The 72,089-nt window shown below is 34.9% G+C and overlaps 3 protein-coding genes across 3 annotated transcripts; all 3 read right to left on the minus strand.

Moving 5' to 3' along the window:
• Window positions 1-3,417: 3,417 nt before the first annotated feature.
• On the minus strand, window positions 3,418-6,887 carry LOC149777132 (stromelysin-3-like). Its single transcript, XM_089942758.1, has 3 exons — window positions 6,390-6,887; window positions 5,505-5,644; window positions 3,418-4,075 (listed from the first exon to the last, which is right to left on the minus strand). The coding sequence occupies exons 2-3, from the start codon at window positions 5,635-5,637 to the stop codon at window positions 3,774-3,776; spliced, it is 435 nt and encodes a 144-aa protein (XP_089798884.1). The 5' UTR covers window positions 5,638-5,644; window positions 6,390-6,887; the 3' UTR covers window positions 3,418-3,773.
• Window positions 6,888-34,525: 27,638 nt separating this feature from the next.
• LOC149777133 (stromelysin-3-like) lies at window positions 34,526-37,997 on the minus strand. Its single transcript, XM_089942759.1, has 3 exons — window positions 37,500-37,997; window positions 36,615-36,754; window positions 34,526-35,183 (listed from the first exon to the last, which is right to left on the minus strand). The coding sequence occupies exons 2-3, from the start codon at window positions 36,745-36,747 to the stop codon at window positions 34,882-34,884; spliced, it is 435 nt and encodes a 144-aa protein (XP_089798885.1). The 5' UTR covers window positions 36,748-36,754; window positions 37,500-37,997; the 3' UTR covers window positions 34,526-34,881.
• A 27,569-nt stretch (window positions 37,998-65,566) lies between these two features.
• On the minus strand, window positions 65,567-69,077 carry LOC149777134 (stromelysin-3-like). The gene is made up of 3 exons (XM_089942760.1): window positions 68,580-69,077; window positions 67,695-67,834; window positions 65,567-66,265 (listed from the first exon to the last, which is right to left on the minus strand). The coding sequence occupies exons 2-3, from the start codon at window positions 67,825-67,827 to the stop codon at window positions 65,964-65,966; spliced, it is 435 nt and encodes a 144-aa protein (XP_089798886.1). The 5' UTR covers window positions 67,828-67,834; window positions 68,580-69,077; the 3' UTR covers window positions 65,567-65,963.
• Between the last annotated feature and the right edge of the window lie 3,012 nt (window positions 69,078-72,089).

The following is a 72,089-nucleotide window of genomic DNA, read 5'->3' on the forward strand; positions in this document are numbered from 1 at the left end:
TTCGGACACTCTGATGACCATTGTCCTTTATCTTGAAGTTGATTATAGGTATCTTAATTTATGTTTCTCTTTTGTTCTGTCGTATAGGTTCCTTCTTCTTAAGCGGTGTGAATATTTGGCCGCCCAATCTCCTTAATCTTGACTGACATTGCATGTATCTTTAACTTTATCTCGAGTTGAGTGTTCACAATTCTTGCTGGAAGTGTAATGTCGAATGACAGTCTGTAAATCTCTGACGATACGTGTGATCTATTGTGACCTTTCCATCTTGACAAATGGAAAACTGAGTCACTGCATTCTCATTGGTGAGGGGTCTCTCATTATCTTAAAATAGAATCTGTAGCATATTTAAATCAAATTCTGAACCAATAGGAAACAACGTTGGATACAACCACATCAACTTCGTTGAGAATTTTGATCAGTTCCTCATATGATCATCATCTTGCATACTTCGGAACTGGTGAGGATTCTTAGTTTACCTCTGAAGCTGCCAGAACGCATTTACAGAGACCATGTGCAGATTCAAGTGAAACACAAAAACAAATGCATCCCAAAAGACATAAACGTTTAATTCATTCTTTCTGAACGCTATAAGAATACTCTTTACTTTGAAAGTGTTCAAATGGTCAGACGTTTATAAACTGCGAAGACATACTAAGCAGTGCCATGCCACGACGTCAGGTATCATTGTTGTATAAACAAGTGGGAGAAGGTCACTGACAATGTTCAAGACTTAGCAGATTACAGAGTTTAAACAAATTGGATGATGTATGGTGTGTTGTACGGGTGTGTGGGTGTGTGTGTGTGTGTGTGTGTGTGTTACACCATTTCTTGAATTTCATTTACCAGCGGATTCTTTATGGCACATGTATTAACAATGCATGGAAGGACGTGGTAAGAAGACTTTCTTGTCGTACATCTCCTCTATAGACTTAACAACAAATATATATATGCCATCTCTTGCCCTCTTAAAATATATTTACATCGATCCAAATAACAGTTACTTGCGCCTGAAATTCAAAGTTCTTCTTGTGGACAACATCAGTTCAGGAGCCGACAACAGAGTAGGTCCAGTCAGTAATTTCACGCATTGTTCAGCGAGGTGGATTTACACGAGAGAGCAGTGAGCAGCAACGTGGACGCTTTTCTGTACCAAGCGGATGTGAACAATATCTTGACGTACGGAATGAAACCAAGAACACAAAATATTACTCGAAATCTAATTTCACTGTTTGAATCCATGGGACAACTAGGAGCCAAAACAGCTACGGTATTTCGTACGACGGTTATAGAAGAGTATATACTTTGTGTATCGCTTTTATTTTACTCCAGACCAAGGGAGACAGGAACATTTCCACCCTATAAACCTGGACCAGCTTTGTTCGGAACTTCGGTCTGCAGTCATCGATATGTTTTGTGTCATTTTTACTAGGAAAACGCGTCAATTTGACAATTTTACCTTTACAATAATTTTTAAGTTTGCCGAAATTCTTTAGACAATTGTTGTATGCTCAGGAATGTATCCCTGAATATCCGCTAATATCCTTATGAGGTTCAAAAGTTTAATAATACATTTAGTGTAAGTCAAAATTTTAAGAACGTATTCGACTTTTTCAGTCTCAAAGATTAGAATGCTATTTTTGGTAAAGGCATCTTTTACATTAAGTCGGATTTCTTTAGTCTCTGCTAAGGTGCCGCTAGATATATTATGTCCTTCAGACAGAGTAACATATATCAGATGAAGTTGCTTGCATTTGCGATATGCACAATGGTGAAAATGTTTATATCTCTATGCTACAATCATTTATTGTAGCTGAAATTGATTTATATATCATACGTGTACATAGTCTAAGCACATAGCTGACTAAAATGACAGCTCTCATGTGCTCTACATGAGTTCTGGATCTTTTCTTGACCCTGCTTAAAGTCCATTACTATTTGGGAACCTTAGTTCTAATGTCAGTCTAGACCATACAATCCTATCATCCACTAATCTTTCCTAGTCTCTGCTCAATCTTGTTACATATCCGGAAGTGTAGTACTATTTTTGTCTGGGTAATATGGTTGACAAATTTCCAGAATTGTTTCAGTCTCCGCTGAAGACTAGACCAGATTGATAATTTTACAACTACTTTCAGTCTAAATCAATTTAAAATAATGTTCATAGTTTCCGCCAATGTGCATTATAATTTACAAATTTTGTAGTACTACATTTTAGTGCAGGGCAAATCGTAAACATATTTCAGCTAATTTTCAGTATTTGCTAAAGTCTGTGTCAATTTATGACTTTTCGTAACACATAGTCACGACCAATATATTGTTACTATTACGAGTTCGATCCCCAATGTGAATCTCCTTAATCATCATTACAGTAGATGCAAATTTACCGTTACTTTCAGCATGATCTGATGTGTAGGTGATACTTTATATTTAAATATAGGATATATTCATATATCTACTAGGCGTCAGTAAAAGACACAAAGCGTGTTGGATAGCATGTGTGCAATCTGAGGATAACAACTTCCCAAACAGTAACAGCATAGCTCCATTAGAGCTCTAACAATATTATAATGAGCTGTCAGTATTATAATCATTCCCGTATTAAAGTCAACCAGTTCTAACACTTTTTCCCTAGAGACAGATCCCGCCCCTTAATGTTAAATTCCCTTTTGAGGTTTTATCGTCTGCCACATGTTAAATTCCCGTTATATTCCTAATAGTAACAGTTATAAAGCTTAAAAATTAGATGATGTTAATTACTATTTCACCCCTTTCCCCATATATAACTACTCTCCCTCGCAGCATAATTTTCTGTACATTAGTTCATTACGTTTGGTTTCCGGCAAATTTTAAAGGTTCAAAATACAGTGTATAACATACCAATATACAATAAGTAATACTCAGTTGTAGTTGTTTATTCACAAATAACCATCGATATAAAAATGACATGTATACAATCTCTATCTTTCTCAACACCTTTATGTTCTTCTCACCCACAATCATAATTTGTATAGTAAAAGAGGAAATTGAATATTTCTTGCAACATGTGGTTCTTCAAATTTCTTGGACGCGTTTCGTATCATCTACCTTTTCCGTTGAAATTATCAATGACTCTTGTGCATTTGACTCAGTTTCTGGGATACTGTTGCTTGTAGAGTCGTGAAAACATATGTATTTATGCATCCTGTTAAGAACTGTAAGTCTTAACGGACAACGAAGCTGTTATTTATTGATATCCATATAGACACCGGCTTTCACAATGCAATAATACAAATTTAACAGGACAACATGTTTTCATATCTTTCACAGAAACTATCTTTCAACTTCTTAAAAAACCATAAACAACTTTCAAAGACACACTTTGCATAATTATAATTTAATGCATTTTGCCGACTTCATAATAATATCTGCCTTCAGAACGCGAATGGGTGGGTGGGTGTTACATCCGTAAATGTATTTCCAATGGTCAGCTGAAATTTCCTGGTAATGAGACCGGCTCAATCGATATAATAATTGAGCCTATAATGACAGTGGTCTCGAGATCGAAACCCAAGGGAGATATTTTTGTTCTTTGTGATTTCCTTTTCAGTATTTCAGAATCAGTTTGAATAGTTAAAGTTTCGAACACAAATCACGTACGGTTTTCGGCAAATTGTTTGCTTTTTATAATTAAAAATAAATAATAAAACAATTATTGAAATATGGCGTCATTAAGCTTTTGGTCCGATAATACAGTACATGATGTCCGACAAACTGTCACGTGGAGATATGGGTCACTTTCTTAGAAACCACCAAGCACTTTTTCGTTTAAAGTACGGCTTGCCATAGAGTCTCTGAATAGCGTTTTCGTCATCCCAATTTAACATCAGATTTGAGGAGTAAGAATAGGTGGGAGCCATTAGAGAGCCACGGATATTGGAGTGTTCCAATCCTAGGGCATGGCCAAATTCATGTGCTGCGACGATGTAGAGTTCTGTGCCTGCCTTCTCAGCCTTAGCACCCAGCAACCATGTCTCCTGGTCATCAAAATGGATTTCGCCGGCTGTTGGGAAGTACGCATGCGCTAACGTACCCCCTGGAAATAAACCAAAATAGAAGCTATTAGAAATATTGGTTTACTGAACAAAGCCACAGAATATAGTTGATATACTACGGTCCAATTCAATGGATAACAGGCATACGTTTTAAACATAGAATTTTAAGTGTATAATAAAGCAAGGCGAGAGAGAGAGCTGTTGCCTCCCCCATTAAAATAAGCTGAATGCCAAACTAACCGAGCTTTTCGGACAGAAATTTTGATAGAGGTATAATGTTATGCCTTGCTATGCTTCAAATGCAGGAGCTTTCGGGGCTTTTCAATGGTACCCCACTTAGGGAGGTTACTCCCATAGACCTCTCGCCAACAAGTTTACACCCAGCCTAACCCTTACCTCCAAACGATACTAAACCATATTTCTGGACCTGCCCCTATGCATCATGGACAAAATCACACCTCATAATATATCCAAAGATATTTAGTTTGTTATTGAGAAACGTGCATAAGAATAAGAATATATATTTTTATCTTCGTAAACATCCACCAATTCATCCATCCATCCATCTACATACAATGATTTTTAACACATATACAAAGTGAAAACAAAAATAATTCCTTTCACTTAAACGATGTAGTTTCTGAACTCTTTTGTAATAACATCTCATCTTCATTGAAATGAAGTCCACTCAAAGATTATGTTTATCGGTTCCTGGCTGATCAACTGTTAATGTGGCAATATTATTCTAGATACATTTTTTTCCAAAGATAAAGCTGTCTACACATACCAAAGGTCAACATGTCATAACAAATGAAAGGTGAAGATGTCTATACAACCAGAAGGTCAAATGTATATACAAACCAAAAACTAAATGTCTATTCAACCAGAAGTTCAGATGTCTATACAAACCAAATACCAAATGTCTATATAACCCACAAGTCAGATGTCTATACAAACCATATGTAAGGTCTCCATCTAAACCAATTGGATGGAAGTCTATACCAACCAAAAGTGAAGATGTCTATAGAACCCATAGTTCAGGTGTCTATACAATCCATATGTCAAATGTCTATCGAAACCATATGTAAGGTATCCATGCAAACCATAGATCAGATGTCTATACAAACCATATCCAAGGTATTCATACAAACCATAAATCAGATCTCTATACAAAGCAAAGGTCAGATGTATATACAAACCATAGAACAGATGTATATGCAAAACAAATTGACAAATGCAACTAAGAATATGAACACGCTTAGTATTAAACAATGTATGCGTTACGCATCCGGCTCGATGACTTACTTAAAACCTTGACCAAAGAAAGTAAGGAATAAAGGGAGACAAAATAGGTCCGGGGCACTTTCTAGAGAGAGAGAGAGAGAGAGAGAGAGAGTGGTAGGTGGTGGATAAAATATCCAGTGATTTGGGATGCACGAAGTACATGTATTGGTAGTGAGCAAGTCTTACCAGGGCCGTCAAATCGGCCATCATCTCCATGATACCCAGTAGCAAATTTAATGTTCATATCAGTTGTGCCTAGTTCCTGATATACAAAGCGAAGTGGTGTTTTTCTTGCCCAGAGGTTGAAAGCTCGATCCATTGCGTCCCTGAAATTTAAGTTAAACATAATGGCAAATCCTTTCCTAATATAGTGCCCTGAACATTTCCTGGTTCGATTTCATCGACACTCATGATATATTCACGAGTTCTTGCCTTTCAAATATTTGATACGTTTGCTTGCTTACACCGACTGACTTGTGTCAAAAATCAAATTATGCCAATCTGTACTCACGAACGTTCCACATACAGGTCTAAATATGACTTATTTAATGGTCGGGTTTGAATGTTAAAATTCATTGATCAAAACAAACATTTCATTGATATAAATGTCTAGCTCTCGATTCAAAATTTACTACAAACTTCCAGGTCTATTAGCTCTGAAGCAGTCGTAAGAAATGTACGAAGTTTAAATCACCGCCTTCTTTGCTTATGCAATGAATTGTGTACAATGTGTGTGTGTGTTCGTCCATGATCACAGAGAACGTTTAAGGGATGTTTATTTTCTTAAATTCAACGAATACTGAACCGACAAGTCACTGTACAAACATGCCCAAACAAGCAATGTTTTTTTCTCTGTTCATACTTTGATGAATTTAGAAATAAAATAAACAGACAATCCATTTACTTAAATTCGACAGCATAACTAGTTAAATAAACACATGATTTAATTACATCCTATTAATTAATCATATTTTGAATTTCATTGAAAAAGGCCCAATATATATACAGCATATCAGAAAAAGCTCGTCAGTTGACGTCAATTTACAACTCAGATCAGCTGGAAGATGTTACCTGGTAAAGTGTTTGATGTCAGTTTAATTTGTTTCATTATCCTTGTATCCTGTGAATTGGAATACACGGTTAATAAATGAGGAATTTGACACAAATCCCGCAGACATGACACGTTTTTGTACTGAATTGGGCATCCTATGACATGGAGAGACGGAAATGTGTATTTTCCACAAAATTCAAACGTGACAACAATACGCTATCACTCGGGACGACCTTCTTGGGCTGTAGAAATTAACTGTCGACTTGTAAAGGATGACAGAGTCTCACTATTTTGACACTTCTGAGTGGATGAACAGTCCTTGTTGTAACGTATTACTGAATTTTCATTACGGTGATCAATGACTTACATTATGCGACGAAGTTCAAATCCGTCGTTACTCACTGTTTGAATACTTGTTGCTCTGAGACAGTGTGCTGTAGCATTAGCAATGACATCTCATTAGTTTAACCAAAGGTCCACTATTTAGTTCATTATTAAAATCTTACGTAAGAAGTCTGAGTTTGAGTGATCATAGATTCTAAATATAGCCCTCATTCAGTATATAAAAAAGTAGTGCAGGTAGGCGTGGCTTAAATATAAATTTGGTTTCATACTGGTATCAACTAAACAATTCAAAAGGGCCTAAACATTCTGAACGCTGGAAATCGTAATGAGGAAAAAAGTCTTTATTTATTTTAAAATCAACACATCTGTATAACTATGTTTATCGCATAATGAGAAATACTGATTCTGTTTAACGAAGCCGCAGAACAGTGTTGTGTAATGGCTTTAGAATGCATTCGGATGCTTCTGTCATTTGCATGATGCTACGACTTCATTTGTAATGTCGTGTGGAATTATATGTTACATATTTAAACATTATTATACATCTAAAATGTTAATCCAATGAAATTATTAGACTGATACCACGTGACAAAACACGATAAATCCGTGTTTTGCAAGTACGTTATCTGACACTTGTACAGAACTAACAAAAAAGATGTTCAAACCTGTTTTGGAGTCAAGGAAATTAGCGATTCAAATTCCCCGTGATTCGTGATGTTATGTCATTTTATAATCACAGATTTAAAAAAGAAGACAAATTTACATGTAAATAATGTCGAAGCCTGATAAAATAATGGATTTTGGTTGCTGAAGATTTAATCAAGAACATGTCATATTTTTATAAAATTCCTCAACCTGGATGCACTGAAACTAAACTTTTGCTATTCTACAATTCCTGAACTAAACAAAATACGGAATTCTAAAGTTAACTATAAATTAAATTTTAGCAAATGTGCTTCTTATATCAAAGTCAATAACTCCAGTCTCTCCCGCAGTATCTATTAAGTGCTAATTTTGGCAGATATATCTTTATTTTGGCATCTAAATAATTACAAAAACACGATAGTTTATGCTTGATACCAAATTTTACATAATTGTATTGTGAATTTACAAGATTTTTAACAAGGAAGATTATGCAAATATTTTATTTGTTTTTGGTTTATAAGCAGGAAATTTTCAACGAAATATTGAATTATTGCACTATATTTTCAATTAACATTTAACATGTTTAAGTTGTTTGATCTAAAAATAACAACTTCCGAAAATCCCACCCAGAATGCACTATTAAAGGACATACTTCTTAGTGTCATGCATGATGAATAAATGATCCAATCTTAATGGACAGAGAAAGGTTTCTTATAATTAGAATTCATAAATGAAAAACAGTGTTCATATCAATGTATTTGTACAGGATATAGTTACCCATTTTCGATGAGTTTTTCTTTGTTTCTTTAGAGTTTATTTTATTCTTGTGCTTGTCGTAGTAGATAACTCTTTCAAAACGGCCGGGCCAGTAGGAAACGGGATTATGTTTTCCTTGTCAACGTGATCACACACCACATTTGTTGATGAGGTATATAGATTTATTGAACTCTCTACAAATCGACGGATTTCCTTAAAATCTTCTAAAAGCCCTGAAAACAATTTTCTCTTTTGTATTTAATACGAATCTTAAATATCCGTTTCCATGTTAGCTAAACTTATTTAAAGATATGAACGAGTCCAGTTGACGATTTCATCTAGTCCATATGCCCCATAATGGTAGGTACTTTGTTCAAGTGAGATGATACGAGGCCGCCATTTGTTTGGATTCTGATCTATTTGGGATTTGAGAATGGTCCTACCTAACTCTTTATTTCAAACTAGAGACTGGGCCAAACATATTTCAAAGAAGTATCATAGGCCTGAGGCTGAACGATTTGCAGCTTAAAGTCGACATAACAGCTGGAAATTGAGATTGAGATTGTACTGAATGAACATCGTGGTGCAAGTTTTGTACTTAAAACGTTTTATGAATTCTAGACCAGGTGTCATATGAACAGTCAAAACAATGTAAAAGTTTATACAACTGTGAGCCAATGCATTACCCCTCACAACTCTATCCATGTGAACTCGTGCGATTTGTATATCGGTGTCTTTGTGTCTTTGTTTATCCGTCGGCAGATGAGGATGTATATTGTCCAAATGAATAATAATTAGAACGAAACGAACAGCACAGACCTCGATTTGTAGGCACGTAAAGTGTGGCAGAGGGTCTATATCGTTGGCAGATATATACACGTTATTTTAAGGTATATACAGGTAGCGTATTCGTGCATGTGAATAGTTCCTGTCTTCATCAACCAAAACGTAACTTTCCAACTAACACTACTCTCTTATTATAAAATCCAGTGTTCAAATTCCTTACCTCTGTTGGCTTTGTGTTAATGTGCTGGTTCTAGAGTACTCCGTAATCTTCCATGATAGTACCTTTTTCGGCCAAATTCGTGCTGTGGAGTGAAAAGTTGGTTTAGACTTGTAATTTCTTCAAAGAAAAATTGCGACGAGCAAAAAGTAAACTAGAAACACAAACTGGCTGACTCACTGAGATACTGATTTATAAAATTACAATCTTTGCATCACTCACTCTGACTGACTAGCTAAAACAACTGTCTGACTAATTTATCAGCTTGCCAAATAACCAGTTAACTTGGTTAACTGATTGGTTTATGTATGTGCTGCATCAAGACGAACCCTAAGCAGTCACTGTCAAATCTTCACGTAGGACAGTGGAGACATGATTTTATTCAAAATCTTGCATTCGGCTATTCGCCGACTAACAGACTATATGAATGATTGATTTCAGAACAAACACCTAATAAACAAACTGTCAAGCTGACTTGCACTCTTATTAACGGGACCAGTAACCAGCGATTGTACGAGATGACTAATTGATTAACTTTATGACTAATTCAATGAAAGGATTCAATTGAATTGTACCGACACAAAAAGTGAAGTAATGGCCATCACTCACTAGATAATGTCCCTACCGTGTGTATGTATCTGTGTGTGACATTATTTGACAGTTCTTAAAAAGATGTTGAATTTATTGTTAGCTCCAATAAATATTGTATTTGAATATGAAGCAGTTTCAATCTTGGTGTGAATAATAAACGAGTGATTCAACCGTTCATAGGATCTAACATAATTATAGAGACCTATGACTACGAAGGAATTAAGCAATAAAATAAGAAACAGTGAAACATGTCTCTAGAGACACTTCTTTTACTTATTACCTTCTCTTAAACAAACGAAGTTGTATTAGCTTAGATGGAGAAAACATGTATTAAAGCGAACGTTAAAGTTGCATTTTATTTAGTAGTATGGAATAGAGATGTTTGATAAAACCTCAGTATCATGATGGAAGTTATTTGTATTTCTATGAAATATCTCGGCTAAAATTATTGCATTATCAATGTAGGTGTCGGCAGACATTAGGAACTGTCATGGAAGACTATTTTCTTGCCAGATATTCTCGATAATGACGCTTAAATACGAACTTATAATCTAACTTTAAGTCTCTTTTTCATGAAAAGCTTCTAGCAATCGCAGCATCGACATTATGCTTTCATTTGAGTCGGAAATTGTCAGGAACCGAAGTTTTCTTTGACAAAAATGAAAATAAAAAATGGGCACGCTCGAATTCGAAGCTAATATAAGTTGAGATTTAACATGTTTAAATATTTAATGTTATGAAAATATTTCACGAAATACAACATGCCTGGATGTAGTGTTCATGGTGCTGCAATAAACATAGCATGTTCTGGGACGGAATGACAGAATTAATATTTTCTTGAACTTTCTCTTTCATCAACCACCTGTTTTGAGAAAACATTTTAATATGTCCACTCAGAGGCTGATTGATAAAGATCTTACTGTCTATTTCTATTGTAAATCACCTACCTGCAGCAAGTCTCGCAGAACCATTGTCAGGAACATCTTTAACACCACAGCGGGGCTCCGCCATTTTACGTAAGGTTTCGTCATCCAACTTACCTGTGATTGGTATATTGACCATTTCTTGAAACTTACTAAAAACGAAAATAATTATATATATATATATATATATATATATATATATATATATATATATATATATATATATATATATATATATATACAGAGAGAGAGAGAGAGAGAGAGAGAGAGAGAGAGAGAGAGAGAACACAATAGCATCATGTGATTTTTAAGTGCTTCTAATCAACTTCCACTTTTATTTAAATTCGTTTGATACCATATTGGCATCACCGAATTAAGTTTCGTAGAATAAGAAGAAAGTAAGAAATAACTTTTAATTAATGAGCAACAAAAAATATTTTCCCTTGGATAATCGTGTGTGTGTGTGTGTGTGTGTGTGTGTGTGTGAACAAAACTAACCTGATTGCCGCTGCCACTGTGCTAACAGGCACCTTACCAGTAGGTAGAGCTGCCTTTACGACCGTTTCATTCAGATAGTTGAATTTTTCTAAATATGTCTGCAATGAGTATGAAAATTGTAATTAAAATATGCTCAATGACGAGAAATCTTCCCCAATCACATACACACGCACAAACGACATGATATGGTGTGCTCCCGCACTTTGATGAACAAGTAAATAACATTTTTCATCACAACGAGGGTTTTAGAAAGAGACATCGTAAACGTATATTTGGAAAGAAGCAGGTCGTTTACTAGTCACAAATATTGTTCATCTTATTTAAATCATATATGGAACTGAAACAGTGAATATTTGCGATAATAGCGACAAGAATAAAGATAATTATAATCATCATTCTATCCTACGTACAATGAAGGCATCGGAACTGTCTTCAGAAGTACGAATATAAGGGCACAGAATTAAGTATAGCATTTGAAATGGAGCACATTTTGATCAATTTCCTTCTAACTAGAACCGGGACGAAATGAGCTTTTCGTTGTCAATGACCTGTGGTAACCAAGTCGCTACTATATTCATTGAGAGACATATGTATCAGTCCTTATGTACATCATAACTATCCATCCAGCATAATGACTTCGAAAAGAAATGGATCGAAAAAGAATGTTGAGTATTGGACATAATTTAAAGCTAGACCTATTTCATTTCAATTTGACTTTTCCGTACGAATTGGACAGTGACAACGCATTTGCTCGGAGTTTGAAAACAAAGTCATGTGACCCAAGAATTTGGCTTTGCAAATACCTTTGTAAATAACCATGTATTGAAAACAAATTTAAAAAGGATTAGTGGCTAACATAGTTATATCTTACTAAGGATTGAGACTGACACATTTTATTTTACTTGAAATTTTGTCTTTCCGTCTTTAATTGACTCCTTATATCGCACTGGTGAGTATTTGTGTTTAAGTGTTTGTGTTTGTCTCCTCGTTATGACACTAATTTATTTCTTGTTCCTTTAATTTCCACCACAAATTATGGACTTAAAGTAACGGAAAAACCACCAATGGTTCTTTGGCCCGTACACAGATTTAAAACAGTTTCTTGCGATAAATCAGTCTATTTTGGTATAAATAGAAAATTTCCTCCTAAACAAATGCTATTATAGAAAACAATCTGTAAAACACTTGATAGATTTATGGAATGAATAATGAATGGAGTGAAGGAAAGATATGTATTGCATACATATAAACATAATTTTACACATACCAGTCATGTATCCATCTATTCATCTATCCATCTATCGTATATATACACCAAGTTTTAATACAAGGCGCTCAAAAAAATAAAAGGACTTACAATGGCTTCATTTTCTGTTAGCTTTCTAGAGGTAGTGTCATAACCGTTTCCAATCGTGAAGACGACACAAAACACAAGAAGGGTAAAAGGCACTCGTTTGTTTATGTCCATCTTGTTCTCCTCTAATCTGACTGCAGATAATAATAATAACAGTAATAATAATAATAACTACTAAACGTAGTTTTTTAATATATGACTGTAGGCAAAGATAAGAGAGCATAAAAAATGTAACGTCGAAAAGAAACATCGCGTGGTCTTACATGAGAATCATTTAATTTTAATCCTTGAAACGTATATTTTCCAATATATTTCACACACACATACACACACAGGCATTCTCTCTCAGACCAAGTTTCGTATCTCTATTCAATAATGTTCGAAATAATTTGGCTTTGTCTTTTGGAGTCACATAAAAATGAAATTAAAATCAAAAGCTCTCTTACGATTCAGTAAAGTCTTTCTTTCCCGCTCAAACTTCGGCAGTCAAAACTCATTTGTTATATGTAAATTATGTAACAAGTTATATTGGCTGATCTTGATCTAAAGAAACGTTTCTCTAATGCAAGTAACGGACCTTCATTGTATTTTGATATTGGCAAACATCACCTTAATATCCTTCATGATAAATGTAGATACGCATATAGCCCCATGAAGTCCTATTTCCATAGAGTCAGTTTGCGTAACTCGTATATGGGTAATTGTGATTCTGACAATGAAGACGCTGAATACTATATTGTTGTATTGCCCACTTTTTAATATGTAAAGATCCAAGATCTTTCGCTTTTTCTTTCAACGTAATCCTTGTGTAACTCTAGGTTGATTATTAAAAGGTGAAGCAGATCAAAACAGAGAAACAAATTTTGCATATTACAAAATGCTCAAAAATATATCGCAGAAAGTAGGGGGTTTTAGTGCATAAAATTATATCCTAGCTACTAAATCTATATAATTAATGTAAGACAACAATGACCGTAACCAGTGAAATGTTTTCTCTCTTTCTATCTCTCTTGCTCTCTTTCTCTATCGCTCTCTCTAATTGATTATTTCCTTATATACTTATCTATATGCTTATTCTCTTTTACCCTATAAATCCAGCAATCTTTTAATTAACAAAAATCTTTGACCTTGTTTGTCGCATGTACTCGAATTTTTGCCAAATGAATGTAGCCTTTGGATTATCTTTATATGTTTTTGGATACGTTGTCCGATCATATTTTGTTTATTAGTATAACAATAAAATAAGTTTGAAACAAAAGAAAAGCAACTGAAAACTGGGAATAGATAGGCCAAACCAAAATGATATCACAGCGACATCTAGAAGTATTTTATAATACGTATAATAAAATCACGGTCTGGGAAGAACAAAAAGGCCTATTTAGATATTTATGTTGAAATGTACGAATTATACCAAAACAAATGATCAAATGTAATTTAAGAAAAACAAAATTATAATTAAAGCGTATGTACTTACCTAAATAAATATAAGCGCTATTACACTGATGGTTTCTTGTGTTCTTGTCACTTCGGTAACCAGGCTTGAAGTGGCTTTCCCATCTAAAGCACGATACTTATATAGGACGCAATGGAGAGAGAATAAACCAATCAGATTACAGTTTACAGATTCAGACTTTGTTACGTGGAAGAGGAATGCAATGCCACTTTTATTTGCCTGCTGGTAAGGATTACGCAAGTAAAATGCAATTTCTATTTTCCACGAAACTCACTCGCTTTCAAGTTTCCAGTTAAAAATGTTGCAAATCAATGCAAATAAAGTAACGTGCTGACGTGTGACCCAAACCTATTTTCTCACAAAGTGTTGGATGTAATCTTTTAAGTAGACAAACCTTACCTCAACAGCTGATTACCCAATTTGACGAAATCAAGCTTCATTTATGTTTTCAATGTCTGACTATAAATCCGGAATTATGCACTACCAACCCACCCATCTCCGGCTACGTTTTTCTCTTGTCTACTCAGCCTATAATCCTAATAACTGACTTGTACAATACCTTTCCAACACAAATCATTGTGCCATTCAGTTTCCTAGAGCAGCATAAGTTCAAAAGCGAGAAATGTGTTGAAATGTTTATAAAATGACAAAATTGGTCAGCTCTTTATAATATCTATTCCATCCGAGACCAACAACAAAACTGCGGTTTCGAAATTATACACCCAACATATATAAAAAGAGAAAAAAACTGATAAAATAATCTTATTACGATTAATATGCATTTCCCAATATATTTGACGCTTGAAAAGGCATTGCGAAATATTGAACAACTTTAAATTGTATTGAAATCGATGAACATTTTGTCTTTACTGCTTGTTCGAAACGTCCTTAATCATTCTCCATATCGGCATTTATACTAATCTGCAATTACACGTACTCATGTACTCGCTTATAAGTCGAGTTAAATTACCGTCCCTCTACCAGAACTGCTTTCGCATATTAGGGTCAAAGTTCCTTGTTCTTTTGATCGTTCTTGGCAAACTGCATAGACCCAGAGCTTCCGGCCGCATTATACAGTTAGCATGTTGAACCCAACTCATAAGCGAGCATTTACAGTCCTTAAAAAATGACGTCATTAGTAATTTACACGTTTTATACAATATTTAAAATATTGTCTGAATTTATGGATATTGAGGATGGAAATAGTTATATTTACCGATATTTAAAGATATATGTTCGAAATTTCATAACTTGTTCCTGAAGAAACATTCGATGGTGCTTTCTTAAAGATTAATTTCACTATAGCAACTACTTTCTAGAGCATCATGATGATCGCTAGCTGAGTCTGGCAGAGCAGGCAAAAGGATCTTTGCATCTCGTACTTCCACCAAACTGATGGACAATGTGGCCCCTCCAGCAGATGTACCCTTTTCATTGTCCAGAATAATTATACCCTAGAGAGGTCCCATTCTGTGTATGTGTTTCTCTTAATGTTTCTATTAAATATTTAAATATCAAAATTAATGGAAATGTTTGGTAGTATGTACATGAAGTAATCGGCGCCTTCCATATTCTATAGTCGAATATCGATCTCACTGCCAGAACTTGTCATGGAGAGTGGATTATATTTTTCGTGTATAAATTAGCTCATTCACCAAAATAACGAAACGCATTTTCTCACTTGAAAGACAAGATGCAGCTAGCAGATGAGGACCCCCCTAGAATTTCCTATTTTCTCATACCTGGCACACTCAAGGTTACTTCCCAAACAAAGGGAAAGCATATAATTGTTCATATGTATTTCTTACCTTAAAAATATACAGAAGATAAGATGGACTCAATGGAAATGGAATAAACTTGTATTTGAAGAGGTCCAAGGTCGATCTGCTTGGCAGTCAGAGTTACGTCAATACAGAATGGGTTAAATTAACAATTTAAGCATATTTATGAGAGGATTTTACCGCTGCACAGTGTGAGTGAGAACAGACATTTTCTCACACGAGACAAAAAGTACATTCCTGACATAGATAAAGCTTTTTCAGGTACAGAGGAGACAAAAGTGTGCATTTACATATATTGTATATAATAAATAAACCGGAGATAATCTAGCACGAGTCTAACATGAATAAAAGGAAATTTTCAAAAATTACGCAGTATTAACAGTGGTTACATTATGTAAAATTCCAAAAAATACTAAACCGATTTTCAAAGGCAAAGTCAAGGACATTGTCACTACAGTAAAAGAAGCCGTTAAACTGACTTGATAAGACAACTTGAGAAACTAAATTTTTTGCCACAGAAGACAAGTTTCTGCCAATAAATGTAGACGGCCTTTAGAGGCTGTCATATGCACATTCCTCTAGCACTCAATGCAACTTCCATTACACACACACACACACACAAGCGTTATGATCCGGACAGACCATCTGCAAACCAGACATGCTGTATAAATCTGACCACACGAGTCATGTACCATATGTCTCTTTGGTTACGATATATATATATATATATATATATATATATATATATATATATATATATATATATATATATATATATATATATATATATATATATATATATATATATACCTTGTAGTGATAAAAAAAATCCACTCAGGATTGAAACAAACTTAAATGTGCACTTTAGAGCGAGTAAGTTTCTGTGTGATGTTTGCATGTATTATGAGTGTTTCCATTCTATTTGTGTGTGTGTGTTTGATAATGTGCATTACAAATGGTTGATGTTGATTGCTCAGATTCAGTAGTTAGATATCTTAATTTTTGTTCACGTTACGATCGTTTCACATAATATATATCCTCTGTGATAAAGGGATAAAGATTTTATACTGATTTCACATCAAGATTTAACATTATGGGATAAAGATGTAAAAATATTTTCACGAATTTGTAGGGCTTAGCTAATGGCGAGAAGAAAACAGGGGGAGGTATTTTTTTCCACTAGGTAAGGAAACTGAAAATATAAACGGTTTACAAGATATTCATATGTTAAAGAACGATGTAATTGTGTTAAAGCTAAATAAGGATGATATGCTAGTCTTGCTTCATATAAGAAGAACATTAGGATGGTGGAAAGTTTTATTCAACAATGATTATGCTTAAATCGATATAAAATCAATACAATGGGAACTTATTGTATAGTTGATTCAACAATTCGAGATAAGAGTATTATATTTATTAATATATATGGTCAACCTAATGCTGAGGCACAATTTAATGAAAATGTTAAGGTTACAGAATGATTTTATTGTTTGCTATGGTTACTGGAACTTGGTATATGATATGGAAATGGAGTGAGGAAATTATAAATCTATAAATAATCCTAATATTCTGAAAATGTGACTGATGGGAGTGAAAATAACAGACATTTGGAGAATTTTATACGAAAACATTAAGCTTTTACATGGCATAGAATAAATCTTCGACAACAAGGTCGTCCAGACGTATAATGCATTTGGTATTGTTATAAGTTCTTGTGCTATGCCAGAGTATAGACCCGATTATTCAGAAAGCTGTGTAAATATAACACTTAAAGAGGATAAAGATTATATAGTAAATAATGCAATTTACGAAGTAAAGAAAACATGCCATTATGCCACTTGAGTCAAAGATATCGAATCTGTGAACCTTGAGTTCTATGTATGTGATATTAGTTGAAACAAAACAAACTTAGTCCAAGATTTTGGCAAAGGAAAATATATCAAGATTATCATAGGAAAATTGAGACGGAATTTGTTTTTGTACAAACTGTACGATTTTGCACATTTTAAAGTAGATTGAGATGCATCGCGATTTGTTATTGCAATAGCTAATTACAACGGTTTTATACAGACACAAAAGAACCAAAACATTGCAGCAGAGATTTGGCTTAGGAAAGGTAATGCACAATGGAGGGTTTGCACTAAATTTAGATTGGAAAGCGTGAATGAAATTTGATTTTATCAAATTAGCCAATGAACCATACAGGTAAAGTTTGTCTACAAAACGGATTACATAAATCTCTTTACAGGAAAATAATTTTCAAACACCTATCAAGAAATTAAGTAATTTCCTTTTTTTTTTTTTTTTGGTCTTAGCCACGTATTTCTTTTTGTTTTGCTTTTACCGAGTACCTTTCATAGAAGAACAAAAGTCGCCCTTTTGTTGTCATACGTGCTTACAGGTACATAACAGCAGAATTATGTGTCTGTTTGGATAATATAATGGATGGATATGTAGACTATATTCTTGATCGGAAAATCAGATTAAAAAATGATGGAATCGGGTCGTTTCTAATTTCTTTTTTCTCTTCGTTGCGTGATTAGGATTACCCTTCATCGGCCAGAAGATCCATCCTCTACCCGATGGACAAAGAGAAGAACATAATGAAAGAATAAGACAACACGATATTCTTTTCTGATCGAGCCGATCGAACGCGCGTTCTTAAAAATTAAACAATTCTCAGTATCTAGCATTTTTCTTTATCGTTTGCACATTTTATTACCATAATTACATCTAACGATTTGGTGGTATATAGTATATTTTATCTTACATTTTAAATGTATTGAATAATTATATTTTGTGATTGTTTTCAAACTTAAATATCGTTCTCCATATATCTGCGTTAATGACAAAAAAACATCCTTTTCCTTTGCTGACGCTGACACTATGATTGACAGATGAAATAATGTTCAGCGGATTTTGACCGAAGTCATTAATGCTTTTATCTATTTTTAGTGAAAGTATACATATTATATGGCAGGTTGCTGTATGCGAGTGATTGAAAGAAGGACACGTTCTGTGAACTCGAAGCAAAATGGTATTTACAATCTTTTAGTAACCTAGTTAGTTCAATCGTGTTGAGCGTTATTTGAAAATTAGTACTTTAAATATCTTGAGAAATGTCCACCATATTTGATGATAGATAGGCAATATTTCTACACAACTGACAGGCTTCTTCAGTGCCATGACATATACTAAATTTGGATGAAACTGGTACGGTTGATTTTGACAATAATATTGAAATGGCCAATGTAGTCAAACGTCTCGCATCGCACGCTGGAACACAAGCTTAAAAAATAATTAAAGTCTCTATGTGAAAATACCCTTCCCACTCCCCTTTGATATTCCTACTTTCAGGTTTCCTCAGTATTTATCCAGCTCAATCTAGCTACTTATATGATGTATTGTACAAACGGCGTATAAAGATGCACCCGTTAAAAGAGAATTCCATGGTTTTGTAAAGGGTAAAGTATGATGGAGAACTTTTATGGTTGCAGAATTACAATTTTATTTTAAAAAATATTGAAGGATACAAGCCAAAGAAACCTTATCAATCTACCCATCATCTAAGTTTCCGTACAGGTCAAGTATAGCACTCCCTCATTATAATGCTGCCAAATAAGCCATAGAGTATACTGCCTTATAATGAGGCAGACTTATAATGAAATACATAAACATATACATAAAATTCTACTATTAATAATAAAATCGGATCCAAGGTCATAACCATCTGATAACATGAACCATGTTATGACTGAAGGTCTTATAGTGAGGCCGTTTCTTTCCGCACTCTTTCATAAATAAGAAGCACTCAGCGAAGAACTGTGAAGGCTTTCATCTCACGGCGTATTATGGCAAGTCATTCACTGTTTTTGGTACGTGGCATATACAGTCAGAGATGGTACATGCTGACTATACTGATCATAGTTCTATAAAAACGCAAGCACTATATGGCTAGAAAATGCTTATAAGTATATATAGAACAGTTGTCAATATAGTATAGCTATAAATAACAAAGGAGTGAAACTGCATAGAAGGCATTTCTCATGTGTACGCACACCAAAATTCGAACATCGCCTATCCAGACTTGCCGTCGAATAAGACGCTAAAATAATCAGATTACAATATTTGTATATGATTTAACAATAAAAAATTCTATTTTTTAGATGTAGTCGTTGTTTTCCAAAAACAGGCGCACGATTTCATTGTTATTTACATGTATTACACCAAATAACAGAAATTTTGTTCTTCTATGAAAAGTACTTGCTTTCAAGTTTGCATAGAAAAATGTCACTAGGATCTAAGAAAGGAAATGAAGTAATTTGTACAGAGGTGTTTAAAGCTATTTTTCTTTTTGTAGACAAACTTTACCTCTATGCTTCATTAACTAATTTGACAAAATCAAGTCTCATTCATGTTATTCGATCTAGACTGAATGCAAATCCTCTATTGTGCATTACTTCAATTAAGCCAAAACCCTTCTGCAATATTTTGGTACTTTTGTGTCCGTATAAAACCGTTATTACTAACTACTGTAATACCTTTTCATAACAAAATCCCGATGCATGTCAAATAATCAACTTTAACATATGAATACAAAATCGAGCAAGCTTATAAAAGCACCATTTATATATTGAAGTAACAACCCAAAACACCTCTAAAATAAATTCATCCAAACCCTGACTTTTATCACTATACGTACTTTAGTTTACTCTTTTGGCTTTGTTATTAATGTGCGATTTTATCTTCTTAACGCCAAAGCGTCTCTTTTCCAAAATACTAGTTTCATCATAAGTTATTTTAGTCATTACTTTGTTGTTCTAAAATATCTTCTGTGCAAGGGGTATTTACATTTTCGATTATATGAACTTGTCAATAAATTTATTCTGAATGGAGTCTCTAAAATAATCTCCTGGCGTTGGATTATTCATATTTCTATAATTGTATAATTCTATTTCCATGTCTGATATCATCTTCCACACACCACACAAAATCAAACAAATATCATATATATATATATATATATATATATATATATATATATATATATATATATATATATATATATATATATATATATATATATATATATATATATATATATATATATATATATATATATATATATATATATAATCAAAACATAAATGAATGTACATCTCCGGGAGCTGAGAATTTTATGAAAAATCAGGATATGATCATTTATAAAATCAAATTTAAATACATGTACATACTTACTTGAATCATTGCAACCTGCATCGATAATTTAAAATGTACAACTTGCATCGATAATTTGAAATGTACAAACTGCATAGATAATTTGAAATGTACAACCTGCATCGACAATTTGAAATGTACATTATCAATCCTAATATCTGACAAATGTAACCGCAGAAAATGCATGCATTAATAAAATAGAACATTTTAAGCTCAATTGTGCACATGTTGTTTGGAGGTTTCACGCCTGAGTGCATTTCCGATTGCTAGAAAATCATTCAATATAAAGCATTCCCGTATATTTTATTGGCAAACATAAACATATAAAACATGATGTTAAAGTCAACAACAATATATCCCATTTAATACAATAATTCCGCTCTACTCTTCAAACAGCAAATTTATATTTCAAGCTTTACTATCATAGTTACAACTGTATAATGTACGTTTATAAATTTCAAACCTCCTAATTACAAATCAGATATATCAATACTCGCCATTGATATTCAAAAGGTATCAAAATGAACACTTATGGCACATGATACGTGTGACCAATCGTCTGGTTTTATCCCGGATTGTCTGGATTCCACAAATGACCACAATAACTTGTATACATTCCCAATATTCATTATAGTGTGTTCTGCAATTCTGTTATTAACATCACTTAATTAAAAATCTGCTCGTTCACAAAATGCCAGTACCTAACTTAATTATTATCACCTTCAAGTACCTAGCTTCATTGTTGTTACCTTTAACCCTTTTACACTCTTTATAGCTAAGGCAGGAAGGGTGCGAATAAATAATTTGTGCCGCACTCATGAAATCGGATTGCTGGTCGGTGGCCAAGCATATTGCGAACGTGATACAGTGCAAACGTGATACCAGTCCAGCACGGTGTGAACATTTGGTGTATGAATGTTAATCTGCTGCATGTGCTTCAACATTTTCACTATATAAGAGATTGTGTTTTCTCAACATTTATACTAAGGTTGCATGACACATCCCTGTTGTTACTAGAAGAGTTGGGACCGTTGACAATATTGATGCAAACTGATTTCTTGTTGCCTAAGGAATGTTTTGCCACACTTACTCGTGTCTAACGCACACATAAACTGTGAAGGCCATAGACCCAAATCTGCCACCACATACTGCACTGGTTGATCAGGGTCTGCTGCTTACTATTTCAGTCAAATAGAATTGATCTTAACCCACTGGCCCATTATACCTCTGAATCTCTACCATTTGCATTTGCGTGATGGTCTCGGCCCGCTCAGATTTTATCTGTATAGAGAATTTGCAGATATCAGACAAGGAATGATACAGATAGTACAGTACTACGGGCCGTTTCGGATTGCTAACATTAGGCACGAGCATCCAGCCCGTGATCTAATCATCCGGCTAGACTTACATCATACAGGTAGATTTATAAATCGCTATCGGGTCCACTATGGAAAAAAAGTGCCTTTGCCCGATTTACATCAAACGATGTACAGTAGTCACATCCTTTGAGTAAATACTGACATCATCGATAGTATAATGTGAAAAGCTGAACCATAGCAGAAGTAGACTGAGTTAACAGTGTTGCTGGTCGAGTAAAGGCATTTGGTATATCTGTCCCTCTGTTTGTATCATTTTGCTATTTGAATAAATTACATTATTTATTCACTATTTGAGTGAAAACATGTTTCTATATGAGTAAAGTACCACATTTTTTACAATTTGAGTTAAACACATCATTATCTTCGTCGTGTAAAATCAGTGTGAATCATGCACCTTTGTCCTTTGCATTTTCATTTGATGCATTAAACGGTTCGTGCGGATTATGTTAATTTGTCCAATATTTGGATCTTAAACACGCACGTATTAATCACAAATTCTTTCCTATTCAAGTCATTCATTATTAAACATTGTATTTGTATCACCATCAACAGTGGTCTGTTGTAAATCCGTAGTCCAACTCGGTTATCTTGTTACAAATGGTGTCAGAAGTGGGATTACATGGGATTTAACGGAGCACTGAAATTGTTTCATTATTCTTGTGTGATCTTTAGTGTGTTTCAGACGTTCTTGACAAGACCGTGGGATTAAGTAGGCATGTAACATTACTTTAGTTTTTGTACACATTTCATATTATTGTTGCCTTCCGAGAATGAAAATACGGTTTGTTCGTTGAAACTATAGTAATTATCCATTTTTGCATAGTAGTGCACTTTAAGTTGGTCATATCAGATTTTTGGAATGTTATCAGTGAAAGAGCTTGTGGAACTGGGGAAACAGTTTGGCTACGAGGAGAAGTCTCTTAGAAACTTTGTTCGTGTAGAACGGGCAAGGGAAATGGATCAGATGTTAAAAGAAAGGGAAATAGAAAAGGAGAAGCTAGTGATAGAAAGGGAAGCCGAAGAAAGGAAAAGGGCTTTTAAGAAAGAGAAGATAGAATTAAAAAGACAGGCCGAGAAGGAGAAGATAGAATTAGAGAAGGAGAAGATATAGTTATAAAAACAGGCAGAAAAGGAAAGGATTGGAATGGTAATGGAAGGAGAAAGGGAGAAGATATAACTGCTTCAAGAAATAGATGATAGGAAGTTAGAAAGGGAAAAACAAGTGAGGTTAGAAGCTTTGGAGATAGAAGATAGAAATAGGGAGAGGGAGTATCAAAGAAATTCTGAGTTATTGCAAGCTAAAAGAGAGTGGGAACATGATTTTAAACTGAGAGGTCCAAAATTGCCCCCAGTTGAAGACGAAAAAGATAACATGGATAGATATCTAAACAGGTTCGAATCGTACGCCACTGTACAAAAATGGAAAAAATAGGATTGGTCGCTTCATCTTAGCGCGTTGTTGAAGGGTAAAGCATTAGATGTGTGTTCTCGTTTACCCACAGCCGATTCGCTGAAATACCTCGCATTGAAAGAAGCACCTCTGAAGAAATACGAGCAAACCGAGCAAGGGTTTCGCAAGAAGTTTAAGTAAATTTAACACGAGCGAGGCGAGACATTCACCCAGTTCGTCAGTAGGACGTACAACTACTTGCAGCGATGGGTGGAATGTGGTAAAGTCGTTAAGACATTTGTGGGTCTTAGCGATTTCTTGCTACGGGACCCACTATTGACAACTTGTGGAAGGAGTTATATTTATTCTCGAGGGAAAGGTACTTTACGAATATATATGACACGGCCACACAGGCGGATGTATTTGCTGAAGCTCGGGGAGGTTCGCAGAATGTCATCTCTCTAGACAGCAAAGGTGGGAATCATACTAAGGACCAAAACCCCAAGGAACATAAAACCTTGGTAGGGATAACCAGAGAAGGCATAAGGACAAGCAATGTTTCACTTGCAAGGAGTGGGTTCATATCTCCCCCAATTGTCCTAAATGGAAGGGATTAGTCCAGAGAGTCTCTGTAGCCATTGAAGGCAGACGGTCGGTGGATGGAAAACTCGATGTTTCAGGCTAAGCAGAAAGCCGTGTACGAGCCAGTGGTGCGTGCAGAGACCGGTCGCGATGCTACCCAATCGATCGGTTTCTGAACGAGCAAGAACGTGACGCGTCTTTATTCGCAAACGCGGAGAAAGTTTTATCCGGTTCCGTGAAGAACTATAAGAACGGGGGGTCCTCTAGATTTCTACATCGTAATGGTTTCATGTATAGAAAGTATACTACGTCTGATGGTAGGAAGTTTGTGCAGCTAGTTGTTCCTCAGAAATTTAGGTCACACGTACTCAGGGTGGCGCACGAGTCGAGTACGGCAGACCAATTGAGTAATAATAAAACAACGGTTAAAGGTCACTGGCCACCTATATTGTACAAACGTGTGATATTATTATACTTATAAACAAAACGCATTGGTTATGTATGCACACCATAAAATTGTTTAATTAGACTTAAAACTTCAATTTATAAAATGAAAAATGTATTCGGCAATCTCCGTTAATAATCGGTAGTTTCCGCGTGCCAAAACCGAATATGACGTACATTTATCCATTCTATTCAACCTAGCCATTCAAGTGCTTAATTTCCCCACGTAAATGTCTATGTGATATAGCATACGATCGTGCTTTTATACAGCAAATATGGTGTAATGTGTTGCATACGGATGTAACCAAAAGAGTGATGATGGGAAAAAGCGTTCTTTCTTTTTCCGAGAAAAGATGCTTACCATAAAAAAGTGGATTTAATCTGTTGGATCGAAATGGGGAGGGATGGGAAAGTTGCATCATTTATGCCGGATTATAGTGAATTTGGCCCAAAGACAATTCGGCCCAACTCGAAATACAATTCGGCCAAACTTAACATTGTTTGTACGTTCTTTTTCTTCAACAAAAATGTAGATGCTATGTAAGAGAGGTTTTAGGGAAAAAACTAAATTTGAACAAACTATTTTGATATTCTTTGAAAGAAAATAATCATACTTCGTAGCGTACATATTTATGAGAGAAAACACAAACTGACATATCTTGCTTCCACTGATTAAAATATGTATATACATTTTTTATGAAAACAAATATATGCATCTGCACAACGACATTCTCAATTTAAGTCTTCCGGTCAAATTATCAATAATCATTTATAAAACAAAAATACGTAACAGATAATATTCTACATAATACGTATACATTTTGCTAAGGGTAGTGTACATGAGATATTATAACAAATATACTTAATTTTAGCTTTCACGTTGTAACACAGCTGCATACAATACATACTAGATTACAGACAGATAGAGAGAGAGAGAGAGAGAGACAGAGAGAGAGGGAAAGAAAGAGAGAGAGAGAATAATGTTGAGCATTTTGTCAGTATTTAGTTGCTGCAATATGAAGCTCTTACCAGTTAATTTTATTGTCTCTTTTTTTTTTTTTTTTTTTTTTTTGTTTTCAAGTTGTCTTAGTGTGTGTGCGCGTAAATTGAAAGCTTGTCATTACTGGTCAATATCGTCAATCATATTTGCTCCATTATTCCGTACAAATTAGAAAGTAAATAAATTTGTGTTTAATTTGTGCCTACCCCCCCCCACCCCACCCCACACACACTCACAGTACAATATAAATTGATAAACATACACTTGTTTGAAAATAAAATGAAAGAAATTAACCTTGCATTGTTATCACATATTCCTTCTTTTTTCATCATGGGAAAATTATTTAAAAAAATATATATCCACGAACTCCGTATATGTAGCGGATGCCGGCTTCCGTATGCATCCTCAGTGTAGTGTGTGTATCGCTTACGTCAAATAACAAAATCGCAAATGAGACGAAAGTATAACCCGATTGCTTGAAGTCACCTGCCATTTACGTATGATAAGTTACTTATTGCAAAATGACCCAGATTGTATCGTATCCAGGTTAACTATAAGTCGGTATCTCGCAAAGAAAAATAAATCATTATTTTAAAATACATTCAATGTGAGTACAAATGATAATCTTTTTGCTGGCATGGGTTAGAAAACTATTATTAAAGCAAGTTATTATTGTGCATAATATTTGCACTGCAAACATCAATTATGATTACATATAGCAAACAAATAGAAGACAGGGTGATAAACACAGCTGGCAGGGAGCAATAAACTCATTGTTTAAACTTACCGACAGGATATCAAATACGTAGGTTATTTTATTACAATGCAAACCAACCCCGGAAACTTGACTTTGGTATCTTTTTAGTGTGAAACAATGGAACAGTTTTGAAAGTGACACAATCTAGTGCGTCGTGCACGCATACCGATATAAGGCTGAACAGTAAATAAGTTTTCACTAGTTTCATCTAAATATTCCCTATCCAAAGTTTATAGTGTTTTATTTTTCGACAACAAGAAGCATGTACTTCGTCTTGTAGGGATAAATGTACGTCATTTCCGGTTGGCGTCCTCAATAGGTTGTAAATCGTAACTAAGGGGAAGTAATAGCATTATATACTACGATTTCGAGTAAATAAATTATTATTTCTTCTATACACTTGATAATTTTTTGTTCTTTTGTGTGAGTATAACTATTTTTATTCATGTAATGCAAATCTGATATAAATAGGAAAATGTTGGAGTATGGCCGGTGACCTTTAAGGTATTACGAGAATGTTATTGGCCTTAGGTTAACAATGACGTGGCACGATTTTGTCGTTCGTGCAAGGTTTATCAGAAGGCGGTCTCAAAGGAATTGGACTACATCATTGACATGGAAGGTAGGTCCAATATGCAGAATCATTACGTAAAAAGACCTGATCAAACAATTGATAAAGAGGTCTTCAAAGCAGTGTGTGTAGCAGTGATAGACGATAGGTCGTGTGACGAATCGGAATTCCTCTACAGTACCGAAATGCCCCTTGAATACCTCATTGACGTAGGGAAAGAAGTTATAGACCAGATCAATGTATGCACGGATTCATCCGAGGATCAGCGTACGTAGATCTTGGAGGTCTTGTATAAAATACCCAGGCGTGTTTACGGACAAACCAAGCCGTACTGGATTCATTCAACACGAGATCAAGTTGAATACCTCAGAGCCAATCAGGATTAAAGGATATTAAAAACCCTTTAATGCGCGGGATACATTCAACGAAGAAGTGAGGAAAATGGTAGCCCATGAAGTGATCGAACCTTTCAGTTCCCCGTACTCGTCCCCTCTTGTGTTAGTCGGAAAGAAAGACGGAATAAACCGTTTTTGCCTTGACTTTCGGCAACTGAACAAAATCATTGTGTTCGATGCAGAAATAATGCCAGACATTGAAAGTTTATTTTCAAAGATGGCAGGTCATAACTACATTTCCAAGTTAGACCTTATCAAGGGATATTGGCAGGTACCAATCGCTGATAATGTTCGCGAGTTAACGGCATTGGCAACTCCTAAAGGTCTTTATTAATTTAAAGTCATGCCTTTTCGGTTTAGTCAACGCAGGGACGTCTTGCGTTCGTCTGATGCAGAAACTGTTAAATGGTATGGACAACGTCGACAGTTTTGTAGACGATACCGTTGTTTCTACGTATACCTGGGATGAATATGTTCAGGTATTAAAGGATCTGTCTGATAGACTTTACACTGCAAATCTTCCAGCTAGGCCCACCAAATGTAGTATAGGATATTTTAACCTAGAATGTTTGGGCCATCTTGTAAGTGGACTACTCCAGTTGAAACCTCACCCTGATACAATAGGAGCAATCAGACATGCACCTAGACCAGAAGCTAAGAAACAAGTAAGATCTTTCCTAGGCTTGATTTGGTTTTACAGGAAATTTGTTTCCAGGTTTGCGGCTATTACCAGCCCATTAACAGGCTTGACTAGAAAAGAGCGACCGAATAAAGTTCCCTGGGATGTGTGCCAGGAAAAAGCATTTAACGCTTTAAAAAAAGAAACTGGTAAGTGCACCAAAGTTAAAGTTGCCAGAATTGAACAAAACGTTCGTGATGAGGACTGATGGGTCCGATACTAGACTTGGTGCTGTTTTGCTACAGCAGCAAGAGAGAATGAAATTGCCCATTGCTTATGCAAGTAGGAAATTTCTCTCTATGGAGCAAAACTACTCCATGATTGAGAAGGAGTGCCTTGCCTTAGTATGGGGGATAGGAAAATTCCATACATATTTTGTCGGGAATGAGTTTACCTTACAAACGAACCATTAGCCGCTCTTATACTTGAACAAGACAAAGTTCGCCAACGCAAGATTGATGCGTTAGGCGTTGTCTTTGCAACCGTATAGTTTCCGAATCATGGCGATTCGAGGATCGGGAAATATGATTGTTGGGTTTTTAGGTAGGGTGTAATCAGCAGACTATTTTCGTTCAGTATTCAAAATTGATTGTTTTAATAATTTTGTATGTTCAGATTCCGTGATTTTTCTAAAAGTGTTACCACTTTTTTACGGGGGAAGAAGTATTGTTACGGAATTGTATACATTTTATTTATTAAATTCACGTACGCGGGTTTCGGTTTTTTTTTGTGTACAATGATACCCGTGGGTGATTTGTGTATATTGAACAAATTTTCGAAACAGTGAGTTCGGTTCATCATATGCCGCACGTGCGAAGTGCTTTCGATGGAAAGAACTGAATACTTCCCGAGCACAGACGAGGTATGGCGGCATCGTCTGTATATAAATGCCTCACCATAAGACTAAATCTACACATTACGAAACATCTTGTCAGTAAGCGGTCCAATTTAAGGACTTGCACATCTTCAGCCGTAGAGGTATGTAAGTAATTTATTAATTTCTGGTGTATAAGTTGTAACTATTGTACTACCATGTTTATTTTTGTATATTTTCTATGTAGCTTCGGCTTACGTAATGTAATGCAAATATCATCTATTCTTTTTTGTGACTTAGCAAGAGATTTATAGTAGCAATATAAAGTTGCATTTTAAGAAACAATTAATACCGTATGATTGTTATCAAGCACAGTTAGGTTTACTTCTGAACTTGTGTAGTGTTTTGTAATTATTGTACCGATAACATAATCTGTATAACTTACCATATACAACGTCATTACGTTTAATCGTAGATGCCCGTGTCATGCATAGTACACGGTGTTAGATGTAGTTTTAGCTGATCGGAGTCGTTGCTGTTGAGCTGATCGGAGTCGACGTGGTACCAGCTGTAGAGCTAACCATAGAAGCTGACCATTCCATGTGTAAAACGAACCCCATCAACCGTAGAGCTGAGTTAGCACTGTTGCTGGTCGAGTAGCAGGTGATCGGGCGCTGCTGACCGATTGGTGGGCGCTGATTGCTTGATTGACCAAGGGATTGAATATTTCTCTATGTCTACATGGAATACTCACTGCTTGATTGACCAGTGTGACTGGTAGCCAAATGTGCTGGTGACGGAGTGTGTAACTCCATACATGTAATCTTTTAGCCGTGGGCTACTTTTGGAGGTTTGTAATACCCAGTGTTTTGGGATTGTAAAGATATTTGGTATATCTGTCCCTTTCTTTTCATCATTTTACTATTTGAGTAAAATACCTCATGTATTTACTATTTGAGTGAATACATGTTTATATATGAGCATAGTACCACATTTTTCACTATTTGAGTAAAACACATCATTCTCTTCGTCGTGTGAAATCACTGTGAGTCATTCACCTTTGTCCATGTACTCTGTCAGGTCATTTATTTGCATTTTCATTTCTTACATTATGTTCGTGCGGATTATGTTAATTTTTCCAATATTTGGATCTTAAATAATTAAAATAATTATTTTCCCATTAAAGTCATTCATCATTAAATATTGTATTTCTATCGCCATCAAAATTATTCTGTTGTAGATCCGAAATCCATCCCGTCTTTTGTTGAATCACAATAATACAATGCAAGAATCTATCCTTTTTTTTGAAAGTTCACTATAAATTCAAGATTATATTTCAAAGAATGTTATTTTATGAGCACTTTGTATTTCAGCGAAGACGTAATTTGAATAAATACAACTTCAACCCAAATGAACTACTGCACACAGCAATACTAGATTTGATTCTGCTCAGATCTTAAAGCACGAATGAATAAATTTCTAGAAGGTTTTATAGTCCTCTAATTGATCTCAGGTCACAATTATCATTTTCTAAAAGAAATCATATTACCTCATGGAGAAAACCCTCCAGAAGGTTTCTAATGTTTACGAAATAAAATCATCGTTATATTTAGAAAATAAAATAAGCTATTTGCTGTGTTCTAGATGTTTACAGAATACAATAAATCAATGATTCAGGTCAAGTCCAACAAATAAGATTTTGATAGCATATAATCAAATAAAAAATAAATTAGAAACTAACTAACAAAAAATGCAAATTCAATATTAATAACACAAGAAACTAAATGTCCTCTTAAATAAAATATATTTAGGTGTGTGCATGTATGTGTATTTTAAAATGTTATCCATTCTGATAAAATAAAGCGAGAGGAAACCTCGCCTACCCTTTTTGTTATTTTCTCGTGCTATCATAATCACAATGGCTTAGGTCATATCACAATATTCCATATTCCTCTTTCTTTCTTTCTTTCTTTCTCTCTTTCTCTCTCTCTCTCTCTCTCTCACCATTTAACTGTCTTTCTCTTTTGAAATAATTTCCATGTTTGTGTTGTTTTACTTCAATTTATTCTGCTTTGCTCGCCGTTTAAATTTCGTTGTAGGTATGGGTTCTTCCGCTTGTACTGATTCTGAAGAGCGCATGGTTCTCCTTTTGTTCGGACACTCTGATGACCATTGTCCTTTATCTTGAAGTTGATTATAGGTATCTTAATTTATGTTTCTCTTTTGTTCTGTCGTATAGGTTCCTTCTTCTTAAGCGGTGTGAATATTTGGCCGCCCAATCTCCTTAATCTTGACTGACATTGCATGTATCTTTAACTTTATCTCGAGTTGAGTGTTCACAATTCTTGCTGGAAGTGTAATGTCGAATGACAGTCTGTAAATCTCTGACGATACGTGTGATCTATTGTGACCTTTCCATCTTGACAAATGGAAAACTGAGTCACTGCATTCTCATTGGTGAGGGGTCTCTCATTATCTTAAAATAGAATCTGTAGCATATTTAAATCAAATTCTGAACCAATAGGAAACAACGTTGGATACAACCACATCAACTTCGTTGAGAATTTTGATCAGTTCCTCATATGATCATCATCTTGCATACTTCGGAACTGGTGAGGATTCTTAGTTTACCTCTGAAGCTGCCAGAACGCATTTACAGAGACCATGTGCAGATTCAAGTGAAACACAAAAACAAATGCATCCCAAAAGACATAAACGTTTAATTCATTCTTTCTGAACGCTATAAGAATACTCTTTACTTTGAAAGTGTTCAAATGGTCAGACGTTTATAAACTGCGAAGACATACTAAGCAGTGCCATGCCACGACGTCAGGCATCATTGTTGTATAAACAAGTGGGAGAAGGTCACTGACAATGTTCAAGACTTAGCAGATTACAGAGTTTAAACAAATTGGATGATGTATGGTGTGTTGTACGGGTGTGTGTGTGTGTGTGTGTGTGTGTGTGTGTGTGTGTGTGTGTTACACCATTTCTTGAATTTCATTTACCAGCGGATTCTTTATGGCACATGTATTAACAATGCATGGAAGGACGTGGTAAGAAGACTTTCTTGTCGTACATCTCCTCTATAGACTTAACAACAAATATATATATGCCATCTCTTGCCCTCTTAAAATATATTTACATCGATCCAAATAACAGTTACTTGCGCCTGAAATTCAAAGTTCTTCTTGTGGACAACATCAGTTCAGGAGCCGACAACAGAGTAGGTCCAGTCAGTAATTTCACGCATTGTTCAGCGAGGTGGATTTACACGAGAGAGCAGTGAGCAGCAACGTGGACGCTTTTCTGTACCAAGCGGATGTGAACAATATCTTGACGTACGGAATGAAACCAAGAACACAAAATATTACTCGAAATCTAATTTCACTGTTTGAATCCATGGGACAACTAGGAGCCAAAACAGCTACGGTATTTCGTACGACGGTTATAGAAGAGTATATACTTTGTGTATCGCTTTTATTTTACTCCAGACCAAGGGAGACAGGAACATTTCCACCCTATAAACCTGGACCAGCTTTGTTCGGAACTTCGGTCTGCAGTCATCGATATGTTTTGTGTCATTTTTACTAGGAAAACGCGTCAATTTGACAATTTTACCTTTACAATAATTTTTAAGTTTGCCGAAATTCTTTAGACAATTGTTGTATGCTCAGGAATGTATCCCTGAATATCCGCTAATATCCTTATGAGGTTCAAAAGTTTAATAATACATTTAGTGTAAGTCAAAATTTTAAGAACGTATTCGACTTTTTCAGTCTCAAAGATTAGAATGCTATTTTTGGTAAAGGCATCTTTTACATTAAGTCGGATTTCTTTAGTCTCTGCTAAGGTGCCGCTAGATATATTATGTCCTTCAGACAGAGTAACATATATCAGATGAAGTTGCTTGCATTTGCGATATGCACAATGGTGAAAATGTTTATATCTCTATGCTACAATCATTTATTGTAGCTGAAATTGATTTATATATCATACGTGTACATAGTCTAAGCACATAGCTGACTAAAATGACAGCTCTCATGTGCTCTACATGAGTTCTGGATCTTTTCTTGACCCTGCTTAAAGTCCATTACTATTTGGGAACCTTAGTTCTAATGTCAGTCTAGACCATACAATCCTATCATCCACTAATCTTTCCTAGTCTCTGCTCAATCTTGTTACATATCCGGAAGTGTAGTACTATTTTTGTCTGGGTAATATGGTTGACAAATTTCCAGAATTGTTTCAGTCTCCGCTGAAGACTAGACCAGATTGATAATTTTACAACTACTTTCAGTCTAAATCAATTTAAAATAATGTTCATAGTTTCCGCCAATGTGCATTATAATTTACAAATTTTGTAGTACTACATTTTAGTGCAGGGCAAATCGTAAACATATTTCAGCTAATTTTCAGTATTTGCTAAAGTCTGTGTCAATTTATGACTTTTCGTAACACATAGTCACGACCAATATATTGTTACTATTACGAGTTCGATCCCCAATGTGAATCTCCTTAATCATCATTACAGTAGATGCAAATTTACCGTTACTTTCAGCATGATCTGATGTGTAGGTGATACTTTATATTTAAATATAGGATATATTCATATATCTACTAGGCGTCAGTAAAAGACACAAAGCGTGTTGGATAGCATGTGTGCAATCTGAGGATAACAACTTCCCAAACAGTAACAGCATAGCTCCATTAGAGCTCTAACAATATTATAATGAGCTGTCAGTATTATAATCATTCCCGTATTAAAGTCAACCAGTTCTAACACTTTTTCCCTAGAGACAGATCCCGCCCCTTAATGTTAAATTCCCTTTTGAGGTTTTATCGTCTGCCACATGTTAAATTCCCGTTATATTCCTAATAGTAACAGTTATAAAGCTTAAAAATTAGATGATGTTAATTACTATTTCACCCCTTTCCCCATATATAACTACTCTCCCTCGCAGCATAATTTTCTGTACATTAGTTCATTACGTTTGGTTTCCGGCAAATTTTAAAGGTTCAAAATACAGTGTATAACATACCAATATACAATAAGTAATACTCAGTTGTAGTTGTTTATTCACAAATAACCATCGATATAAAAATGACATGTATACAATCTCTATCTTTCTCAACACCTTTATGTTCTTCTCACCCACAATCATAATTTGTATAGTAAAAGAGGAAATTGAATATTTCTTGCAACATGTGGTTCTTCAAATTTCTTGGACGCGTTTCGTATCATCTACCTTTTCCGTTGAAATTATCAATGACTCTTGTGCATTTGACTCAGTTTCTGGGATACTGTTGCTTGTAGAGTCGTGAAAACATATGTATTTATGCATCCTGTTAAGAACTGTAAGTCTTAACGGACAACGAAGCTGTTATTTATTGATATCCATATAGACACCGGCTTTCACAATGCAATAATACAAATTTAACAGGACAACATGTTTTCATATCTTTCACAGAAACTATCTTTCAACTTCTTAAAAAACCATAAACAACTTTCAAAGACACACTTTGCATAATTATAATTTAATGCGTTTTGCCGACTTCATAATGATATCTGCCTTCAGAACGCGAATGGGTGGGTGGGTGTTACATCCGTAAATGTATTTCCAATGGTCAGCTGAAATTTCCTGGTAATGAGACCGGCTCAATCGATATAATAATTGAGCCTATAATGACAGTGGTCTCGAGATCGAAACCCAAGGGAGATATTTTTGTTCTTTGTGATTTCCTTTTCAGTATTTCAGAATCAGTTTGAATAGTTAAAGTTTCGAACACAAATCACGTACGGTTTTCGGCAAATTGTTTGCTTTTTATAATTAAAAATAAATAATAAAACAATTATTGAAATATGGCGTCATTAAGCTTTTGGTCCGATAATACAGTACATGATGTCCGACAAACTGTCACGTGGAGATATGGGTCACTTTCTTAGAAACCACCAAGCACTTTTTCGTTTAAAGTACGGCTTGCCATAGAGTCTCTGAATAGCGTTTTCGTCATCCCAATTTAACATCAGATTTGAGGAGTAAGAATAGGTGGGAGCCATTAGAGAGCCACGGATATTGGAGTGTTCCAATCCTAGGGCATGGCCAAATTCATGTGCTGCGACGATGTAGAGTTCTGTGCCTGCCTTCTCAGCCTTAGCACCCAGCAACCATGTCTCCTGGTCATCAAAATGGATTTCGCCGGCTGTTGGGAAGTACGCATGCGCTAACGTACCCCCTGGAAATAAACCAAAATAGAAGCTATTAGAAATATTGGTTTACTGAACAAAGCCACAGAATATAGTTGATATACTACGGTCCAATTCAATGGATAACAGGCATACGTTTTAAACATAGAATTTTAAGTGTATAATAAAGCAAGGCGAGAGAGAGAGCTGTTGCCTCCCCCATTAAAATAAGCTGAATGCCAAACAAACCGAGCTTTTCGGACAGAAATTTTGATAGAGGTATAATGTTATGCCTTGCTATGCTTCAAATGCAGGAGCTTTCGGGGCTTTTCAATGGTACCCCACTTAGGGAGGTTACTCCCATAGACCTCTCGCCAACAAGTTTACACCCAGCCTAACCCTTACCTCCAAACGATACTAAACCATATTTCTGGACCTGCCCCTATGCATCATGGACAAAATCACACCTCATAATATATCCAAAGATATTTAGTTTGTTATTGAGAAACGTGCATAAGAATAAGAATATATATTTTTATCTTCGTAAACATCCACCAATTCATCCATCCATCCATCTACATACAATGATTTTTAACACATATACAAAGTGAAAACAAAAATAATTCCTTTCACTTAAACGATGTAGTTTCTGAACTCTTTTGTAATAACATCTCATCTTCATTGAAATGAAGTCCACTCAAAGATTATGTTTATCGGTTCCTGGCTGATCAACTGTTAATGTGGCAATATTATTCTAGATACATTTTTTTCCAAAGATAAAGCTGTCTACACATACCAAAGGTCAACATGTCATAACAAATGAAAGGTGAAGATGTCTATACAACCAGAAGGTCAAATGTATATACAAACCAAAAACTAAATGTCTATTCAACCAGAAGTTCAGATGTCTATACAAACCAAATACCAAATGTCTATACAACCCACAAGTCAGATGTCTATACAAACCATATGTAAGGTCTCCATCTAAACCAATTGGATGGAAGTCTATACCAACCAAAAGTGAAGATGTCTATAGAACCCATAGTTCAGGTGTCTATACAATCCATATGTCAAATGTCTATCGAAACCATATGTAAGGTATCCATGCAAACCATAGATCAGATGTCTATACAAACCATATCCAAGGTATTCATACAAACCATAAATCAGATCTCTATACAAAGCAAAGGTCAGATGTATATACAAACCATAGAACAGATGTATATGCAAAACAAATTGACAAATGCAACTAAGAATATGAACACGCTTAGTATTAAACAATGTATGCGTTACGCATCCGGCTCGATGACTTACTTAAAACCTTGACCAAAGAAAGTAAGGAATAAAGGGAGACAAAATAGGTCCGGGGCACTTTCTAGAGAGAGAGAGAGAGAGAGAGAGAGAGAGTGGTAGGTGGTGGATAAAATATCCAGTGATTTGGGATGCACGAAGTACATGTATTGGTAGTGAGCAAGTCTTACCAGGGCCGTCAAATCGGCCATCATCTCCATGATACCCAGTAGCAAATTTAATGTTCATATCAGTTGTGCCTAGTTCCTGATATACAAAGCGAAGTGGTGTTTTTCTTGCCCAGAGGTTGAAAGCTCGATCCATTGCGTCCCTGAAATTTAAGTTAAACATAATGGCAAATCCTTTCCTAATATAGTGCCCTGAACATTTCCTGGTTCGATTTCATCGACACTCATGATATATTCACGAGTTCTTGCCTTTCAAATATTTGATACGTTTGCTTGCTTACACCGACTGACTTGTGTCAAAAATCAAATTATGCCAATCTGTACTCACGAACGTTCCACATACAGGTCTAAATATGACTTATTTAATGGTCGGGTTTGAATGTTAAAATTCATTGATCAAAACAAACATTTCATTGATATAAATGTCTAGCTCTCGATTCAAAATTTACTACAAACTTCCAGGTCTATTAGCTCTGAAGCAGTCGTAAGAAATGTACGAAGTTTAAATCACCGCCTTCTTTGCTTATGCAATGAATTGTGTACAATGTGTGTGTGTGTTCGTCCATGATCACAGAGAACGTTTAAGGGATGTTTATTTTCTTAAATTCAACGAATACTGAACCGACAAGTCACTGTACAAACATGCCCAAACAAGCAATGTTTTTTTCTCTGTTCATACTTTGATGAATTTAGAAATAAAATAAACAGACAATCCATTTACTTAAATTCGACAGCATAACTAGTTAAATAAACACATGATTTAATTACATCCTATTAATTAATCATATTTTGAATTTCATTGAAAAAGGCCCAATATATATACAGCATATCAGAAAAAGCTCGTCAGTTGACGTCAATTTACAACTCAGATCAGCTGGAAGATGTTACCTGGTAAAGTGTTTGATGTCAGTTTAATTTGTTTCATTATCCTTGTATCCTGTGAATTGGAATACACGGTTAATAAATGAGGAATTTGACACAAATCCCGCAGACATGACACGTTTTTGTACTGAATTGGGCATCCTATGACATGGAGAGACGGAAATGTGTATTTTCCACAAAATTCAAACGTGACAACAATACGCTATCACTCGGGACGACCTTCTTGGGCTGTAGAAATTAACTGTCGACTTGTAAAGGATGACAGAGTCTCACTATTTTGACACTTCTGAGTGGATGAACAGTCCTTGTTGTAACGTATTACTGAATTTTCATTACGGTGATCAATGACTTACATTATGCGACGAAGTTCAAATCCGTCGTTACTCACTGTTTGAATACTTGTTGCTCTGAGACAGTGTGCTGTAGCATTAGCAATGACATCTCATTAGTTTAACCAAAGGTCCACTATTTAGTTCATTATTAAAATCTTACGTAAGAAGTCTGAGTTTGAGTGATCATAGATTCTAAATATAGCCCTCATTCAGTATATAAAAAAGTAGTGCAGGTAGGCGTGGCTTAAATATAAATTTGGTTTCATACTGGTATCAACTAAACAATTCAAAAGGGCCTAAACATTCTGAACGCTGGAAATCGTAATGAGGAAAAAAGTCTTTATTTATTTTAAAATCAACACATCTGTATAACTATGTTTATCGCATAATGAGAAATACTGATTCTGTTTAACGAAGCCGCAGAACAGTGTTGTGTAATGGCTTTAGAATGCATTCGGATGCTTCTGTCATTTGCATGATGCTACGACTTCATTTGTAATGTCGTGTGGAATTATATGTTACATATTTAAACATTATTATACATCTAAAATGTTAATCCAATGAAATTATTAGACTGATACCACGTGACAAAACACGATAAATCCGTGTTTTGCAAGTACGTTATCTGACACTTGTACAGAACTAACAAAAAAGATGTTCAAACCTGTTTTGGAGTCAAGGAAATTAGCGATTCAAATTCCCCGTGATTCGTGATGTTATGTCATTTTATAATCACAGATTTAAAAAAGAAGACAAATTTACATGTAAATAATGTCGAAGCCTGATAAAATAATGGATTTTGGTTGCTGAAGATTTAATCAAGAACATGTCATATTTTTATAAAATTCCTCAACCTGGATGCACTGAAACTAAACTTTTGCTATTCTACAATTCCTGAACTAAACAAAATACGGAATTCTAAAGTTAACAATAAATTAAATTTTAGCAAATGTGCTTCTTATATCAAAGTCAATAACTCCAGTCTCTCCCGCAGTATCTATTAAGTGCTAATTTTGGCAGATATATCTTTATTTTGGCATCTAAATAATTACAAAAACACGATAGTTTATGCTTGATACCAAATTTTACATAATTGTATTGTGAATTTACAAGATTTTTAACAAGGAAGATTATGCAAATATTTTATTTGTTTTTGGTTTATAAGCAGGAAATTTTCAACGAAATATTGAATTATTGCACTATATTTTCAATTAACATTTAACATGTTTAAGTTGTTTGATCTAAAAATAACAACTTCCGAAAATCCCACCCAGAATGCACTATTAAAGGACATACTTCTTAGTGTCATGCATGATGAATAAATGATCCAATCTTAATGGACAGAGAAAGGTTTCTTATAATTAGAATTCATAAATGAAAAACAGTGTTCATATCAATGTATTTGTACAGGATATAGTTACCCATTTTCGATGAGTTTTTCTTTGTTTCTTTAGAGTTTATTTTATTCTTGTGCTTGTCGTAGTAGATAACTCTTTCAAAACGGCCGGGCCAGTAGGAAACGGGATTATGTTTTCCTTGTCAACGTGATCACACACCACATTTGTTGATGAGGTATATAGATTTATTGAACTCTCTACAAATCGACGGATTTCCTTAAAATCTTCTAAAAGCCCTGAAAACAATTTTCTCTTTTGTATTTAATACGAATCTTAAATATCCGTTTCCATGTTAGCTAAACTTATTTAAAGATATGAACGAGTCCAGTTGACGATTTCATCTAGTCCATATGCCCCATAATGGTAGGTACTTTGTTCAAGTGAGATGATACGAGGCCGCCATTTGTTTGGATTCTGATCTATTTGGGATTTGAGAATGGTCCTACCTAACTCTTTATTTCAAACTAGAGACTGGGCCAAACATATTTCAAAGAAGTATCATAGGCCTGAGGCTGAACGATTTGCAGCTTAAAGTCGACATAACAGCTGGAAATTGAGATTGAGATTGTACTGAATGAACATCGTGGTGCAAGTTTTGTACTTAAAACGTTTTATGAATTCTAGACCAGGTGTCATATGAACAGTCAAAACAATGTAAAAGTTTATACAACTGTGAGCCAATGCATTACCCCTCACAACTCTATCCATGTGAACTCGTGCGATTTGTATATCGGTGTCTTTGTGTCTTTGTTTATCCGTCGGCAGATGAGGATGTATATTGTCCAAATGAATAATAATTAGAACGAAACGAACAGCACAGACCTCGATTTGTAGGCACGTAAAGTGTGGCAGAGGGTCTATATCGTTGGCAGATATATACACGTTATTTTAAGGTATATACAGGTAGCGTATTCGTGCATGTGAATAGTTCCTGTCTTCATCAACCAAAACGTAACTTTCCAACTAACACTACTCTCTTATTATAAAATCCAGTGTTCAAATTCCTTACCTCTGTTGGCTTTGTGTTAATGTGCTGGTTCTAGAGTACTCCGTAATCTTCCATGATAGTACCTTTTTCGGCCAAATTCGTGCTGTGGAGTGAAAAGTTGGTTTAGACTTGTAATTTCTTCAAAGAAAAATTGCGACGAGCAAAAAGTAAACTAGAAACACAAACTGGCTGACTCACTGAGATACTGATTTATAAAATTACAATCTTTGCATCACTCACTCTGACTGACTAGCTAAAACAACTGTCTGACTAATTTATCAGCTTGCCAAATAACCAGTTAACTTGGTTAACTGATTGGTTTATGTATGTGCTGCATCAAGACGAACCCTAAGCAGTCACTGTCAAATCTTCACGTAGGACAGTGGAGACATGATTTTATTCAAAATCTTGCATTCGGCTATTCGCCGACTAACAGACTATATGAATGATTGATTTCAGAACAAACACCTAATAAACAAACTGTCAAGCTGACTTGCACTCTTATTAACGGGACCAGTAACCAGCGATTGTACGAGATGACTAATTGATTAACTTTATGACTAATTCAATGAAAGGATTCAATTGAATTGTACCGACACAAAAAGTGAAGTAATGGCCATCACTCACTAGATAATGTCCCTACCGTGTGTATGTATCTGTGTGTGACATTATTTGACAGTTCTTAAAAAGATGTTGAATTTATTGTTAGCTCCAATAAATATTGTATTTGAATATGAAGCAGTTTCAATCTTGGTGTGAATAATAAACGAGTGATTCAACCGTTCATAGGATCTAACATAATTATAGAGACCTATGACTACGAAGGAATTAAGCAATAAAATAAGAAACAGTGAAACATGTCTCTAGAGACACTTCTTTTACTTATTACCTTCTCTTAAACAAACGAAGTTGTATTAGCTTAGATGGAGAAAACATGTATTAAAGCGAACGTTAAAGTTGCATTTTATTTAGTAGTATGGAATAGAGATGTTTGATAAAACCTCAGTATCATGATGGAAGTTATTTGTATTTCTATGAAATATCTCGGCTAAAATTATTGCATTATCAATGTAGGTGTCGGCAGACATTAGGAACTGTCATGGAAGACTATTTTCTTGCCAGATATTCTCGATAATGACGCTTAAATACGAACTTATAATTTAACTTTAAGTCTCTTTTTCATGAAAAGCTTCTAGCAATCGCAGCATCGACATTATGCTTTCATTTGAGTCGGAAATTGTCAGGAACCGAAGTTTTCTTTGACAAAAATGAAAATAAAAAATGGGCACGCTCGAATTCGAAGCTAATATAAGTTGAGATTTAACATGTTTAAATATTTAATGTTATGAAAATATTTCACGAAATACAACATGCCTGGATGTAGTGTTCATGGTGCTGCAATAAACATAGCATGTTCTGGGACGGAATGACAGAATTAATATTTTCTTGAACTTTCTCTTTCATCAACCACCTGTTTTGAGAAAACATTTTAATATGTCCACTCAGAGGCTGATTGATAAAGATCTTACTGTCTATTTCTATTGTAAATCACCTACCTGCAGCAAGTCTCGCAGAACCATTGTCAGGAACATCTTTAACACCACAGCGGGGCTCCGCCATTTTACGTAAGGTTTCGTCATCCAACTTACCTGTGATTGGTATATTGACCATTTCTTGAAACTTACTAAAAACGAAAATAATTATATATATATATATATATATATATATATATATATATATATATATATATATATATACAGAGAGAGAGAGAGAGAGAGAGAGAGAGAGAGAGAGAGAGACAGAGAGAGAGAGAGAACACAATAGCATCATGTGATTTTTAAGTGCTTCTAATCAACTTCCACTTTTATTTAAATTCGTTTGATACCATATTGGCATCACCGAATTAAGTTTCGTAGAATAAGAAGAAAGTAAGAAATAACTTTTAATTAATGAGCAACAAAAAATATTTTCCCTTGGATAATCGTGTGTGTGTGTGTGTGTGTGTGAACAAAACTAACCTGATTGCCGCTGCCACTGTGCTAACAGGCACCTTACCAGTAGGTAGAGCTGCCTTTACGACCGTTTCATTCAGATAGTTGAATTTTTCTAAATATGTCTGCAATGAGTATGAAAATTGTAATTAAAATATGCTCAATGACGAGAAATCTTCCCCAATCACATGCACACGCACAAACGACATGATATGGTGTGCTCCCGCACTTTGATGAACAAGTAAATAACATTTTTCATCACAACGAGGGTTTTAGAAAGAGACATCGTAAACGTATATTTGGAAAGAAGCAGGTCGTTTACTAGTCACAAATATTGTTCATCTTATTTAAATCATATATGGAACTGAAACAGTGAATATTTGCGATAATAGCGACAAGAATAAAGATAATTATAATCATCATTCTATCCTACGTACAATGAAGGCATCGGAACTGTCTTCAGAAGTACGAATATAAGGGCACAGAATTAAGTATAGCATTTGAAATGGAGCACATTTTGATCAATTTCCTTCTAACTAGAACCGGGACGAAATGAGCTTTTCGTTGTCAATGACCTGTGGTAACCAAGTCGCTACTATATTCATTGAGAGACATATGTATCAGTCCTTATGTACATCATAACTATCCATCCAGCATAATGACTTCGAAAAGAAATGGATCGAAAAAGAATGTTGAGTATTGGACATAATTTAAAGCTAGACCTATTTCATTTCAATTTGACTTTTCCGTACGAATTGGACAGTGACAACGCATTTGCTCGGAGTTTGAAAACAAAGTCATGTGACCCAAGAATTTGGCTTTGCAAATACCTTTGTAAATAACCATGTATTGAAAACAAATTTAAAAAGGATTAGTGGCTAACATAGTTATATCTTACTAAGGATTGAGACTGACACATTTTATTTTACTTGAAATTTTGTCTTTCCGTCTTTAATTGACTCCTTATATCGCACTGGTGAGTATTTGTGTTTAAGTGTTTGTGTTTGTCTCCTCGTTATGACACTAATTTATTTCTTGTTCCTTTAATTTCCACCACAAATTATGGACTTAAAGTAACGGAAAAACCACCAATGGTTCTTTGGCCCGTACACAGATTTAAAACAGTTTCTTGCGATAAATCAGTCTATTTTGGTATAAATAGAAAATTTCCTCCTAAACAAATGCTATTATAGAAAACAATCTGTAAAACACTTGATAGATTTATGGAATGAATAATGAATGGAGTGAAGGAAAGATATGTATTGCATACATATAAACATAATTTTACACATACCAGTCATGTATCCATCTATTCATCTATCCATCTATCGTATATATACACCAAGTTTTAATACAAGGCGCTCAAAAAAATAAAAGGACTTACAATGGCTTCATTTTCTGTTAGCTTTCTAGAGGTAGTGTCATAACCGTTTCCAATCGTGAAGACGACACAAAACACAAGAAGGGTAAAAGGCACTCGTTTGTTTATGTCCATCTTGTTCTCCTCTAATCTGACTGCAGATAATAATAATAACAGTAATAATAATAATAACTACTAAACGTAGTTTTTTAATATATGACTGTAGGCAAAGATAAGAGAGCATAAAAAATGTAACGTCGAAAAGAAACATCGCGTGGTCTTACATGAGAATCATTTAATTTTAATCCTTGAAACGTATATTTTCCAATATATTTCACACACACATACACACACAGGCATTCTCTCTCAGACCAAGTTTCGTATCTCTATTCAATAATGTTCGAAATAATTTGGCTTTGTCTTTTGGAGTCACATAAAAATGAAATTAAAATCAAAAGCTCTCTTACGATTCAGTAAAGTCTTTCTTTCCCGCTCAAACTTCGGCAGTCAAAACTCATTTGTTATATGTAAATTATGTAACAAGTTATATTGGCTGATCTTGATCTAAAGAAACGTTTCTCTAATGCAAGTAACGGACCTTCATTGTATTTTGATATTGGCAAACATCACCTTAATATCCTTCATGATAAATGTAGATACGCATATAGCCCCATGAAGTCCTATTTCCATAGAGTCAGTTTGCGTAACTCGTATATGGGTAATTGTGATTCTGACAATGAAGACGCTGAATACTATATTGTTGTATTGCCCACTTTTTAATATGTAAAGATCCAAGATCTTTCGCTTTTTCTTTCAACGTAATCCTTGTGTAACTCTAGGTTGATTATTAAAAGGTGAAGCAGATCAAAACAGAGAAACAAATTTTGCATATTACAAAATGCTCAAAAATATATCGCAGAAAGTAGGGGGTTTTAGTGCATAAAATTATATCCTAGCTACTAAATCTATATAATTAATGTAAGACAACAATGACCGTAACCAGTGAAATGTTTTCTCTCTTTCTATCTCTCTTGCTCTCTTTCTCTATCGCTCTCTCTAATTGATTATTTCCTTATATACTTATCTATATGCTTATTCTCTTTTACCCTATAAATCCAGCAATCTTTTAATTAACAAAAATCTTTGACCTTGTTTGTCGCATGTACTCGAATTTTTGCCAAATGAATGTAGCCTTTGGATTATCTTTATATGTTTTTGGATACGTTGTCCGATCATATTTTGTTTATTAGTATAACAATAAAATAAGTTTGAAACAAAAGAAAAGCAACTGAAAACTGGGAATAGATAGGCCAAACCAAAATGATATCACAGCGACATCTAGAAGTATTTTATAATACGTATAATAAAATCACGGTCTGGGAAGAACAAAAAGGCCTATTTAGATATTTATGTTGAAATGTACGAATTATACCAAAACAAATGATCAAATGTAATTTAAGAAAAACAAAATTATAATTAAAGCGTATGTACTTACCTAAATAAATATAAGCGCTATTACACTGATGGTTTCTTGTGTTCTTGTCACTTCGGTAACCAGGCTTGAAGTGGCTTTCCCATCTAAAGCACGATACTTATATAGGACGCAATGGAGAGAGAATAAACCAATCAGATTACAGTTTACAGATTCAGACTTTGTTACGTGGAAGAGGAATGCAATGCCACTTTTATTTGCCTGCTGGTAAGGATTACGCAAGTAAAATGCAATTTCTATTTTCCACGAAACTCACTCGCTTTCAAGTTTCCAGTTAAAAATGTTGCAAATCAATGCAAATAAAGTAACGTGCTGACGTGTGACCCAAACCTATTTTCTCACAAAGTGTTGGATGTAATCTTTTAAGTAGACAAACCTTACCTCAACAGCTGATTACCCAATTTGACGAAATCAAGCTTCATTTATGTTTTCAATGTCTGACTATAAATCCGGAATTATGCACTACCAACCCACCCATCTCCGGCTACGTTTTTCTCTTGTCTACTCAGCCTATAATCCTAATAACTGACTTGTACAATACCTTTCCAACACAAATCATTGTGCCATTCAGTTTCCTAGAGCAGCATAAGTTCAAAAGCGAGAAATGTGTTGAAATGTTTATAAAATGACAAAATTGGTCAGCTCTTTATAATATCTATTCCATCCGAGACCAACAACAAAACTGCGGTTTCGAAATTATACACCCAACATATATAAAAAGAGAAAAAAACTGATAAAATAATCTTATTACGATTAATATGCATTTCCCAATATATTTGACGCTTGAAAAGGCATTGCGAAATATTGAACAACTTTAAATTGTATTGAAATCGATGAACATTTTGTCTTTACTGCTTGTTCGAAACGTCCTTAATCATTCTCCATATCGGCATTTATACTAATCTGCAATTACACGTACTCATGTACTCGCTTATAAGTCGAGTTAAATTACCGTCCCTCTACCAGAACTGCTTTCGCATATTAGGGTCAAAGTTCCTTGTTCTTTTGATCGTTCTTGGCAAACTGCATAGACCCAGAGCTTCCGGCCGCATTATACAGTTAGCATGTTGAACCCAACTCATAAGCGAGCATTTACAGTCCTTAAAAAATGACGTCATTAGTAATTTACACGTTTTATACAATATTTAAAATATTGTCTGAATTTATGGATATTGAGGATGGAAATAGTTATATTTACCGATATTTAAAGATATATGTTCGAAATTTCATAACTTGTTCCTGAAGAAACATTCGATGGTGCTTTCTTAAAGATTAATTTCACTATAGCAACTACTTTCTAGAGCATCATGATGATCGCTAGCTGAGTCTGGCAGAGCAGGCAAAAGGATCTTTGCATCTCGTACTTCCACCAAACTGATGGACAATGTGGCCCCTCCAGCAGATGTACCCTTTTCATTGTCCAGAATAATTATACCCTAGAGAGGTCCCATTCTGTGTATGTGTTTCTCTTAATGTTTCTATTAAATATTTAAATATCAAAATTAATGGAAATGTTTGGTAGTATGTACATGAAGTAATCGGCGCCTTCCATATTCTATAGTCGAATATCGATCTCACTGCCAGAACTTGTCATGGAGAGTGGATTATATTTTTCGTGTATAAATTAGCTCATTCACCAAAATAACGAAACGCATTTTCTCACTTGAAAGACAAGATGCAGCTAGCAGATGAGGACCCCCCTAGAATTTCCTATTTTCTCATACCTGGCACACTCAAGGTTACTTCCCAAACAAAGGGAAAGCATATAATTGTTCATATGTATTTCTTACCTTAAAAATATACAGAAGATAAGATGGACTCAATGGAAATGGAATAAACTTGTATTTGAAGAGGTCCAAGGTCGATCTGCTTGGCAGTCAGAGTTACGTCAATACAGAATGGGTTAAATTAACAATTTAAGCATATTTATGAGAGGATTTTACCGCTGCACAGTGTGAGTGAGAACAGACATTTTCTCACACGAGACAAAAAGTACATTCCTGACATAGATAAAGCTTTTTCAGGTACAGAGGAGACAAAAGTGTGCATTTACATATATTGTATATAATAAATAAACCGGAGATAATCTAGCACGAGTCTAACATGAATAAAAGGAAATTTTCAAAAATTACGCAGTATTAACAGTGGTTACATTATGTAAAATTCCAAAAAATACTAAACCGATTTTCAAAGGCAAAGTCAAGGACATTGTCACTACAGTAAAAGAAGCCGTTAAACTGACTTGATAAGACAACTTGAGAAACTAAATTTTTTGCCACAGAAGACAAGTTTCTGCCAATAAATGTAGACGGCCTTTAGAGGCTGTCATATGCACATTCCTCTAGCACTCAATGCAACTTCCATTACACACACACAAGCGTTATGATCCGGACAGACCATCTGCAAACCAGACATGCTGTATAAATCTGACCACACGAGTCATGTACCATATGTCTCTTTGGTTACGATATATATATATATATATATATATATATATATATATATATATATATATATATATATATATATATATATATATATATATATATATATATATATATATATATATATATATATATATATATATATATATATATATACCTTGTAGTGATAAAAAAAATCCACTCAGGATTGAAACAAACTTAAATGTGCACTTTAGAGCGAGTAAGTTTCTGTGTGATGTTTGCATGTATTATGAGTGTTTCCATTCTATTTGTGTGTGTGTGTTTGATAATGTGCATTACAAATGGTTGATGTTGATTGCTCAGATTCAGTAGTTAGATATCTTAATTTTTGTTCACGTTACGATCGTTTCACATAATATATATCCTCTGTGATAAAGGGATAAAGATTTTATACTGATTTCACATCAAGATTTAACATTATGGGATAAAGATGTAAAAATATTTTCACGAATTTGTAGGGCTTAGCTAATGGCGAGAAGAAAACAGGGGGAGGTATTTTTTTCCACTAGGTAAGGAAACTGAAAATATAAACGGTTTACAAGATATTCATATGTTAAAGAACGATGTAATTGTGTTAAAGCTAAATAAGGATGATATGCTAGTCTTGCTTCATATAAGAAGAACATTAGGATGGTGGAAAGTTTTATTCAACAATGATTATGCTTAAATCGATATAAAATCAATACAATGGGAACTTATTGTATAGTTGATTCAACAATTCGAGATAAGAGTATTATATTTATTAATATATATGGTCAACCTAATGCTGAGGCACAATTTAATGAAAATGTTAAGGTTACAGAATGATTTTATTGTTTGCTATGGTTACTGGAACTTGGTATATGATATGGAAATGGAGTGAGGAAATTATAAATCTATAAATAATCCTAATATTCTGAAAATGTGACTGATGGGAGTGAAAATAACAGACATTTGGAGAATTTTATACGAAAACATTAAGCTTTTACATGGCATAGAATAAATCTTCGACAACAAGGTCGTCCAGACGTATAATGCATTTGGTATTGTTATAAGTTCTTGTGCTATGCCAGAGTATAGACCCGATTATTCAGAAAGCTGTGTAAATATAACACTTAAAGAGGATAAAGATTATATAGTAAATAATGCAATTTACGAAGTAAAGAAAACATGCCATTATGCCACTTGAGTCAAAGATATCGAATCTGTGAACCTTGAGTTCTATGTATGTGATATTAGTTGAAACAAAACAAACTTAGTCCAAGATTTTGGCAAAGGAAAATATATCAAGATTATCATAGGAAAATTGAGACGGAATTTGTTTTTGTACAAACTGTACGATTTTGCACATTTTAAAGTAGATTGAGATGCATCGCGATTTGTTATTGCAATAGCTAATTACAACGGTTTTATACAGACACAAAAGAACCAAAACATTGCAGCAGAGATTTGGCTTAGGAAAGGTAATGCACAATGGAGGGTTTGCACTAAATTTAGATTGGAAAGCGTGAATGAAATTTGATTTTATCAAATTAGCCAATGAACCATACAGGTAAAGTTTGTCTACAAAACGGATTACATAAATCTCTTTACAGGAAAATAATTTTCAAACACCTATGAAGAAATTAAGTAATTTCCTTTTTTTTTTTTTTTTGGTCTTAGCCACGTATTTCTTTTTGTTTTGCTTTTACCGAGTACCTTTCATAGAAGAACAAAAGTCGCCCTTTTGTTGTCATACGTGCTTACAGGTACATAACAGCAGAATTATGTGTCTGTTTGGATAATATAATGGATGGATATGTAGACTCTATTCTTGATCGGAAAATCAGATTAAAAAATGATGGAATCGGGTCGTTTCTAATTTCTTTTTTCTCTTCGTTGCGTGATTAGGATTACCCTTCATCGGCCAGAAGATCCATCCTCTACCCGATGGACAAAGAGAAGAACATAATGAAAGAATAAGACAACACGATATTCTTTTCTGATCGAGCCGATCGAACGCGCGTTCTTAAAAATTAAACAATTCTCAGTATCTAGCATTTTTCTTTATCGTTTGCACATTTTATTACCATAATTACATCTAATGATTTGGTGGTATATAGTATATTTTATCTTACATTTTAAATGTATTGAATAATTATATTTTGTGATTGTTTTCAAACTTAAATATCGTTCTCCATATATCTGCGTTAATGACAAAAAAACATCCTTTTCCTTTGCTGACGCTGACACTATGATTGACAGATGAAATAATGTTCAGCGGATTTTGACCGAAGTCATTAATGCTTTTTTCTATTTTTAGTGAAAGTATACATATTATATGGCAGGTTGCTGTATGCGAGTGATTGAAAGAAGGACACGTTCTGTGAACTCGAAGCAAAATGGTATTTACAATCTTTTAGTAACCTAGTTAGTTCAATCGTGTTGAGCGTTATTTGAAAATTAGTACTTTAAATATCTTGAGAAATGTCCACCATATTTGATGATAGATAGGCAATATTTCTACACAACTGACAGGCTTCTTCAGTGCCATGACATATACTAAATTTGGATGAAACTGGTACGGTTGATTTTGACAATAATATTGAAATGGCCAATGTAGTCAAACGTCTCGCATCGCACGCTGGAACACAAGCTTAAAAAATAATTAAAGTCTCTATGTGAAAATACCCTTCCCACTCCCCTTTGATATTCCTACTTTCAGGTTTCCTCAGTATTTATCCAGCTCAATCTAGCTACTTATATGATGTATTGTACAAACGGCGTATAAAGATGCACCCGTTAAAAGAGAATTCCATGGTTTTGTAAAGGGTAAAGTATGATGGAGAACTTTTATGGTTGCAGAATTACAATTTTATTTTAAAAAATATTGAAGGATACAAGCCAAAGAAACCTTATCAATCTACCCATCATCTAAGTTTCCGTACAGGTCAAGTATAGCACTCCCTCATTATAATGCTGCCAAATAAGCCATAGAGTATACTGCCTTATAATGAGGCAGACTTATAATGAAATACATAAACATATACATAAAATTCTACTATTAATAATAAAATCGGATCCAAGGTCATAACCATCTGATAACATGAACCATGTTATGACTGAAGGTCTTATAGTGAGGCCGTTTCTTTCCGCACTCTTTCATAAATAAGAAGCACTCAGCGAAGAACTGTGAAGGCTTTCATCTCACGGCGTATTATGGCAAGTCATTCACTGTTTTTGGTACGTGGCATATACAGTCAGAGATGGTACATGCTGACTATACTGATCATAGTTCTATAAAAACGCAAGCACTATATGGCTAGAAAATGCTTATAAGTATATATAGAACAGTTGTCAATATAGTATAGCTATAAATAACAAAGGAGTGAAACTGCATAGAAGGCATTTCTCATGTGTACGCACACCAAAATTCGAACATCGCCTATCCAGACTTGCCGTCGAATAAGACGCTAAAATAATCAGATTACAATATTTGTATATGATTTAACAATAAAAAATTCTATTTTTTAGATGTAGTCGTTGTTTTCCAAAAACAGGCGCACGATTTCATTGTTATTTACATGTATTACACCAAATAACAGAAATTTTGTTCTTCTATGAAAAGTACTTGCTTTCAAGTTTGCATAGAAAAATGTCACTAGGATCTAAGAAAGGAAATGAAGTAATTTGTACAGAGGTGTTTAAAGCTATTTTTCTTTTTGTAGACAAACTTTACCTCTATGCTTCATTAACTAATTTGACAAAATCAAGTCTCATTCATGTTATTCGATCTAGACTGAATGCAAATCCTCTATTGTGCATTACTTCAATTAAGCCAAAACCCTTCTGCAATATTTTGGTACTTTTGTGTCCGTATAAAACCGTTATTACTAACTACTGTAATACCTTTTCATAACAAAATCCCGATGCATGTCAAATAATCAACTTTAACATATGAATACAAAATCGAGCAAGCTTATAAAAGCACCATTTATATATTGAAGTAACAACCCAAAACACCTCTAAAATAAATTCATCCAAACCCTGACTTTTATCACTATACGTACTTTAGTTTACTCTTTTGGCTTTGTTATTAATGTGCGATTTTATCTTCTTAACGCCAAAGCGTCTCTTTTCCAAAATACTAGTTTCATCATAAGTTATTTTAGTCATTACTTTGTTGTTCTAAAATATCTTCTGTGCAAGGGGTATTTACATTTTCGATTATATGAACTTGTCAATAAATTTATTCTGAATGGAGTCTCTAAAATAATCTCCTGGCGTTGGATTATTCATATTTCTATAATTGTATAATTCTATTTCCATGTCTGATATCATCTTCCACACACCACACAAAATCAAACAAATATCATATATATATATATATATATATATATATATATATATATATATATATATATATATATATATATATATATATATATATATATATATAATCAAAACATAAATGAATGTACATCTCCGGGAGCTGAGAATTTTATGAAAAATCAGGATATGATCATTTATAAAATCAAATTTAAATACATGTACATACTTACTTGAATCATTGCAACCTGCATCGATAATTTAAAATGTACAACTTGCATCGATAATTTGAAATGTACAAACTGCATAGATAATTTGAAATGTACAACCTGCATCGACAATTTGAAATGTACATTATCAATCCTAATATCTGACAAATGTAACCGCAGAAAATGCATGCATTAATAAAATAGAACATTTTAAGCTCAATTGTGCACATGTTGTTTGGAGGTTTCACGCCTGAGTGCATTTCCGATTGCTAGAAAATCATTCAATATAAAGCATTCCCGTATATTTTATTGGCAAACATAAACATATAAAACATGATGTTAAAGTCAACAACAATATATCCCATTTAATACAATAATTCCGCTCTACTCTTCAAACAGCAAATTTATATTTCAAGCTTTACTATCATAGTTACAACTGTATAATGTACGTTTATAAATTTCAAACCTCCTAATTACAAATCAGATATATCAATACTCGCCATTGATATTCAAAAGGTATCAAAATGAACACTTATGGCACATGATACGTGTGACCAATCGTCTGGTTTTATCCCGGATTGTCTGGATTCCACAAATGACCACAATAACTTGTATACATTCCCAATATTCATTATAGTGTGTTCTGCAATTCTGTTATTAACATCACTTAATTAAAAATCTGCTCGTTCACAAAATGCCAGTACCTAACTTAATTATTATCACCTTCAAGTACCTAGCTTCATTGTTGTTACCTTTAACCCTTTTACACTCTTTATAGCTAAGGCAGGAAGGGTGCGAATAAATAATTTGTGCCGCACTCATGAAATCGGATTGCTGGTCGGTGGCCAAGCATATTGCGAACGTGATACAGTGCAAACGTGATACCAGTCCAGCACGGTGTGAACATTTGGTGTATGAATGTTAATCTGCTGCATGTGCTTCAACATTTTCACTATATAAGAGATTGTGTTTTCTCAACATTTATACTAAGGTTGCATGACACATCCCTGTTGTTACTAGAAGAGTTGGGACCGTTGACAATATTGATGCAAACTGATTTCTTGTTGCCTAAGGAATGTTTTGCCACACTTACTCGTGTCTAACGCACACATAAACTGTGAAGGCCATAGACCCAAATCTGCCACCACATACTGCACTGGTTGATCAGGGTCTGCTGCTTACTATTTCAGTCAAATAGAATTGATCTTAACCCACTGGCCCATTATACCTCTGAATCTCTACCGTTTGCATTTGCGTGATGGTCTCGGCCCGCTCAGATTTTATCTGTATAGAGAATTTGCAGATATCAGACAAGGAATGATACAGATAGTACAGTACTACGGGCCGTTTCGGATTGCTAACATTAGGCACGAGCATCCAGCCCGTGATCTAATCATCCGGCTAGACTTACATCATACAGGTAGATTTATAAATCGCTATCGGGTCCACTATGGAAAAAAAGTGCCTTTGCCCGATTTACATCAAACGATGTACAGTAGTCACATCCTTTGAGTAAATACTGACATCATCGATAGTATAATGTGAAAAGCTGAACCATAGCAGAAGTAGACTGAGTTAACAGTGTTGCTGGTCGAGTAAAGGCATTTGGTATATCTGTCCCTCTGTTTGTATCATTTTGCTATTTGAATAAATTACATTATTTATTCACTATTTGAGTGAAAACATGTTTCTATATGAGTAAAGTACCACATTTTTTACAATTTGAGTTAAACACATCATTATCTTCGTCGTGTAAAATCAGTGTGAATCATGCACCTTTGTCCTTTGCATTTTCATTTGATGCATTAAACGGTTCGTGCGGATTATGTTAATTTGTCCAATATTTGGATCTTAAACACGCACGTATTAATCACAAATTCTTTCCTATTCAAGTCATTCATTATTAAACATTGTATTTGTATCACCATCAACAGTGGTCTGTTGTAAATCCGTAGTCCAACTCGGTTATCTTGTTACAAATGGTGTCAGAAGTGGGATTACATGGGATTTAACGGAGCACTGAAATTGTTTCATTATTCTTGTGTGATCTTTAGTGTGTTTCAGACGTTCTTGACAAGACCGTGGGATTAAGTAGGCATGTAACATTACTTTAGTTTTTGTACACATTTCATATTATTGTTGCCTTCCGAGAATGAAAATACGGTTTGTTCGTTGAAACTATAGTAATTATCCATTTTTGCATAGTAGTGCACTTTAAGTTGGTCATATCAGATTTTTGGAATGTTATCAGTGAAAGAGCTTGTGGAACTGGGGAAACAGTTTGGCTACGAGGAGAAGTCTCTTAGAAACTTTGTTCGTGTAGAACGGGCAAGGGAAATGGATCAGATGTTAAAAGAAAGGGAAATAGAAAAGGAGAAGCTAGTGATAGAAAGGGAAGCCGAAGAAAGGAAAAGGGCTTTTAAGAAAGAGAAGATAGAATTAAAAAGACAGGCCGAGAAGGAGAAGATAGAATTAGAGAAGGAGAAGATATAGTTATAAAAACAGGCAGAAAAGGAAAGGATTGGAATGGTAATGGAAGGAGAAAGGGAGAAGATATAACTGCTTCAAGAAATAGATGATAGGAAGTTAGAAAGGGAAAAACAAGTGAGGTTAGAAGCTTTGGAGATAGAAGATAGAAATAGGGAGAGGGAGTATCAAAGAAATTCTGAGTTATTGCAAGCTAAAAGAGAGTGGGAACATGATTTTAAACTGAGAGGTCCAAAATTGCCCCCAGTTGAAGACGAAAAAGATAACATGGATAGATATCTAAACAGGTTCGAATCGTACGCCACTGTACAAAAATGGAAAAAATAGGATTGGTCGCTTCATCTTAGCGCGTTGTTGAAGGGTAAAGCATTAGATGTGTGTTCTCGTTTACCCACAGCCGATTCGCTGAAATACCTCGCATTGAAAGAAGCACCTCTGAAGAAATACGAGCAAACCGAGCAAGGGTTTCGCAAGAAGTTTAAGTAAATTTAACACGAGCGAGGCGAGACATTCACCCAGTTCGTCAGTAGGACGTACAACTACTTGCAGCGATGGGTGGAATGTGGTAAAGTCGTTAAGACATTTGTGGGTCTTAGCGATTTCTTGCTACGGGACCCACTATTGACAACTTGTGGAAGGAGTTATATTTATTCTCGAGGGAAAGGTACTTTACGAATATATATGACACGGCCACACAGGCGGATGTATTTGCTGAAGCTCGGGGAGGTTCGCAGAATGTCATCTCTCTAGACAGCAAAGGTGGGAATCATACTAAGGACCAAAACCCCAAGGAACATAAAACCTTGGTAGGGATAACCAGAGAAGGCATAAGGACAAGCAATGTTTCACTTGCAAGGAGTGGGTTCATATCTCCCCCAATTGTCCTAAATGGAAGGGATTAGTCCAGAGAGTCTCTGTAGCCATTGAAGGCAGACGGTCGGTGGATGGAAAACTCGATGTTTCAGGCTAAGCAGAAAGCCGTGTACGAGCCAGTGGTGCGTGCAGAGACCGGTCGCGATGCTACCCAATCGATCGGTTTCTGAACGAGCAAGAACGTGACGCGTCTTTATTCGCAAACGCGGAGAAAGTTTTATCCGGTTCCGTGAAGAACTATAAGAACGGGGGGTCCTCTAGATTTCTACATCGTAATGGTTTCATGTATAGAAAGTATACTACGTCTGATGGTAGGAAGTTCGTGCAGCTAGTTGTTCCTCAGAAATTTAGGTCACACGTACTCAGGGTGGCGCACGAGTCGAGTACGGCAGACCAATTGAGTAATAATAAAACAACGGTTAAAGGTCACTGGCCACCTATATTGTACAAACGTGTGATATTATTATACTTATAAACAAAACGCATTGGTTATGTATGCACACCATAAAATTGTTTAATTAGACTTAAAACTTCAATTTATAAAATGAAAAATGTATTCGGCAATCTCCGTTAATAATCGGTAGTTTCCGCGTGCCAAAACCGAATATGACGTACATTTATCCATTCTATTCAACCTAGCCATTCAAGTGCTTAATTTCCCCACGTAAATGTCTATGTGATATAGCATACGATCGTGCTTTTATACAGCAAATATGGTGTAATGTGTTGCATACGGATGTAACCAAAAGAGTGATGATGGGAAAAAGCGTTCTTTCTTTTTCCGAGAAAAGATGCTTACCATAAAAAAGTGGATTTAATCTGTTGGATCGAAATGGGGAGGGATGGGAAAGTTGCATCATTTATGCCGGATTATAGTGAATTTGGCCCAAAGACAATTCGGCCCAACTCGAAATACAATTCGGCCAAACTTAACATTGTTTGTACGTTCTTTTTCTTCAACAAAAATGTAGATGCTATGTAAAAGAGGTTTTAGGGAAAAAACTAAATTTGAACAAACTATTTTGATATTCTTTGAAAGAAAATAATCATACTTCGTAGCGTACATATTTATGAGAGAAAACACAAACTGACATATCTTGCTTCCACTGATTAAAATATGTATATACATTTTTTATGAAAACAAATATATGCATCTGCACAACGACATTCTCAATTTAAGTCTTCCGGTCAAATTATCAATAATCATTTATAAAACAAAAATACGTAACAGATAATATTCTACATAATACGTATACATTTTGCTAAGGGTAGTGTACATGAGATATTATAACAAATATACTTAATTTTAGCTTTCACGTTGTAACACAGCTGCATACAATACATACTAGATTACAGACAGATAGAGAGAGAGAGAGAGAGACAGAGAGAGAGGGAAAGAAAGAGAGAGAGAGAATAATGTTGAGCATTTTGTCAGTATTTAGTTGCTGCAATATGAAGCTCTTACCAGTTAATTTTATTGTGTTTTTTTTTTTTTTTTTTTTTTTTTGTTTTCAAGTTGTCTTAGTGTGTGTGCGCGTAAATTGAAAGCTTGTCATTACTGGTCAATATCGTCAATCATATTTGCTCCATTATTCCGTACAAATTAGAAAGTAAATAAATTTGTGTTTAATTTGTGCCTACCCCCCCCACCCCACACACACTCACAGTACAATATAAATTGATAAACATACACTTGTTTGAAAATAAAATGAAAGAAATTAACCTTGCATTGTTATCACATATTCCTTCTTTTTTCATCATGGGAAAATTATCTTAAAAAATATATATATCCACGAACTCCGTATATGTAGCGGATGCCGGCTTCCGTATGCATCCTCAGTGTAGTGTGTGTATCGCTTACGTCAAATAACAAAATCGCAAATGAGACGAAAGTATAACCCGATTGCTTGAAGTCACCTGCCATTTACGTATGATAAGTTACTTATTGCAAAATGACCCAGATTGTATCGTATCCAGGTTAACTATAAGTCGGTATCTCGCAAAGAAAAATAAATCATTATTTTAAAATACATTCAATGTGAGTACAAATGATAATCTTTTTGCTGGCATGGGTTAGAAAACTATTATTAAAGCAAGTTATTATTGTGCATAATATTTGCACTGCAAACATCAATTATGATTACATATAGCAAACAAATAGAAGACAGGGTGATAAACACAGCTGGCAGGGAGCAATAAACTCATTGTTTAAACTTACCGACAGGATATCAAATACGTAGGTTATTTTATTACAATGCAAACCAACCCCGGAAACTTGACTTTGGTATCTTTTTAGTGTGAAACAATGGAACAGTTTTGAAAGTGACACAATCTAGTGCGTCGTGCACGCATACCGATATAAGGCTGAACAGTAAATAAGTTTTCACTAGTTTCATCTAAATATTCCCTATCCAAAGTTTATAGTGTTTTATTTTTCGACAACAAGAAGCATGTACTTCGTCTTGTAGGGATAAATGTACGTCATTTCCGGTTGGCGTCCTCAATAGGTTGTAAATCGTAACTAAGGGGAAGTAATAGCATTATATACTACGATTTCGAGTAATTAAATTATTATTTCTTCCATACACTTGATAATTTTTTGTTCTTTTGTGTGAGTATAACTATTTTTAATCATGTAATGCAAATCTGATATAAATAGGAAAATGTTGGAGTATGGCCGGTGACCTTTAAGGTATAACGAGAATGTTATTGGCCTTAGGTTAACAATGACGTGGCACGATTTTGTCGTTCGTGCAAGGTTTATCAGAAGGCGGTCTCAAAGGAATTGGACTACATCATTGACATGGAAGGTAGGTCCAATATGCAGAATCATTACGTAAAAAGACCTGATCAAACAATTGATAAAGAGGTCTTCAAAGCAGTGTGTGTAGCAGTGATAGACGATAGGTCGTGTGACGAATCGGAATTCCTCTACAGTACCGAAATGCCCCTTGAATACCTCATTGACGTAGGGAAAGAAGTTATAGACCAGATCAATGTATGCCCGGATTCATCCGAGGATCAGCGTACGTAGATCTTGGAGGTCTTGTATAAAATACCCAGGCGTGTTTACGGACAAACCAAGCCGTACTGGATTCATTCAACACGAGATCAAGTTGAATACCTCAGAGCCAATCAGGATTAAAGGATATCAAAAACCCTTTAATGCGCGGGATACATTCAACGAAGAAGTGAGGAAAATGGTAGCCCATGAAGTGATCGAACCTTTCAGTTCCCCGTACTCGTCCCCTCTTGTGTTAGTCGGAAAGAAAGACGGAATAAACCGTTTTTGCCTTGACTTTCGGCAACTGAACAAAATCATTGTGTTCGATGCAGAAATAATGCCAGACATTGAAAGTTTATTTTCAAAGATGGCAGGTCATAACTACATTTCCAAGTTAGACCTTATCAAGGGATATTGGCAGGTACCAATCGCTGATAATGTTCGCGAGTTAAAGGCATTGGCAACTCCTAAAGGTCTTTATTAATTTAAAGTCATGCCTTTTCGGTTTAGTCAACGCAGGGACGTCTTGCGTTCGTCTGATGCAGAAACTGTTAAATGGTATGGAAAACGTCGACAGTTTTGTAGACGATACCGTTGTTTCTACGTATATCTGGGATGAATATGTTCAGGTATTAAAGGATCTGTCTGATAGACTTTACACTGCAAATCTTCCAGCTAGGCCCACCAAATGTAGTATAGGATATTTTAACCTAGAATGTTTGGGCCATCTTGTAAGTGGACTACTCCAGTTGAAACCTCACCCTGATACAATAGGAGCAATCAGACATGCACCTAGACCAGAAGCTAAGAAACAAGTAAGATCTTTCCTAGGTTTGATTTGGTTTTACAGGAAATTTGTTTCCAGGTTTGCGGCTATTACCAGCCCATTAACACGCTTGACTAGAAAAGAGCGACCGAATAAAGTTCCCTGGGATGTGTGCCAGGAAAAGCATTTAACGCTTTAAAAAAGAAACTGGTAAGTGCACCAAAGTTAAAGTTGCCAGAATTGAACAAAACGTTCGTGATGAGGACTGATGGGTCCGATACTAGACTTGGGGCTGTTTTGCTACAGCAGCAAGAGGGAATGAAATTGCCCATTGCTTATGCAAGTAGGAAATTTCTCTCTATGGAGCAAAACTACTCCATGATTGAGAAGGAGTGCCTTGCCTTAGTATGGGGGATAGGAAAATTCCATACATATTTTGTCGGGAATGAGTTTACCTTACAAACGAACCATTAGCCGCTCTTATACTTGAACAAGACAAAGTTCGCCAACGCAAGATTGATACGTTAGGCGTTGTCTTTGCAACCGTATAGTTTCCGAATCATGGCGATTCGAGGATCGGGAAATATGATTGTTGGTTTTTTAAGTAGGGTGTAATCAGCAGACTATTTTCGTTCAGTATTCAAAATTGATTGTTTTAATAATTTTGTATGTTCAGATTCCGTGATTTTTCTAAAAGTGTTACCACTTTTTTACGGGGGAAGAAGTATTGTTACGGAATTGTATACATTTTATTTATTAAATACACGTACGCGGGTTTCGGGTTTTTTTGTGTACAATGATACCCGTGGGTGATTTGTGTATATTGAACAAATTTTCGAAACAGTGAGTTCGGTTCATCATATGCCGCACGTGCGAAGTGCTTTCGATGGAAAGAACTGAATACTTCCCGAGCACAGACGAGGTATAGCGGCATCGTATGTGTATAAATGCCTCACCATAAGACTAAATCTACACATTACGAAACATCTTGTCAGTAAGCGGTCCAATTTAAGGACTTGCACATCTTCAGCCGTAGAGGTATGTAAGTAATTTATTAATTTCTGGTGTATAAGTTGTAACTATTGCACTACCACGTTTATTTTTGTATATTTTCTATGTAGCTTCGGCTTACGTAATGTAATGCAAATATCATCTATTCTTTTTTGTGACTTAGCAAGAGATTTATAGTAGCAATATAAAGTTGCATTTTAAGAAACAATTAATACCGTATGATTGTTATCAAGCACAGGTAGGTTTACTTCTGAACTTGTGTAGTGTTTTGTAATTATTGTACCGATAATATAATCTGTATAACTTACCATATACAACGTCATTACGTTTAATCGTAGATGCCCGTGTCATGCATAGTACACGGTGTTAGATGTAGTTTTAGCTGATCGGAGTCGTTGCTGTAGAGCTGATCGGAGTCGACGTGGTACCAGCTGTAGAGCTAACCATAGAAGCTGACCATTCCATGTGTAAAACGAACCCCATCAACCGTAGAGCTGAGTTAGCACTGTTGCTGGTCGAGTAGCAGGTGATCGGGCGCTGCTGACCGATTGGTGGGCACTGATTGCTTGATTGACCAAGGGATTGAATATTTCTCTATGTCTACATGGAATACTCACTGCTTGATTGACCAGTGTGACTGGTAGCCAAATGTGCTGGTGACGGAGTGTGTAACTCCATACATGTAATCTTTTAGCCGTGGGCTACTTTTGGAGGTCTGTAATACCCAGTGTTTTGGGATTGTAAAGATATTTGGTATATCTGTCCCTTTCTTTTCATCATTTTACTATTTGAGTAAAATACCTCATGCATTTACTATTTGAGTGAATACATGTTTATATATGAGTATAGTACCACATTTTTTACTATTTGAGTAAAACACATCATTCTCTTCGTCGTGTGAAATCACTGTGAGTTATTCACCTTTGTCCATGTACTCTGTCAGGTCATTTATTTGCATTTTCACTTCTTACATTATTATGTTCGTGCGGATTATGTTAATTTTTCCAATATTTGGATCTTAAATAATTAAAATAATTATTTTCCCATTAAAGTCATTCATCATTAAACATTGTATTTCTATCGCCATCAAAATTATTCTGTTGTAGATCCGAAATCCATCCCGTCTTTTGTTGAATCACAATAATACAATGCAAGAATCTATCCTTTTTTTTGAAAGTTCACTATAAATTCAAGATTATATTTCAAAGAATATTATTTTATGAGCACTTTGTATTTCAGCGATGACGTAATTTGAATAAATACAACTCCAACCCAAATGAACTACTGCACACAGCAATACTAGATTTGATTCTGCTCAGATCTTAAAGCACGAATGAATAAATTTCTAGAAGGTTTTATAGTCCTCTAATTGATCTCAAATCACAATTATCATTTTCTAAAAGAAATCATATTACCTCATGGAGAAAACCTTCCAGAAGGTTTCTAATGTTTACGAAATAAAATCATCGTTATATTTAGAAAATAAAATAAGCTATTTGCTGTGTTCTAGATGTTTACAGAATACAATAAATCAACGATTCAGGTCAAGTCCAACAAATAAGATTTGATAGCATATAATCAAATAAAAAAGAAATTAGAAACTAACTAACAAAAAATGCAAATTCAATATTAATAACACAAGAAACTAAATGTCCTCTTAAATAAAATATATTTAGGTGTGTGCATGTATGTGTATTTTAAAATGTTATCCATTCTGATAAAATAAAGCGAGATAAAACCTCGCCTACCCTTTTTGTTATTTTCTCGTGCTATCATAATCACAATGGCTTAGGTCATATCACAATATTCCATATTCCTCTTTCTTTCTTTCTTTCTTTCTCTCTTTCTCTCTCTCTCTCTCTCTCTCTCTCTCTCTCTCTCTCTCACCATTTAACTGTCTTTCTCTTTTGAAATAATTTCCATGTTTGTGTTGTTTTACTTCAATTTATTCTGCTTTGCTCGCCGTTTAAATTTCGTTGTAGGTATGGGTTCTTCCGCTTGTACTGATTCTGAAGAGCGCATGGTTCTCCTTTTGTTCGGACACTCTGATGACCATTGTCCTTTATCTTGAAGTTGATTATAGGTATCTTAATTTATGTTTCTCTTTTGTTCTGTCGTATAGGTTCCTTCTTCTTAAGCGGTGTGAATATTTGGCCGCCCAATCTCCTTAATCTTGACTGACATTGCATGTATCTTTAACTTTATCTCGAGTTGAGTGTTCACAATTCTTGCTGGAAGTGTAATGTCGAATGACAGTCTGTAAATCTCTGACGATACGTGTGATCTATTGTGACCTTTCCATCTTGACAAATGGAAAACTGAGTCACTGCATTCTCATTGGTGAGGGGTCTCTCATTATCTTAAAATAGAATCTGTAGCATATTTAAATCAAATTCTGAACCAATAGGAAACAACGTTGGATACAACCACATCAACTTCGTTGAGAATTTTGATCAGTTCCTCATATGATCATCATCTTGCATACTTCGGAACTGGTGAGGATTCTTAGTTTACCTCTGAAGCTGCCAGAACGCATTTACAGAGACCATGTGCAGATTCAAGTGAAACACAAAAACAAATGCATCCCAAAAGACATAAACGTTTAATTCATTCTTTCTGAACGCTATAAGAATACTCTTTACTTTGAAAGTGTTCAAATGGTCAGACGTTTATAAACTGCGAAGACATACTAAGCAGTGCCATGCCACGACGTCAGGTATCATTGTTGTATAAACAAGTGGGAGAAGGTCACTGACAATGTTCAAGACTTAGCAGATTACAGAGTTTAAACAAATTGGATGATGTATGGTGTGTTGTACGGGTGTGTGGGTGTGTGTGTGTGTGTGTGTGTGTGTTACACCATTTCTTGAATTTCATTTACCAGCGGATTCTTTATGGCACATGTATTAACAATGCATGGAAGGACGTGGTAAGAAGACTTTCTTGTCGTACATCTCCTCTATAGACTTAACAACAAATATATATATGCCATCTCTTGCCCTCTTAAAATATATTTACATCGATCCAAATAACAGTTACTTGCGCCTGAAATTCAAAGTTCTTCTTGTGGACAACATCAGTTCAGGAGCCGACAACAGAGTAGGTCCAGTCAGTAATTTCACGCATTGTTCAGCGAGGTGGATTTACACGAGAGAGCAGTGAGCAGCAACGTGGACGCTTTTCTGTACCAAGCGGATGTGAACAATATCTTGACGTACGGAATGAAACCAAGAACACAAAATATTACTCGAAATCTAATTTCACTGTTTGAATCCATGGGACAACTAGGAGCCAAAACAGCTACGGTATTTCGTACGACGGTTATAGAAGAGTATATACTTTGTGTATCGCTTTTATTTTACTCCAGACCAAGGGAGACAGGAACATTTCCACCCTATAAACCTGGACCAGCTTTGTTCGGAACTTCGGTCTGCAGTCATCGATATGTTTTGTGTCATTTTTACTAGGAAAACGCGTCAATTTGACAATTTTACCTTTACAATAATTTTTAAGTTTGCCGAAATTCTTTAGACAATTGTTGTATGCTCAGGAATGTATCCCTGAATATCCGCTAATATCCTTATGAGGTTCAAAAGTTTAATAATACATTTAGTGTAAGTCAAAATTTTAAGAACGTATTCGACTTTTTCAGTCTCAAAGATTAGAATGCTATTTTTGGTAAAGGCATCTTTTACATTAAGTCGGATTTCTTTAGTCTCTGCTAAGGTGCCGCTAGATATATTATGTCCTTCAGACAGAGTAACATATATCAGATGAAGTTGCTTGCATTTGCGATATGCACAATGGTGAAAATGTTTATATCTCTATGCTACAATCATTTATTGTAGCTGAAATTGATTTATATATCATACGTGTACATAGTCTAAGCACATAGCTGACTAAAATGACAGCTCTCATGTGCTCTACATGAGTTCTGGATCTTTTCTTGACCCTGCTTAAAGTCCATTACTATTTGGGAACCTTAGTTCTAATGTCAGTCTAGACCATACAATCCTATCATCCACTAATCTTTCCTAGTCTCTGCTCAATCTTGTTACATATCCGGAAGTGTAGTACTATTTTTGTCTGGGTAATATGGTTGACAAATTTCCAGAATTGTTTCAGTCTCCGCTGAAGACTAGACCAGATTGATAATTTTACAACTACTTTCAGTCTAAATCAATTTAAAATAATGTTCATAGTTTCCGCCAATGTGCATTATAATTTACAAATTTTGTAGTACTACATTTTAGTGCAGGGCAAATCGTAAACATATTTCAGCTAATTTTCAGTATTTGCTAAAGTCTGTGTCAATTTATGACTTTTCGTAACACATAGTCACGACCAATATATTGTTACTATTACGAGTTCGATCCCCAATGTGAATCTCCTTAATCATCATTACAGTAGATGCAAATTTACCGTTACTTTCAGCATGATCTGATGTGTAGGTGATACTTTATATTTAAATATAGGATATATTCATATATCTACTAGGCGTCAGTAAAAGACACAAAGCGTGTTGGATAGCATGTGTGCAATCTGAGGATAACAACTTCCCAAACAGTAACAGCATAGCTCCATTAGAGCTCTAACAATATTATAATGAGCTGTCAGTATTATAATCATTCCCGTATTAAAGTCAACCAGTTCTAACACTTTTTCCCTAGAGACAGATCCCGCCCCTTAATGTTAAATTCCCTTTTGAGGTTTTATCGTCTGCCACATGTTAAATTCCCGTTATATTCCTAATAGTAACAGTTATAAAGCTTAAAAATTAGATGATGTTAATTACTATTTCACCCCTTTCCCCATATATAACTACTCTCCCTCGCAGCATAATTTTCTGTACATTAGTTCATTACGTTTGGTTTCCGGCAAATTTTAAAGGTTCAAAATACAGTGTATAACATACCAATATACAATAAGTAATACTCAGTTGTAGTTGTTTATTCACAAATAACCATCGATATAAAAATGACATGTATACAATCTCTATCTTTCTCAACACCTTTATGTTCTTCTCACCCACAATCATAATTTGTATAGTAAAAGAGGAAATTGAATATTTCTTGCAACATGTGGTTCTTCAAATTTCTTGGACGCGTTTCGTATCATCTACCTTTTCCGTTGAAATTATCAATGACTCTTGTGCATTTGACTCAGTTTCTGGGATACTGTTGCTTGTAGAGTCGTGAAAACATATGTATTTATGCATCCTGTTAAGAACTGTAAGTCTTAACGGACAACGAAGCTGTTATTTATTGATATCCATATAGACACCGGCTTTCACAATGCAATAATACAAATTTAACAGGACAACATGTTTTCATATCTTTCACAGAAACTATCTTTCAACTTCTTAAAAAACCATAAACAACTTTCAAAGACACACTTTGCATAATTATAATTTAATGCGTTTTGCCGACTTCATAATAATATCTGCCTTCAGAACGCGAATGGGTGGGTGGGTGTTACATCCGTAAATGTATTTCCAATGGTCAGCTGAAATTTCCTGGTAATGAGACCGGCTCAATCGATATAATAATTGAGCCTATAATGACAGTGGTCTCGAGATCGAAACCCAAGGGAGATATTTTTGTTCTTTGTGATTTCCTTTTCAGTATTTCAGAATCAGTTTGAATAGTTAAAGTTTCGAACACAAATCACGTACGGTTTTCGGCAAATTGTTTGCTTTTTATAATTAAAAATAAATAATAAAACAATTATTGAAATATGGCGTCATTAAGCTTTTGGTCCGATAATACAGTACATGATGTCCGACAAACTGTCACGTGGAGATATGGGTCACTTTCTTAGAAACCACCAAGCACTTTTTCGTTTAAAGTACGGCTTGCCATAGAGTCTCTGAATAGCGTTTTCGTCATCCCAATTTAACATCAGATTTGAGGAGTAAGAATAGGTGGGAGCCATTAGAGAGCCACGGATATTGGAGTGTTCCAATCCTAGGGCATGGCCAAATTCATGTGCTGCGACGATGTAGAGTTCTGTGCCTGCCTTCTCAGCCTTAGCACCCAGCAACCATGTCTCCTGGTCATCAAAATGGATTTCGCCGGCTGTTGGGAAGTACGCATGCGCTAACGTACCCCCTGGAAATAAACCAAAATAGAAGCTATTAGAAATATTGGTTTACTGAACAAAGCCACAGAATATAGTTGATATACTACGGTCCAATTCAATGGATAACAGGCATACGTTTTAAACATAGAATTTTAAGTGTATAATAAAGCAAGGCGAGAGAGAGAGCTGTTGCCTCCCCCATTAAAATAAGCTGAATGCCAAACTAACCGAGCTTTTCGGACAGAAATTTTGATAGAGGTATAATGTTATGCCTTGCTATGCTTCAAATGCAGGAGCTTTCGGGGCTTTTCAATGGTACCCCACTTAGGGAGGTTACTCCCATAGACCTCTCGCCAACAAGTTTACACCCAGCCTAACCCTTACCTCCAAACGATACTAAACCATATTTCTGGACCTGCCCCTATGCATCATGGACAAAATCACACCTCATAATATATCCAAAGATATTTAGTTTGTTATTGAGAAACGTGCATAAGAATAAGAATATATATTTTTATCTTCGTAAACATCCACCAATTCATCCATCCATCCATCTACATACAATGATTTTTAACACATATACAAAGTGAAAACAAAAATAATTCCTTTCACTTAAACGATGTAGTTTCTGAACTCTTTTGTAATAACATCTCATCTTCATTGAAATGAAGTCCACTCAAAGATTATGTTTATCGGTTCCTGGCTGATCAACTGTTAATGTGGCAATATTATTCTAGATACATTTTTTTCCAAAGATAAAGCTGTCTACACATACCAAAGGTCAAGATGTCATAACAAATGAAAGGTGAAGATGTCTATACAACCAGAAGGTCAAATGTATATACAAACCAAAAACTAAATGTCTATTCAACCAGAAGTTCAGATGTCTATACAAACCAAATACCAAATGTCTATATAACCCACAAGTCAGATGTCTATACAAACCATATGTAAGGTCTCCATCTAAACCAATTGGATGGAAGTCTATACCAACCAAAAGTGAAGATGTCTATAGAACCCATAGTTCAGGTGTCTATACAATCCATATGTCAAATGTCTATCGAAACCATATGTAAGGTATCCATGCAAACCATAGATCAGATGTCTATACAAACCATATCCAAGGTATTCATACAAACCATAAATCAGATCTCTATACAAAGCAAAGGTCAGATGTATATACAAACCATAGAACAGATGTATATGCAAAACAAATTGACAAATGCAACTAAGAATATGAACACGCTTAGTATTAAACAATGTATGCGTTACGCATCCGGCTCGATGACTTACTTAAAACCTTGACCAAAGAAAGTAAGGAATAAAGGGAGACAAAATAGGTCCGGGGCACTTTCTAGAGAGAGAGAGAGAGAGAGAGAGAGAGTGGTAGGTGGTGGATAAAATATCCAGTGATTTGGGATGCACGAAGTACATGTATTGGTAGTGAGCAAGTCTTACCAGGGCCGTCAAATCGGCCATCATCTCCATGATACCCAGTAGCAAATTTAATGTTCATATCAGTTGTGCCTAGTTCCTGATATACAAAGCGAAGTGGTGTTTTTCTTGCCCAGAGGTTGAAAGCTCGATCCATTGCGTCCCTGAAATTTAAGTTAAACATAATGGCAAATCCTTTCCTAATATAGTGCCCTGAACATTTCCTGGTTCGATTTCATCGACACTCATGATATATTCACGAGTTCTTGCCTTTCAAATATTTGATACGTTTGCTTGCTTACACCGACTGACTTGTGTCAAAAATCAAATTATGCCAATCTGTACTCACGAACGTTCCACATACAGGTCTAAATATGACTTATTTAATGGTCGGGTTTGAATGTTAAAATTCATTGATCAAAACAAACATTTCATTGATATAAATGTCTAGCTCTCGATTCAAAATTTACTACAAACTTCCAGGTCTATTAGCTCTGAAGCAGTCGTAAGAAATGTACGAAGTTTAAATCACCGCCTTCTTTGCTTATGCAATGAATTGTGTACAATGTGTGTGTGTGTTCGTCCATGATCACAGAGAACGTTTAAGGGATGTTTATTTTCTTAAATTCAACGAATACTGAACCGACAAGTCACTGTACAAACATGCCCAAACAAGCAATGTTTTTTTCTCTGTTCATACTTTGATGAATTTAGAAATAAAATAAACAGACAATCCATTTACTTAAATTCGACAGCATAACTAGTTAAATAAACACATGATTTAATTACATCCTATTAATTAATCATATTTTGAATTTCATTGAAAAAGGCCCAATATATATACAGCATATCAGAAAAAGCTCGTCAGTTGACGTCAATTTACAACTCAGATCAGCTGGAAGATGTTACCTGGTAAAGTGTTTGATGTCAGTTTAATTTGTTTCATTATCCTTGTATCCTGTGAATTGGAATACACGGTTAATAAATGAGGAATTTGACACAAATCCCGCAGACATGACACGTTTTTGTACTGAATTGGGCATCCTATGACATGGAGAGACGGAAATGTGTATTTTCCACAAAATTCAAACGTGACAACAATACGCTATCACTCGGGACGACCTTCTTGGGCTGTAGAAATTAACTGTCGACTTGTAAAGGATGACAGAGTCTCACTATTTTGACACTTCTGAGTGGATGAACAGTCCTTGTTGTAACGTATTACTGAATTTTCATTACGGTGATCAATGACTTACATTATGCGACGAAGTTCAAATCCGTCGTTACTCACTGTTTGAATACTTGTTGCTCTGAGACAGTGTGCTGTAGCATTAGCAATGACATCTCATTAGTTTAACCAAAGGTCCACTATTTAGTTCATTATTAAAATCTTACGTAAGAAGTCTGAGTTTGAGTGATCATAGATTCTAAATATAGCCCTCATTCAGTATATAAAAAAGTAGTGCAGGTAGGCGTGGCTTAAATATAAATTTGGTTTCATACTGGTATCAACTAAACAATTCAAAAGGGCCTAAACATTCTGAACGCTGGAAATCGTAATGAGGAAAAAAGTCTTTATTTATTTTAAAATCAACACATCTGTATAACTATGTTTATCGCATAATGAGAAATACTGATTCTGTTTAACGAAGCCGCAGAACAGTGTTGTGTAATGGCTTTAGAATGCATTCGGATGCTTCTGTCATTTGCATGATGCTACGACTTCATTTGTAATGTCGTGTGGAATTATATGTTACATATTTAAACATTATTATACATCTAAAATGTTAATCCAATGAAATTATTAGACTGATACCACGTGACAAAACACGATAAATCCGTGTTTTGCAAGTACGTTATCTGACACTTGTACAGAACTAACAAAAAAGATGTTCAAACCTGTTTTGGAGTCAAGGAAATTAGCGATTCAAATTCCCCGTGATTCGTGATGTTATGTCATTTTATAATCACAGATTTAAAAAAGAAGACAAATTTACATGTAAATAATGTCGAAGCCTGATAAAATAATGGATTTTGGTTGCTGAAGATTTAATCAAGAACATGTCATATTTTTATAAAATTCCTCAACCTGGATGCACTGAAACTAAACTTTTGCTATTCTACAATTCCTGAACTAAACAAAATACGGAATTCTAAAGTTAACAATAAATTAAATTTTAGCAAATGTGCTTCTTATATCAAAGTCAATAACTCCAGTCTCTCCCGCAGTATCTATTAAGTGCTAATTTTGGCAGATATATCTTTATTTTGGCATCTAAATAATTACAAAAACACGATAGTTTATGCTTGATACCAAATTTTACATAATTGTATTGTGAATTTACAAGATTTTTAACAAGGAAGATTATGCAAATATTTTATTTGTTTTTGGTTTATAAGCAGGAAATTTTCAACGAAATATTGAATTATTGCACTATATTTTCAATTAACATTTAACATGTTTAAGTTGTTTGATCTAAAAATAACAACTTCCGAAAATCCCACCCAGAATGCACTATTAAAGGACATACTTCTTAGTGTCATGCATGATGAATAAATGATCCAATCTTAATGGACAGAGAAAGGTTTCTTATAATTAGAATTCATAAATGAAAAACAGTGTTCATATCAATGTATTTGTACAGGATATAGTTACCCATTTTCGATGAGTTTTTCTTTGTTTCTTTAGAGTTTATTTTATTCTTGTGCTTGTCGTAGTAGATAACTCTTTCAAAACGGCCGGGCCAGTAGGAAACGGGATTATGTTTTCCTTGTCAACGTGATCACACACCACATTTGTTGATGAGGTATATAGATTTATTGAACTCTCTACAAATCGACGGATTTCCTTAAAATCTTCTAAAAGCCCTGAAAACAATTTTCTCTTTTGTATTTAATACGAATCTTAAATATCCGTTTCCATGTTAGCTAAACTTATTTAAAGATATGAACGAGTCCAGTTGACGATTTCATCTAGTCCATATGCCCCATAATGGTAGGTACTTTGTTCAAGTGAGATGATACGAGGCCGCCATTTGTTTGGATTCTGATCTATTTGGGATTTGAGAATGGTCCTACCTAACTCTTTATTTCAAACTAGAGACTGGGCCAAACATATTTCAAAGAAGTATCATAGGCCTGAGGCTGAACGATTTGCAGCTTAAAGTCGACATAACAGCTGGAAATTGAGATTGAGATTGTACTGAATGAACATCGTGGTGCAAGTTTTGTACTTAAAACGTTTTATGAATTCTAGACCAGGTGTCATATGAACAGTCAAAACAATGTAAAAGTTTATACAACTGTGAGCCAATGCATTACCCCTCACAACTCTATCCATGTGAACTCGTGCGATTTGTATATCGGTGTCTTTGTGTCTTTGTTTATCCGTCGGCAGATGAGGATGTATATTGTCCAAATGAATAATAATTAGAACGAAACGAACAGCACAGACCTCGATTTGTAGGCACGTAAAGTGTGGCAGAGGGTCTATATCGTTGGCAGATATATACACGTTATTTTAAGGTATATACAGGTAGCGTATTCGTGCATGTGAATAGTTCCTGTCTTCATCAACCAAAACGTAACTTTCCAACTAACACTACTCTCTTATTATAAAATCCAGTGTTCAAATTCCTTACCTCTGTTGGCTTTGTGTTAATGTGCTGGTTCTAGAGTACTCCGTAATCTTCCATGATAGTACCTTTTTCGGCCAAATTCGTGCTGTGGAGTGAAAAGTTGGTTTAGACTTGTAATTTCTTCAAAGAAAAATTGCGACGAGCAAAAAGTAAACTAGAAACACAAACTGGCTGACTCACTGAGATACTGATTTATAAAATTACAATCTTTGCATCACTCACTCTGACTGACTAGCTGACTAGCTAAAACAACTGTCTGACTAATTTATCAGCTTGCCAAATAACCAGTTAACTTGGTTAACTGATTGGTTTATGTATGTGCTGCATCAAGACGAACCCTAAGCAGTCACTGTCAAATCTTCACGTAGGACAGTGGAGACATGATTTTATTCAAAATCTTGCATTCGGCTATTCGCCGACTAACAGACTATATGAATGATTGATTTCAGAACAAACACCTAATAAACAAACTGTCAAGCTGACTTGCACTCTTATTAACGGGACCAGTAACCAGCGATTGTACGAGATGACTAATTGATTAACTTTATGACTAATTCAATGAAAGGATTCAATTGAATTGTACCGACACAAAAAGTGAAGTAATGGCCATCACTCACTAGATAATGTCCCTACCGTGTGTATGTATCTGTGTGTGACATTATTTGACAGTTCTTAAAAAGATGTTGAATTTATTGTTAGCTCCAATAAATATTGTATTTGAATATGAAGCAGTTTCAATCTTGGTGTGAATAATAAACGAGTGATTCAACCGTTCATAGGA

This window comes from Sinohyriopsis cumingii, chromosome 18 (genome assembly GCF_028554795.1).
Source record: "Sinohyriopsis cumingii isolate HCF-2022 chromosome 18, ASM2855479v2, whole genome shotgun sequence".
Lineage (NCBI taxonomy): Eukaryota > Metazoa > Mollusca > Bivalvia > Unionida > Unionidae > Sinohyriopsis > Sinohyriopsis cumingii.

Bases quoted from the DNA above. Each gene is read 5' to 3' on its own strand.
- LOC149777134 (XM_089942760.1), bottom strand. From the start codon at position 67,827: ATGGATCGAGCTTTCAACCTCTGGGCAAGAAAAACACCACTTCGCTTT. The intron at 66,266-67,694 runs GTAAGACTTGCT...GTTTATTTCCAG, and splicing joins TGGCCGATTTGACGGCCCTG to GGGGTACGTTAGCGCATGCG.
- LOC149777133 (XM_089942759.1), bottom strand. From the start codon at position 36,747: ATGGATCGAGCTTTCAACCTCTGGGCAAGAAAAACACCACTTCGCTTT. The intron at 35,184-36,614 runs GTAAGACTTGCT...GTTTATTTCCAG, and splicing joins TGGCCGATTTGACGGCCCTG to GGGGTACGTTAGCGCATGCG.
- LOC149777132 (XM_089942758.1), bottom strand. From the start codon at position 5,637: ATGGATCGAGCTTTCAACCTCTGGGCAAGAAAAACACCACTTCGCTTT. The intron at 4,076-5,504 runs GTAAGACTTGCT...GTTTATTTCCAG, and splicing joins TGGCCGATTTGACGGCCCTG to GGGGTACGTTAGCGCATGCG.